This window comes from Erythrolamprus reginae, chromosome 2, assembly GCF_031021105.1.
Source record: "Erythrolamprus reginae isolate rEryReg1 chromosome 2, rEryReg1.hap1, whole genome shotgun sequence".
NCBI classification, from domain to species: domain Eukaryota; kingdom Metazoa; phylum Chordata; class Lepidosauria; order Squamata; family Dipsadidae; genus Erythrolamprus; species Erythrolamprus reginae.
The window spans coordinates 174844669-174916757 of record NC_091951.1 but is presented as its reverse complement, the minus strand read 5'-3'; positions in this window follow the sequence as shown (position 1 = coordinate 174916757).

Below are 72089 nucleotides of genomic sequence, written 5' to 3'. Positions count from 1 at the left end.
AATCTCGGTTGTGCCAAGAATTAGGGACAGAGTAACAGTGGATTGTCTCCTTTGATTTAAAACATAACCCTTTAAACTGGCTACAGGTTCTTGAGTGCTATAAATAAAAACTGTGATTAAAAGTTTCCCTTGATCTCCCTTTGCTTGCTGGTATATCTTTGTTTATTTTCCAGGTGAATGGCTTTGAGTGTATCCATAAGATTATTTACCTCCTCGGAATTTCCTCAGGCAGAAAAACACTAGAAATTACTGGAGTTAAAGAGATAAATCAGGCAATTTAATGCAACAAGTATGTCTGAGGGAGGATCATTCTATAAATACTTTTCTGTATACATTTCTAAAGCATTTATATGACTCTCTTTTTAACCTACTTTATTCTGTATAAATGTGTCCCATATGTCATTATAATTGTCTATATGACATCTATGTCTATATAGGTAATCTGCTCATAAGTGGCAAGTGCAAACAGATCTTCAATCCATTGAATAAATGAAGGCATACATACATGTATCTTTCCAGTATTGCAGTATCAGTTATGTTGTGGTTCAGCCTGAGGCTGCTCAGGGACTGGCTGTGTCTCTGCTGGCTCCATGGCCAGAGGAGGATGACAGCGAAGAGGAGGGGGCTGAACAGTCGGACGGGGGAGAGGAAAATCAGGAATGGGATGAAGGAGAACAGCATGAGAGCCCGGGGGCAGGGGGCTCTCCCCAGCCAGTAGTTTGGAGTCATTAGGTGATGAAGCTCAAGCCGTCATTGACATGCGACAGAGACGTTCAGATCAAAGAAAGGAGCAATTAAAGAAGTATTATCAGCACTGAATTAGGAACAGCTGGGTTTGGGTGTGGTCCTCCTTAGCAGGGTTTAAAAGGCAGGCAAACCCTTGAAGCCATGTGGAGTGTTATCAGTTTGGAGTTGCGTTATCCTGTCTTGTTTCTCGGTGTCTCTGTTCCTGGCTTGTGGCCCAGCAGCTTTGGAAGACCCATGGGAGGTGTAGGTCTGCTATCTACAGCCTCGGCTTGGCAGCAAGAATTCTGTATTGCTGCATGGACTTTTGCCTTCGTGGATATATCTGAAGATACAGCATTTTCCTGTTTGTAAGGACATTTTCTGTTACCTGTGTTTTTCTTGAATTTTATAAAACTGCCCTTGCCTTTTACCAGTGTGTCTGGCTTCTCTTTTTGGGTTGGTATTGGCTTCTGGAGTGACCCAGACAGAACAAGTTAATGATAGCATTTTGCCAGTTTCAGGTATGGCTTGGAATAAAGAAAGACAGAGTTCAGGTATTTACCTCGATAAGCTTTATGAGTTTATTCAGCTGAATAAAGACAAGTCTCCCCTAGCAAGGAATCACTCTGAACACACTTTGACATTCAAACTTGCTACAATGGTCATAAGTGTGAAAGCCAGTCATAAGTCATTTTTTTCAATGCCATTGTAATTTCAAGCAGTCATTAAATGAATGGTTGTAAGCCAAGAACTATCTGTTCCAAGTATTGCTCATAATTAATAAACCACATTTTTTTTTAAAAAAATTAATTTCGAACTTGAATTGACTTTCATCAAGCTGAATTGACAGAAAAATAGGCTGGGTGAGTTTTTTCCCCACCCAGCGCTTATTCACAGAGTAGATGAAATGCCATAGTTCACATTAATCATTTTACCCTTTCAGTTTTCGTTTGACTAAAGGGCAGTTTTTTAAATTTCTCCCTTTTGTGCTAATTTTGTGCTAAGAATCAACCATTGGTGACTCCTATCCCAGTGCCTGTGATTGTGCTTATTGTATTGCATTAAACCATGACTTGATTAACCACGTTTATTGAATAAGCCATCATTCAGTATACTATGCTTAAAGCAAATGAAAATGTCCTGTTCCTACACGTAAACCAATTCTATCTTTTCTATGGCAAAGAAGTAAGACTGAAAGAATTGTCTGCCACTGGGGTCATCTGCTTCAGTTTACTATCTTTGGCATTGCATTTTCCCAAACTAAGAGAAATGAAACAAACTTCATTTTTCTTAACCTTTTTCATAGGCATTTCTTGCAAAGCCTCCTTTACCTCAGCTCCATTATCACCAAAATAAACAAAACAAAACCCAGACTGTACATAACATTGAGAGGTTAACTCATTTTCCCCAGCGTGTCTCATTTTTATCCTTTCTCATGTTGGAAACAGTAGGAGGTTAGGAATGAATCAGTATGATGTTTCTGATTTCCTGAGTTCCTTGTTGGAGGTTATATATTTGAGAAGGAGAAATTTCTTACATCTCAGGGTCAAGGATATCTGTTGGATTTCTGAAGGGACAGGATTCTACGCAGCTGGGACAACTGCTGAAAAAGGTGTCCATCTTGTCTCACACATAAATATATAAATACTATATGTTCATCTGTTGGGGTTGACATGACTCTGTGCTCTAACCATTTGGGGTAAAAAAAAAAACCAATCCAGATAGATCTATCCATGAAGTTCCCAATATTATATATGGCCTAGCTCAGATAATGGCTTATAGTCCCCTTTAAAAAACCAAAAACAGTTATTGTTACGCTAGCACCAAGTTGTCTGAAGTATCATGCTAGGATCCAAACTGAAGGCTAATTGTATGGTTTGAACTGAAACCTGGTAGTTCAATAGTTACAGTGTAGTATTGCAGGCAAAAACTCTGCCCACAGCCTAGAATTTGTTCCTGACAGGGCTCAAGGTTGACTCAGCCTTCCATCCTTCCAAGGTCAGTAAAATGAGGAGCCAGGTTGTTGGGGGCAGTAGGCTGACATTGTAAACAACCAAGAAAATGGTAAACTACATGGGTGGTATATAAATCTAAGTGCTAATTACCATTGCTATTGAATATCTGACAGCAAAGAGATAAGATCAGTCACATCTTCATATACAGTACTGTACTTAGTTCCTGTTCTGTCTGGGTCACTCCAGAAGCTATGACCAACCCAAAAAGATAAGCCAGACACACAGGTTGAATCCAAACACAGTTTTATAATGATAAAGAGAAAAGAAGCCAACAGAAAATGTCCTTACAGGTCAGGAAAGCACTGGAACTCTAAAAGAAACACGAAAGCAATTGTTCATACAGAAAAACAGGATCCTTAATGCCAAACGAGGCTGTTGAGCTAACAGACCCAAACCTCCCACCGGTCTTCAAGACTGCTGGGCCACGAGCCAGGAACAAAAACGCTGAGAGAAAATGCAGATAACACCAACTCCACTTTGATAACACTCCACGGTGCCGAAAGGGTTCGCATGCCTTATAAACCCTTCCCTGCTAATGAGTACCACACCCAACCCCCAGGTGCTCCTCATTCAGCGCTGATAATATCTACACAGTTGAGTTCTCCTTTGATCTATGCATCTCTGTCGCATACTAATGATAGCTTGTGCTTCGTCATCCAGGGACTCCAGGGAATCCAAGCTACTTGCTTGAGATAGCCCTTCCCCAGGGCTCCCAGGCCTTGCTTCATCGTCACTTTCTGGACTGCTTTCTCCACTGTCTGGCTGCAAAGAACTCTCCCCTCCGCTCTCAGACTCCCCTGGGCATGGAGCCAGCAGAGACGCAGCTGGTCTTTGATCTGGCTCAGGCTGAACCACAACAGTTCCTATCTTAATTGTCTGGATGAAGTTCTCTACTCTCCTTCACTGGAGCAGGAGAGAAGAATGAACAATATGGCAAGAGTTTATAAAGCTTTTAGGGTGGTCTTTGGACCCCCATCCCAAGCCTGCTGCTGAATTTAATGTTTTCAATATTAGAGAGCAGGACAAGCATTAGATACAGGTGATCATATTATCTACCTGGTAAAAAGTAATAGGTATTCTCTGCTTTTTGGAAGCCTCTAATAAGCAATCAAAGGACAAGTGTGCTCCACAGTATGAAAAAAAAGTTGTGTATAATCTATGTATTAAATTTATATTGCTGTCCAATTCACACATATATATCTTTGTATAGCTTTGTATGGAATTTTAGAAATTCCTCATATAATAAAACTCATAAAAAACATTTTCCACCCATTGCTGGATCAACTCATCTTAACTTAGCTGGTTATATTTATTTATTTGTTTGTTTATTGATTTATTGATTGATTTATTTATTTATTTATTTATTTATAATACATTGTGATTGTGATTGTTATTGTTATTGTTATTTGGATGGAAGAATCTTTAAAGGAGATACCATAGCATGTAAATAGATGGGTGGATAAATACTTAAATAAGGAACATATACAGTATATATATGTGATTTCAGGTTCACAACCTGACAAACTGCTTTAGCAGAATAGAACAGAACAGAACAGAGCACAGCACAGCAGAACAGAACAGAAATGACATTGCACCAATCTCGTATCTAAAGCTCTAGTAACAAGTACAAGGCACTGTAAGCATGTGAGGTACTCTTAGTTGACTTCATGTTTCACAATGCCTTATTTATTTTTATTTGTGTGTTTATACCCCACCTTATTTTTACAAATAATTCCAAGGCAGCAAATATATCCAACACACCTTTCTCCTCCACATTGGCAACCATATGAGATGGGTTGGGCTGAGAAAGAGTGTCCTAAAGTCACCCAGCAGGCTTTACATGCCTAAGGTGGGCTTCTTGCTTTCTAGCCTGGTGCCTTAACTACTAGGCCAAACTGTCTACATTGATAAATTTAACATATTGATCACCTGAGCAATCCATGCAATGGTCCTTGTAAAAGAATCCAGCATTTAATGGAAGCCAGTGTTATTACTCCCTCATTGCAGATAAGAGGACTGCTGTTGTCAGTGAATTGTCCAAGATCCAACAAAGAACTCATTGTGGCTGCAGAGCACAATCCAAACTGGAGACTTTTAAATTAAATTCATACTTTAGCTAACTAAACTGTATCAGCATGCCATTATACTAGCTGAGCGATTTGACTTACCTATATCTATTCACTAATGTCCTTGAGCCAGAGGAGGCTGTGAAACACGCAAATGGATAAATTATTGAAAAGAGATGTGTTTTACAAAAGCACAAAGACTCCATCAGTTAGCCAGCTGTCCCTAAACAGATGTCTTTTTGCTTTATCTGTTCATCACTTCTTCTTGCAGCTTGCCAAATCAAAATCTGGCAAAAGGACAGAAAAGTTACAAAAGACTAGTGCTATTTAAGGTATTAACTTATTCCGTTATCTTGTTGCAGCATGGTACAGATAAAAATGAGTATAGTCTCTTTTTTTTCATAGCAATACTTCATTACTGGAATCCCAGAAATTTCCTAATTATTGATATGAATTTTTCACATCATGAGATGGAAGAATCAACACCTTGCAAAAGTATCACTGGTCTTGCTAATATATAATCTGGGAACAAGGTCTTCCTCTATTCCTATGGATTATAAACATGTAAAAATTTTAATGTTAGATCAGATCAAAAGCTTCTCTCATCCAGCATCCTATTCCCAGGGTTGAATCGTATCCTCCTTTGCAGTGTCTGATATTCTTACTGAAAATATGTACACAATGAGATAAATTGAGAAGCAATGGTTATGCTTGCTGGACACAATGAACAAACCTGCCACATTTGTTTTACCCCTAAGTTTCATTTTAATTTTCATTGCAAGTTTAGGAAATGGAGGTAACAAAGAAAAACAAAAGTCAATTAAATTACAAGGAGAGAAACATAGAGAAAGAAAATATATAAATAGGAGGGGGAGGAGGAGGATGAAGAGGAGAAAAAGGAGGAAGAGGAGGGTTTTATTCATTAAATTAAATTACATTAAATGACACAGAATGAAGAACGAAAGGAACTACGTATTTGACTACTGTTTTTCAAAATTTGAGCTCCAGACAGCAACTAACCTAGGAATTATCCAATTAATATTGAAGATATTATTCATTGCACTCAGCCAGATGTTCAGACTAAATTTGACATTTTTATTAGACCTATTGAGTCCTTCCCAAGGACTTGGGATAAGCAAATGTTGATGTTTGATGGTGTCAGAGTTATCGTCTAGGTCAATGTAAGCTATAAGTTTCCTTTTGCAATTGACGGAGATTTTTGTCAATGCCAAATCAAGTGATGTTCCAGTTGTTGTTATGGTGGTGGTGGTGGTGGTTGTTACTCCTCATTCTCCTCCCTCTCATTATCATTATCTTGTATCTTTTAGAACTAAACATCCTTCACAACACAAGCCAGTAATAAGCGCGCGCACACACACATAGAGAAAAAGATTCAAAACTCAACTTTTTCAACTATCTGTTCAAGTTACTGTCTAAACACAGTCAGAAGAAGAAAAGACTGTGATTTCTTTGACTGAACATATAATTACTTTGCCTACAATTGATAGCAATTTGTTCATAATTGAAAAAAAAGAAATGGTGGACTTTATGTATTGAATTTATATGCTACCCATCTCACTCTGAAAAGTGGCCTTGGGAGCTTACAATTAAAATCACAGATATTGAATATAACACAAAGACAAGAAGCAAACAAGGTGTGATACAATGGTAATATCTTCTCAGTCAAAACACCAACTACTTCCAACACTGAGCAGCCCTTCAAGACCTCAGACTAATTGACAGAGATGAGTTTTATTCTTTTCCAGGAGAGAAAAGGGTGGGGGCCAGACCAGGGTTGAGTTCTGGATCCTTTTGCTACCGGTTCGCTCAAGTGTGCACCATACACACTAGTGCATCCGCAGCAATAAAAAATAACTTCTGCACATGAGCAGAAGCAAAAATTAGCTTTTGTGCATACACAGAAGCAAAATCCAAGATGGTGGTGCCTATAATGTATTGCCATGGATTATGGCTACTGTCGTTCTATTGGTTGTTCTGGTTGGCGGGAGGAATACTTGTTTCCTATTGGTTTATCAAGAATTGTGCCGGGTATAAATAGCCTGTCAAGTTGTCATGTTCTCGTTCTTGTCATGTATTGATTCCGACTAATAAAGACTGTCTTGTTCGCTCCGCTTTGGTCACTACTTAATAGTGGCGATGAGGATTGTCTCCACGCTGTACTGCCTATGTCCTTTTCTATTTAATCCGGAATGTCTACGCAACTGACCTTCGCGCCTTTCGACCCTCACGGGGAGACTTGGGATTCCTACGTTGCAAGGTTCGAGTGTTTTCTCATTTCAAACGGGTATACCGAAATATCGGGGGATCGGAAAAGGGCTTATTTCCTAAGTTTTTGCGGTACCGAGATGTTCGAAACTGCCAGGGCTATTTTTGCACCGACTCTTATTCATAATGTGCCCTGGGCAGAGTTTTTATCAACCTTCAAGACCATTATGCCCCTGCTCCCTCCCGCTGTGCCCGTTGTTACATTTTTTTCACCGTAACCAACAAGAGGGCGAGTCCATAAATGATTTTGTAGCTGCTCTCAGAAGAGCTGCCCTCTACTGTGAATTTACAGACTTAGAGGATTATCTCCTAGATCGGTTAGTTTTTGGTGTGAAAGACGGGCGCCTGAAGCGCCGTCTTCTGGCTATCCAGGATTTATCATTTAAAGTCGCTCTCTCGGAGGCGAGGGCTTTTGAGATGTCTAACCAATCTTTGGCTGCTATGGATGTGTCAGTCCACGCTACCACAGTTGCCCCAGTGAAACAGCTTTCGCAGTTACCTCAGGATTTGGAAAACACTTTGGCTTCTGAGGAAGAGGTTTGTCGCCTGGCTGCCTCCAGGCCACGGGAGGCCCCTCCTCCCAGCCGTTCCCGCCCACCTCCATCACCGTGTAGAGGTTGCGGCGGCGATCATTTCCGGGCTGCGTGTCCCTTTAAGGATTTGACGTGCCGTCGTTGTGGGGGTTGTGGGCATATCGCCCGTGTTTGCAGATTCCGCAAGCTGTATGCTCCTTCTTCTACTGGCTACAAAGATCAGTTCGCCGGAGGTTCCCGTGCCCCTCCAAGGGATGCATCATTTCGGCGTTTTGATTGTAACGCCGTTTATTCATCAGTCTCTTCATCCGGCAGCCGCCATCAATCTAGAGCCACCGTCAGGATCGCCGCTACCGGCCCAGTGACTGAGAAGATTTGCATCTCTGTTAACCTAGGAAGGACCCCTTGCTCTATGCAGATCGATACAGGTTCCGCCCATTCACTGGTGCCATGGACAACCATCAAGCGTTGTTTTCCACGCTTATCAAGGAACTCTCTCTCAGCTTGCCTACTGAATCTTCGGGACTACCAGGGGTCCCTGATTCCGGTTGTGGGTCAGGGCTGTTTCCCTGTTCGATTCAAGCAATTTTCAGGGCATTTACCACTTATTATCGTGGATGGACCTTTTGCAAATCTGCTGGGCCTTGATTGGTTTGACTCCCTGGGTCTTTCTGTCTCAGGGGTTAATTTTGTGTCTGGGGGGAAGGCATTTTCTGAATTGGCTTTGCAATTTCCAGATGTTTTTGACAGTAGTTTGGGGTGCTACAAAGGGTCCCCTATTTCTTTTGGGTTAGATCCCTTGATGCCACCAGTAAGAATTAAGCCGCATAGGGTACCTTTGGCCTTGCGCCCCAAAGTAGATGCAGAATTGGACCGCCTTGTGGCCCAAGGCGTTTTGGAGCCCATTGATCAAGCCACATGGGAGACCCCAATTGTGGTGGCTGTAAAGGCGGGAGGTGGAATAAGAATTTGTGGGGATTATAAGTGCACCATCAATAGGGCGCTTGCACACCATTCATACCCCGTTCCGGTAGTGCAACATCTGTTACAATCGTTAGGGGAGGGCAATATCTTTGCAAAACTTGACCTATCCCAGGCGTACCAACAACTGCCTGTGGACTCTCTGGCAGCCGACGCACAGGCTATTACAACTCATAGGGGAGTGTTTAGGTGTAAACGATTACAATTTGGAGTTTCCACAGCCCCTGGGATTTTCCAAGCGCTTATGGAGCGATTGTTATATGGGATTCCTGGCACAGTTCCATATTTCGATGATGTCTTGGTTTCCGCCCAGTCCGAGGCAGATCTCCTTACTAGGGTCAAGCAAGTCCTGTCCAAATTTAAGGAAGCGGGTCTTAAGATAAAGGCTCATAAGTGCATGTTCGGGGTGCCGCAGGTAGAGTTTTTGGGATTTATCATTGATAAACAGGGATTCCATCCCACTCCGGAAAAGACCAAGGCCATTTGGGAGGCTCCCACCCCGAGTTCTAAGGCTGAACTTCAGACCTTCCTGGGTTTATTGAATTTCTACGCGGTTTTCATCCCTCATAAGGCGTCTTTGGCCGAGCCTCTACACCGGCTCCTGGATAGGAATAGAAAATGGGCTTGGGGACCCGTAGAAGCAGACGCTTTTGCGGCCGTCAAAGAAGTTCTCACATCTAACACTGTTCTAGCACAGTATTCCCCATACTTACCTTTGATTTTGACCTGTGATGCATCCCCATATGGAGTGGGCGCTGTTCTAAGTCACAAACTCCCGAATGGATCAGAAGTACCACTGGCCTTCTTTTCAAGGACACTGGCCAAGGCCGAGAGGAATTTTGGCCATATTGACAGGGAGGCTCTGGCTATCATAGCCGGAGTTCGACGATTTCATGACTACTTGTATGGCCGTTCTTTTGATATTGTGACTGACCACCAACCCCTATTGGGCCTTTTATCTGTAGACCGCCAGAGCCCTCTTATTTTATCCCCAAGGTTGTCCCGGTGGGTTATAATTTTAGCTAATTATTCATACCGCCTACTATACCGACCGGGCAGGCATATTGCCCATGCGGATGCTCTTAGCCGTTGTCCCTCACCGAAATTACTCCAGGATCCGGCCCCAGCATCCGCAGTGTTAGCCATCTTGGATCAGTTCTTGGCCTTATCCGCCTCCATAGTGGCCGAGGAGTCCCAACATGACCCATGTTTATCCACCATCCTACAATGGGTTTTGCGAGGGTGGCCTCGGGTCGCCCCTTCCGCAGAGTATATTCCCTTCTTTCGTTGTAAAGATGAACTGTCTGTTATACATGGCTGTTTGCTGCGGGGTTGTCGGGTTTGCATTCCCCCACAGCTACAGGAAAAGGTTCTTTCCCTCCTGCATAGGGGCATCCAGGAGTGGTGAGAATGAAGGCCCTGGCTAGGGGGTATGTGTGGTGGCCAGGCCTCGACAAAGATATAGAGCATCGGGTAGCTAGATGTTGGCCCTGCCAAGAGCATAGGCTGGCACCTCCTCAGGGGGCCCCATTAGCCTGGGAACCACCAGCTGGCCCATGGACGAGATTACATGTTGACTTGGCAGGACCCTTTATGGGTCAAGTGTTTCTCGTAACTGTTGATGCGTACTCAAGATGGTTAGAAGTTAATTTGTTACACTCAACCACATCCCTGTCGGTCATTCAGGTCTTGAATTCCCTTTTTGCAACCCATGGTTATCCGGATTTGGTAGTGTCCGACAATGGGCCGCAATTCACGTCATCCCAATTTGAAGGGTTCTTAGCGGGGGCAGGTATTCGCCACGCCCTTATAGCCCCTTGGCACCCCGCTTCGAATGGACAAGCCGAGCACATGGTCCGCACCACTAAAGATGCGCTAAAGGAAATGTCCCGGGGTACATGGCAGGAGAAACTTGCAGAATTCCTGTTCGCTCAGCATTCCACTCCAACTACCCCAACGAATAAGTCCCCCGCCAAACTTCTCATGGGCCGGAAACTGCGAATTACTTTAGATAGGTTAAACCCGGCCTATTCTCATGGCCCATCTTGGCCTGACCCTGGCCGTTCTTTCTGCTTAGATGCCCCAGTGTTTGCCCGCTCTTATGATGGGCCCCCCCCTGGGTTGCGGCAAAGGTCGCTGGTATTAAAGGACCACGGTCTTATGTGGTAGGACTTAGTGATGGGAGGTTATGGCATCGCCATGTGGATCAACTTAGACGGCGTAGTTGCCTGGTTCCTCCAGGTAACCTAGATGGTAACACAAGCCCAAGTGGGCAGAACAATGTTCTCCCTTGTCCCTCTGGGCCTCCCCATGAAGTATTGACTCCACTAGATAGGGTTGATCCTGGGGAGCATGGTCATTCGAGCCCCATAGTCCGGAAAGAGACTCCCGACAAGCTACGTCATTCAGAAGAGGAACCACCCTTGCGCCGATCCGAGCGTGAGCGACATCCCCCTGCTTATTTACGAGATTATGAAGTCCCAGGGTAAGGGGAAAGGGGTGTAATGTATTGCCATGGATTATGGCTACTGTCGTTCTATTGGTTGTTCTGGTTGGCGGGAGGAATACTTGTTTCCTATTGGTTTATCAAGAATTGTGCCGGGTATAAATAGCCTGTCAAGTTGTCATGTTCTCGTTCTTGTCATGTATTGATTCCGACTAATAAAGACTGTCTTGTTCGCTCCGCTTTGGTCACTACTTAATAGTGCCCACAGAGACACTGACAGAACCAGCTCCATGATGTCGTCACCAGATTACTAACAGTTCTAAAGAACTAGTTAAAACCAGTAGGAACACACCTCTGAGCCAAACTCACCTCAGCTAGAAAGAATGTATAATAATAAATATGTATAATACATGTAATGTAAATCTGGTTCAGAGATTTGACCATTTCAAGATAGAAGTGAACAAGCTTGAAATATTCCTATTAAATCTTCTTCCATGAATTAAAAGGATGAAGAACTTCCATAAATATTCAAAGGGGGGGGGACTGCTTGTGGGAAATGGAGTTGATTAATTAAAAGTGAAACAAAGGTCTCTACGACCAGCCACATCTCATAAACTCCTGGCAGTCTATATAACAGATCCTGGACATCCTTTTCTTTTTCTTGATGCTCATTGCTAGGGGGGCTGAAGACACATGACACACTGTTTCAGTAAAGGTCACCAGCCATACCACTTGCTTTTTTTCTGTTCTCATCCAGTTCTCCTGTGAATATCAGATGCTCCCAGGACAGATTGTTGGTGAAGTCTACATTCTCCAATAGAAGCCTGTTTTGAAGGCTTCCTCCCATTATGTAAGTCAGGGGTATCAAATTCAAGGTCCCTTGGGTGGATCCAGCCCACGAGATGCTTATATCTGGCCCACGGGGCCATCCTGGAAATAATGAAGGATTGGCCCACAATACCTCTGCCAGAAAAAAATGGAACTCGGGAGGGCTACCTGCAGGCCTCTCGGGCTCTGTTTTTGCTGGCAGGGAGTTGCAGGAGGCCAGCACAACCAAAAACCGAGCTCAGAACCCAATTTTTGCTGGCAGGCAACCCCAACACACATGACGTCAAGTTGGCCACACTCACGTTCCCCCCCCCCCGAGTTCATACACAATCTGATGTGGCCCTCAATGAAATGGAATTTGACATCCCTGATGTAAATAGTGCATAGATAATATTTCCAGAGGAGTAGCTGTGTGTTGATGCACAAGTGCAAAGTCTGGGAAAGTGTTCACAATAGGCATATAAATCTACCTTTCTCCCCTCAGTTCATCAGCTCTATTTAAAAAATGACTGAGGAATCTTATCCTATATTGTGCTTTTGGCGTAGGCTTTAGGAATCCATTTGAACTTGGATTCAGAAGGCTGGATTTCATTCAGGAACTGCAAGGGTCTTCCTGTTTTCCAATAAAGAATTTCATCCTAAATCCATGAGAATGAATAAACTATGATCTTCACACATCCTACTCTATTTTAACCATAATGCCCCAAAGGGACATAATGCCCCAAAGGGACATAAACCCATTTTCCAGAAATAGGAATGTTGTTCTTCCAGTGCTCTCACCTCTTTTTTTCTTTTCTTTTAAGTGAATAGACAACCAGTAGAAGTAGTGATAAGGAACAGTTTTCAGCTTGCAAGATATCTGGCTTTGCATTTCAAGCTAACTCTGAATCCTTCAAACATGTTGGTTTGGTTTGTGGCTTGTTGGTTCCATATGTTTTCCTTTGGGATACTGAAATTTATTTTTTTTATTTATTTTATTTATCAGATTTGTATGCCGCCCCTCTCCGCAGACTCGGGGCGGCTCACAGCAATAATAATACAATGTAAACAAATCTAATATTTAAGTTAATTTTTTTTAAAAAGCCAATTTAGAAACCAATCATACATACTAGCATACCATACATAAATTTTATAAGCCTAGGGGGAGGGAAAATGTCAGTTCCCCCATGCCTGACGACAGAGGTGGGTTTTAAGGAGCTTACGAAAGGCTAGGAGGGTGGGGGCAACTCTGATATCTGGGGGGAGTTGGTTCCAAAGGGTCGGGGCCACCACAGAGAAGGCTCTTCCCCTGGGTACCGCCAAACGACATTGTTTAGTTGACGGGACCCGGAGAAGGCCAACTCTGTGGGACCTAACTGATCGCTGGGATTCGTGGGGCAGAAGGCGGTCCCAGAAATAAATGAAGACTCTCTCAAAGATGAGGGAAATAAATTATTAACAGTCAGAGATGCAGGAAAAAAATAAGTTGGCCTTCACAGGGCTAAAGGAAGCAGATTAAACATAAAAAGATGATATTTCAGGGACAAAGCTTTATCATTTAGAAAGGAATTCGGAGGAAGCCAACTGAGATCCCAAGGTCTTGAACAGGATTGCTCTATCGGGATTTTTACTTTTTTTTTTCCTTCCAAAATTTAATAAGCTCAACAGTAGCAAGCCCCCATCTCCCATTTGTAATTTAAAGGACTTACAGATTTCAACACCCTTCCTTTCTTCTTGGACTAAATTACAAGGATGTATTCTCATTCTCTCTCTGTGTGTGGCCCCCACCCCTTCAGAAAAATGAGGCTGCTGCACCATTTCTCCTCTGAGGACTTTTTGCATATAAGAAGCAAATTTGTGCTATTTCATCTCTCAGCCTGTCAAGGTGAGGATATTCTGATTCATCACAGGTTCTTTTTCATCAGTTTTTCCCTCAGCAAAACACCTAATAGACTTTTGATGGGATAGGCATTTCCATTTTGCTCCATCATTGCCTTCCCACATACTGTATGTGTGCCTCTTAGAAACATCAAGGATGCTTATTTTAAAAAATTGAACAATCCTAATTTGGACCCCATGGAAATTATTTCCAGGTGGTTAAAAGCACAAAGTTTCGAGAAGAAGGGTCCGAATGTGGAGAGCAAGCTGTTACTTAACCCTGGTAAGACCAAGTGTTTAGACGTGGGATGTCCCCATCTCTGTTTCTGAATAGGGTTATGCTGTTCCAAACAGACCAAATATACAATTTGGGAGGTGTCCTTGCAGGGTCTGGTCAAAGAGCAAGTGCCACATGCACTTGGAGAGGAATCTTGATGCCAATTTTGCCCCCTCCTAGATCAGAAAGCTCTCCTTGCAGTCACTCACATTTTGGTCACCTTACAATTTGTAGGGAATCACAGAAATGTCCTTGTGGAAACTAATGATGGCAGCCATAGTTCCCTCTAAGCTGAGCAGTGAGCAATCGCTCACTTAAAAATCATCATCAACTCAGAGTTTTCCAAACCTGCCCAGAAGCCGAGAGGGAAAGAGTGAGAGGGAAGGAGAGAGAGAGGAAGAGAGGAAGAGAGAGAAACAGATAGAAAAAAGAGAGGAAGGAAAAGAGAAAGAAAAAGAATGGGAGTAAGGAAGAGAGAAAGAAAATCAAAATCTAGTTTGAAACTAGCTCAACTATTTAAGTGGCATTTTGATATTGATAGAGTTGCCCTATTATGAGCTCACTGTTATAGACACACAGTACAGTATTTTATTTTGAGATTCTCTGAGGCAAAACAGGGCTGGGATTTTTTTTTTGTTTATTTATTTTTATTTTTTTCTGTGCCGCCCAGTCCCAAAGGGACTGCCGCTCAGACACTATACTTTTCCGCCCCCTCCGCCCCTCCCAAAAAATAGAGGGAACACTGATGGCAGCTATAAATGCAGGACAGGAAGAAAACCTTATAAAGAATTTCAAACCAGCACTGCCCTAATTGTGTGAACTGCACTGGTTACCAATGAACTTTTAGGTGCAATTCAAGGTCCTGATTTTTACCTATAATGCCCTTATAGTGCAAAACAGGTTACTTGCAGGATGATGTGTCTGCAATTAGATAGATCAAATCAACATGTCATAAGATCCATGAGAGAACTAACATCGCACAAGCTTTCTGTCATTTTAATGTTTCTCACATTGCTATTAGAAGCTAAGGGTGCCATTTTGGTGATCTACCAAAAGAGATGCTGTGGAACCCATTCAGTCTGACCCTGTATTACAATTTAAGCCTTGTGATATTTTAATATTCCAGTATACATCAACTAAATTAAATTAAATAAAGCCAGTAAACATATAGAAAGCATTGGGGGTTTAAGGAAAGAAAAATAATGATGATGTCCACATCGGTTCTGCTTTTTGGAAGTCAACAGCTCACATATAAAAGCTCTATTTTGGAAAAAAAATGACCCTTCCAGTTTTGAATTTTCTAACATTGTTAGTAATTGCCAAATAACTTTATGACATAATTGATCTATGCAATTTAATGGGGTAGGGGTCTCAAATTAGCCGCCCCGAGTCCCATTGGGATTGGGCAGCATAGAAGTCGAATAGATAGATAGATGATAGATAGATAGATAGATAGATAGATAGATAGATAGATAGATAGATAGATAGATAGATAGATAGATGATAGCTTTTTTTCATAAACATGATTTTACTTAAAGTTCATTTCCCTCATATAAGTCAAGTTTTCAATTAGCGTCTCTTGTAATGTTTTTTTTAATATTTACCCTACTAGTAAGCTACTCAGGTTCCTGTATATGTTATTAGTATCAGCAAGTTACAGAATAATCATACAGCGTATCAAGGATTCTGAAGATTCTAGGAGACTGCAAATTATCAAAATATCTACAATTAAGAATATTTTAACAGCTGATTGTTATGAATGAACGATGGGGAAAGGAGAGCAAAATATTTTTTTATGAAAGCTAACTTCCAACAATACCTTTGTTAGGCCTCTTACAATTTACGCATGGTATGTTTGTATGTATGTTTGGTTTTATAATAAGGGTATTTTTAGTTGTTTAGTATTGAATTGTTACATGCTGTTTTTTATCACTGTTGTTAACCGCCCCGAGTTTGCGGAGAGGGGCGGCATACAAATCCAATAAATAATAATAATAATAATTATTATTATTATTATTATTATTATTATTATTATTATTATTATTATTTACAAAAATAAAAATAAAAAAAATTCATTATGCTTTTGAGATTCAATGCAAAATTATTTTAAAGGGGGGGGGGGTAGATGGAGTGAAGAATAAATGTGACTGGTGTTCATGCCATGTATGCATTATTTACAATCTTAGTTCAAATGTGGGAGAGGACTTTGCCTGAGTGCAAGACTCTCCTAGGTTCCTGGAATGAAGAAATAGTTAAACTACTTTATCCCTCCATTTCTGAAAGCAATAATAATTTCTATTACATTCACAGACCAGCATTACCAATCAAGAGGCATTAAAAAAAAATCCCCATTTCTGAAAATCTAAACTCTGTCTCCAAAGCCCCTTTGTTCAGCCTTCAAATAGGACACGTCATTAGCTTAGCAAGTGGCTAAGAGAAGAAAGGCCAAATCAAGATAGTCTTTCTAATATGTTAACAAAGTCAGAGATAATTTTGACATGCTGGTAATAGCCATATCAGAAAAAAGAATAAATGGATGTACAAGATGCCCTCTGATCACATTCTCCCAGTGCAGCAGGAGGAGGCTGTCAGCAGACAGGATCACTTGCATTAGGGCAGGAGAACACCTTGTGCAAATGATGAAAATACTGTTCCATACAGAATCACCCATTAACAGTCCAATTAGTTAGATTTGCTTATAGGTCAGATATTCTATGTCCTCAGAGAATATGGTTGGTAAGAGTCAAGACTGACTTGATGGCACATAATTTGTCAATTAAATGCTTTAATATGCCCAGATTTCTCCTTTCCCCTTTAAAAAAAATACACTTCCCCGAGAAAAATTAAAAGTTTGCAATGTTTGATGGAACTGCCAATTTTTACAAAACACTTTATAGTGACACGGGCTCCAGCTGAAACTCACCAGCTCAAGGATGCAAAGTCCACTGATGGAATTGTATCAAAAGAGAACAGCCAGCCATTGCGGTATGGAATAGCTGAATGAATTTGATTAAAACATGATGCTAAGGATTGTCTTATTTATCTACTGGTTTTATTGTACGCCAACCACAGTAATATAAGGTTGGCAGCCATATAGGTTTGATAAGTAAGTAAGTAAGTAAGTAAGTAAGTAAGTAAGTAAGTAAGTAAGTAAGTAAGTAAGTAAGTAAATAAAATAACTAGGGAAGGAGGGGTGGGGTCTGATGGCTGCAGCAGTGGTGCCATTCGCTCTCCTGAATTCCCATTGCCAAGGGGTTCTGGTCCTTTTGGACCAGACCGGATCTCTCCTGCAGGGAGAGGGATGATGGGATGCTGCCAAGGGCCTGGCAGAGGCCGGCATGCCCTGCCAGGCGAACTGGCCTGTCTTGCACCAGCTGTGGTGAAGCCGGACAGGCAGCCATGCCTGAGCTGACACAGCTGCGGAGACAACGAGACGCCAGGATGAAGCCGAATGGTAACATCTGGAAAGAGAGCTGGAGGAGTTGCTTACAGAGAAAGGGAGGGATATCCTGGCACTGGTGGTAAGATGACAGTGCCTGAAAGGGATTTTGGACTTTTGTTTCTGTGATTGGTTGCTGGACGGAGCTAAAACAGCCCGAGATAGAAGAAAGCAGCTATCTGTGCAAGGTGACATTCAGCGAAACCTTTCAAAAGTAGTGAATTGCCCATAATTGGATTCTTTTTAGCTATCTAGTTGGTTTTATTTTAAACTTGCCTTTTGGAATCTGGAACCTTGAATTCCTGTTGTGGAAGCTATATTTTTCTTTTTTTTATGTAAACAAAGAGGAACGTAAAATACCGGAAGAAGAAGACACCAAAACCGGAAAATTTGGATATTTGTTTTGTTAAGGGCAGCTACGATAAAATTAGGGTTTTTAAATAAAAGCAGGAATGAGTTTAGTAAGAAGGCTAGAAATGGACTGAAGCACGATGGCATAGTTATGAAACACAGCAAATAGCCAAGAGAAATCTAGATAGCTATAGTACTTTAAATGCAAATGAAGGCGAAGAACAATACTTAAAATCCGGATGATAGTATTTGGAAAGGAGATGGCACAGGATGAATGATATATACCAGAATAAATTGGATAAATAATTAGAAAAAAATTGATTAATTTGACTAAGAATTTGGCATCTGATATTATATTGTATTATATTTTAATTTGAGATATGTAAATTGGAATCTTCCATGTATGACTGTATGACTGTAACCTGTTGCTTGTATCCTTATGATTTATGTTGATTGTTTCCTAGTATGATTTGATTGCTTATTTGTACCATATGACCATCATTAGGTGATAGTCATGATGTGACTCTTATGTTTCTTAGTGAATATATATTTTCTTTTTATGTACACTGAGTGTACATTGAGTCTGTCATCTGCACCTCTCTAACTGTCTGGTTTGATGCTGCAACCCAACAGGATCAACACAGACTTCAGAGGATAATCAAAACTGCAGAAAAAACAATTGCTGCCAACCTGCCTTCCATTGAGGACCTGTATACTGCACGAGTCAAAAAGAGGGCGGGGAAAATATTTACTGACCCCTCACATCCTGGACACAAATTGTTTCAACTCCTACCCTCAAAACGTCGCTACAGAGCACTGCACACCAAGACAACTAGACACAAGAACAGTTTTTTCTGAATGCCATCACTCTACTAAACAAATAATTCTCTCAACACTGTCAGACTTTCTACTAAATCTGCACTTCTATTCTACTAGTTTTTCTCATCATTCCTTTCACCCATTTCCTCCCATGTTGACTGTATGACTGTAACTTGTTGCTTATATCCTAAGATTTTTATTAATATTGCTTCTTCATTGCTTATTTGACCCCTATGACAATCATTAAGTGTTGTACCACATGATTCTTGACAAATGTATATTTTATTTTATGTACGCTGAGAGCATATGCACCAAGACAAATTCCTTGTGTGTCCAATCAAACTTGGCCAATAAAAATTCTATTCTATTCTATTCTGAGAACATATGCACAAAAGACAATTTTTTGTGTGTCCAATCACTCTTGGCCAATAAAGAATTCTAATCTAATTTTCTAATCTAACCTCCCCTTTCACTTCACATCTTTGAAACAAACTGTTTCAATTCCTAACCTCAAAACTATGCTATAGAGCACTGCACACCAGAACAACTAGACACAAAACTGTTTTTTCCCTTAATACCATCATTCTGCTAAACAAATAACATCACTGGTGAGATTTAAATTACTTGTATTTATTCATTGTTATTTTCAGCTGTAACTCAATATTGCCTATCTTATATTTGGTTCCTATTCCTATTTCCCCCCATTTCACCATAACCTGTTCTTCCAATAAAGCATTCAAATCTATGCACATGTTCTGTTTTATTGGAGGATAGATGGGTTTAGCTGCATGTCAAGCTGCACACAGACTAAAATAAAGTAAGGACACAACAAAGAGGTGAAGGTAGAAACTCTAGCAGAAAACAATAACAAATAGACAATACTAATGAAAACGTCATGTGTTCCTACAGCAATGAAGAATGTATGGGGTGGGGAAAGAGGGAGGACTAGAGACCATAACTTTGGAAGATGCTCTATAATGGAATAGGGACTACCCAAACTCATCGGTAATAAGCACAACCAATACTCATTATTGACACACAGCACAGAAAAGGTAAGCATGATGCACTCTTCATAAAGATAAAATAAACATTTGCCCAGCAATTCAACTATGGGGATTTCAAGTAACCTCTGTCCCCCTGTTGGGAACCTAATTCTTCAAGAGTCAGAGAGCCAATAAATTCTTTTCCACTTTGCCGACAACTTCATTTGTCAAAAGATGGATACAGGGGAGTCTGCTTTTTGGATCTAATCCTCCCCAACAGGGAATAAATGGTTGAAGAAGTCAAGAGGGCCAGCATCTTGTAGAGAACGTTATTGTGTGGTTTTTTTCCTGCTATAGAAATTTAGATATATCATTCTGCCACTGTTTAAATGGTGCATCAGTTATCAAAGCAGGTGTTGTCTGAGACAAAAAACATCGCTCTAGGCAAAACATTCATTTTTATTACAGAAATTATTCCCAGCAATGACAGAGTTAGTTTCTCTCATCTTTTAAACTTCATTCCATATCTTAATGTCATCATTATCATAATTTTAGCCATTGTCTATCCACTGCAGCACAAAGGCTTCTTTTGCATGTTTCCAACCTACACAGTCCTGAGCTTTCTTTTGCCAATTGGGCTTTCAATACTTGCTGATGTTGTCGATCCATCTTGTTTTAGGTCTCTTTTGTGGATGCTTTTTATTTGGAAATAGCAAACCGTTCATACTTTTCGTAGTTATTCCCAGATATTTTACTTTCTCAATCTTAAAACTATTATTATTTATCTATTCTTTTTGCTCTTTCTGCTTTCATATTTTAATTGGTCTGTTAATACTGCAATTTATTTTAAAGAATATTCCAAAACACATTATCCATCTCCTGTCTCATAGATAAATGGAATAAGAGATGCAGCATCAGAAATGGCACCTTTTATCCTGATCACATTGTGCATATATGATTCCAAAAGTTTAAGGATGCCTGCTTGAACATGTTTTTGAGTGGATCAGGGCTCCTTAAAGACAGATGACGCTGGTATTTGTGGAAAGAGATTAATACATATTTTAAATTTCATATATACAAAAGTGGAAGCAGGCATTTTAGCACTTTCCAAAGGAAACAACATGAACGGAAAAGTAGAGTCAGAGCAAATCTCCCCAGAATAAAGTCTTCTGTGCCAATTTTTCATCTTAACCCTTCTCACTGGCGACGTCTCCTATAAATAAACATGTGTAAGTTATTGCCACCGTGTTCCGCTTTATTAATTTTGTGTAGAGTATGTTGGCTTTTGCAGAGGTTAATTTTCTGAACGGAGAAGAAAATGGCATTTCACCAATCTGAAAATAAATAATTGTGCTGAGGTTCCCAGTTCATTATATTTAATTCTGGCAAGTCTTGCAGACTCCAGAGGCACCAGTGACAGCTCAGAGAAACAATTATTTTCACTAGCCAGCCGTGCTCTCTCTGTGATATGCTTCTCCAGGAGGCTGTAGGGAATCCATTCTCATTATCAATGGCACTTTAGGATAGCTCGGCGAGTGCAGTGCGGTGCCATGCCATGCCATCACACCAAATTCCACAGGTTCACATTGTCCCTTCAGAAGGCAGGGAGAATCCATACACAGAACTATTGTTTCTTGACTGCAAAGGATCACTTGTTACTCCACACCTTTGTAGCAGAAACACAGGTGTTTGATGCCAATAAGGGAGCAGAGACCACGAGAGGATTGAGATTGCCAGGTTTATTTGGTGCATGCATCAGGTTCAGAAGATATAAAAGCAATGTCTGAACAACGTGGATTGCTTTTCAGGGCTCTTTATACATTTCCAAAGGAGTACAAAAAACACACAGTATCAGCCAATCAGATACTAGTTGTCAACGTTTCCTTATACAGAAAGTAAAAAGAGGTTATACAATGTAGAAGATGCAGAACGTACAGCAAAGAGGCACTTGCGGTTAGATTGTGCCTTCAAAGCTTTGCTCTCTTCCTGAGTACATTTCGTGGTTACGCGTTCAAGCAGTAGCTGCACCCCAACCGGGCACCGAGGAAGTACAGGTGTGAAAATGGAAAGGCTTAGCCCTGTTGTCGGCACTTAGAAAATGTCAAGTTTATAGCAGATATATGCAGGACAAAGGTCATATATCAAAAGTGCATAATCCTGGCAAGAAATGCAGTACAAAATGAAAATACAGATATCAAGGCATAGCCCAGCTTCCTCATTTCCCCCCTCTTGGAACTCCAACCGAAATAAAGTTTATTCGGATGGGGTTTCAACCATGTTACTGGAAGGGGGTTGAAGGTGTTGGAGGGGCTGGGGCTGGAGTGGCAGGAGAACTTCGTATATTGGCTCCTCACTATCGGGGTCCTGAGTGACAGGTTCCCCTTCCTCATTTCCGCCCCTGCGGTTGTTAAGCAGTTGCAGGTGCCACAGAGCCAAAATTTTCTCAGAGGACTTGTTTTGTCCGTCACCAGCGAAACAGAGCTATGAAAAAGTTTCATAAAAAGAGGAAGCACAAAGGGGACAATAACACAGCCAGCCACCAGAAAAAACAACACAAGCCAAAACATATTTGATACCTGGTAAAGAAGGAAGCCGGCAAGGGCACGGGAGAGGTCCAAACCTTTCCAAGTCTGTACTGGAACATGTGCAATCTTGACCATGCGATCGGTGATTTCCTTAATGACCTCCCCACTATTATCAATCTCAATGCAGCAGTCAGACAAATTAAACTTTACACACACACACCCTTCCTTGGCTAAAAGGTAGTCCAAAGCCAGTCTGTCTTGCATGACATACGTGCGTGACTTAACACTCTCCGAGGCCAAGTGGGCAAGATCACGGATCGTCTCATTAGTGACAATTTCCACCACTGCTTGGAGGTGGATGAGATGGTTAAGCATATAAATGGGGGTGCGATAACCAAAGATACCATCCTCAGCCCAGGTGGCCGGGCCATAAACCTTTACAATACATTCGGGGGGCCATTCATCATCCTTCCAGTTCCCAATCTTAAGGTCACCAATTAGGGATCTTTTAGAGCGAACATTGCCAATTTCATCATACACAGGCACTCCAAGAACTTGCCTATGCTTCAGGGGGAGCAGGAAGAAACCAGGGCGAATGACACCAAGGAAACAAGAGCCACACCAATTGAGAGGGAGTTAGGCATAAGCATATTTTCCACAAATCCAGTACATGCCATCAGGAGCAAGCCAAAGAAATTTGGTGTTTTGGGGTCCAAAGTATAAGGCTTCAGGAGGCTAACGTTTTGCAACGCCCGGGCCATGGGGGTTGGCTGCAGACCCTTGCCAGACCACCAGGCTGCATTGTTCCACGTGGACAGGCAATGCAGGTTTCCAATGTGGGCACAGCCAGCGGTGTGGTTACGGGTATAACAGACATTGCCCACCAAGTTAGAGAATAGAGCCCAGTTCCCCTCCTTCCCCACAGTAGTTGTCAGATTACCAGCCAGCTCCATGTCATGGACAAAGGTGTAATTCAACACAAGTGCTTCCCAAGGCCATTTCTCACCCATGTTAGTTCCCCCACAGACAAAACAGTTCTTAACCTGAAGGGTGTGTGCCACATCTTGTGCAAGTAGTACAAAAGTATTGGTTACAGCAGGGGGGACTGCCCATGTATTTAGTTTATCCATTTCCTGATAGTAGGACCAAAAGAGGCTCTTTTTCCGTCCTACTGTCCAGATCTGGCCCGTGATTTCCAAGGACAGAATCAGAGAGGGGTCATATCCCTGGCCATCTATTTGCATTCCAAAAAGTATAGGAGCTTGTGGGACCACAACCGGAGTGAAAGAGAGAGTGACAGGGTTACACTGGCCACTTTTACAGTTTGGGGAAACACCCCCCACAAGATAGGGAGAACTTCATCCCACCCATAGTGCCAGGAGTCCATGTAGCAAACGTAACGCAAGACCAATAAGGGCAGTAGTTGTGGTCAATGACACGGCAGTCACCCCATTGGGAACCATGGCAAACATATTTATGTTGGGATGAATAGGAGCGCTCCCACCTCAGGCTGCCACACTCGCCTTGGGGGTGGACATTGCGGTCAATATAATAGCAGGCATCAAAAGTAAAATTAACAGGGAGATTGAGAGTGGGAATAGAGGTACGGCGAATCTCCTCTCTCCGACCGTATGTAATGTGGCGGAGAATAACATGATATTCAGTGATTTTAGTGGCCTGTTTAGGGTCATAGCACAGAATACCCCGAGACCCATTGCATCGCTGGTAGGTAGTGGCATTCACGGTGCAAGGGGGAAGATTAAAAGTTTCACAAGACGGAGGAGTAGCCGTATGGTAAACAAGAGTGCGGGCAAGAAAATTGTCTGTGCGGGTAGTTTGAATACAGGGGAGGCAGGCTGAAGGAGAGCGTGCCTTGTCCCGCAAAGCCCTTTTACTACGAGAGAGGGTCTTAGGGCGGCCATCAGGGGCCCGTAAAGGGATTATCGGAGCGCGGGGCTGCAATTCATGAAGGCGGCACAAGAAGCCCTGAGTTCCATTACAGCGATAAAGGGCATCCCCAACGTGCTGGCATGGGAGAAAATCCAAGGGGGTACAGGATGGAGGCTCCCCAGCATAATAGTACAGTTTCACCATTAGGAAAACATATAGGACAAGTGTCAGGAATTGGGCGCCCTCCCTTAGAGATGGGCTTGGGAGCCGGTAAAGGGGGGGGTTGAGTGAGATAACATCTAATGGTATTCCCAGTCTTACACTGATAAAATTTACGACCATCATGCCAACAAGGGGGTAGTCCAACCCGGGGGTCTGAGGGTGGTCCAGCCAAATTGCTTTTGCCCGGGGGGGGGGGCTCGCATACAATTCATGCAGGGGGGGGTTGACACTGCTGTAACCTGTAAAGTTGTAAGTGCCAAAGCAGAGGGCTCCACCGAGGGGGTGGGATCAAAATTGGGATCCGTGTCTTCGCATATGGCAATGGAATCCAAAGGCCCATCTGACTCTCCCTTTCCACGAAAGATACAGTAGGCATACATAGAATTAATAGAAACACTTAACAACAAGAAAAAAATGAGCACGCTCAATACCAACACAAGGGTTTTACGGAGACAAGCCAAACGGCGGAGGGTTGTACGTAAGCGACTCCCAGCAACCATGGGGACCGCGGCGGTGGAAGGGAGGGCGCTGAATACTCACCAAGAAGAGGAAGTAGAGAAAGGCCAGAAACTGAAGCAAAAGAGGAATAAACAGTTGTGATGCAATCGGGGGACATCCAGGAGGTAGGGGTCCTGGAGAGACCACAGCTTCCACCGCAACTTTTGGGGGGGGGGGAATAGGTTTAGCGGCGCCTGGGGTGGCGGGTAAGGCTGCTGCTGGAGTCGCTGGCAAATCGATGCCCGTGCGATGGACGCGGGCTTCCGGAGCCGCGGCTGCAGGGGTTCCTCCTGGATCGTTGCCTGTGCAATGGACACGGGCTTCCGGAGCCGCAGCTGCAGGGGGGCTTCTTCGAGCCGTCCGTCCGTTGAGGGACCACTTCCGGTGGGTCTCCTGGAGGGAGGGCTCTCCTCTGCTTCTTCAGCATGAGTTTGAGAGGATCTGTGGGGTGAGGCAATTCCTTCCATGTGGTGGGGATTGCAAGCTTGATCCTCGTCCAATTAATCCAAGATTTGATGGAATCAACCTCGATAGCAAGAGGGGAGATCATGACCACAGTATATTGCCCTTTCCATGTGGGCCTGAGAACTTCCCTGTTCTAGTCTTTCACCCACACCTCTTGGCCAGGTATAATGTTATGTGTAGGAGTGACAAGAATGTAGGGTCTGCATTGTAACACATAATCTTGGAGTTCATTAACAATGATATTTAGTGTCTATAATTGTTTAAATTTAATGGAATCTGCCACATGAGTGGAGGATTGGACCATGGGGGGTAAAAGATTGGGTACCCTCCCATACAGTAATTCATAAAGGGAAACATGTATATTCTTTTGAGGGGTACATCTCACAACAAAAAGGGCCATTTAAGATGAGTTTTCTGACATATTTTGGCTAATGTATCTTTAACAGTCCTGTTAACTCTCTCCACGCGACCACTGGGGGGTGCATGAAAACTACAGTGAAGCTTCCAAGTGAGGCCAAGCATCGAAGCAATTTTCTGGGTGCTCTTATGGATAAATTCTGGACCGTTGTCTGAGGAAATTCTTGAAGGCAGCCCATACCTCGGAATGATGAGGTTTAGTAGGGCCCGGGTGACTTCCGTCGGGGTTTGGAGAATAAGGGATGGCTTAGACATGTTAATGGTGGGTTTCCCTGCTTCTTGCATTGCTTTCATCAAAAGGATTTGGTAGTCTTTGATCTTGTCAAGGTTACCCTCTACATAGGGGTCCTCGGCAGGGAACTTCTGACCCACATATGTCTCTAGGTCTAAACCTGGGGGGGGCATCGGATTTTAGGATTTTTTTCCCCCTCTTTCCTCCGATTTAAACAGGGTTCCCATTAGCTGTTGCAAGTCCATCCAATTGGGATTTTGGGCATCCATAATGGTTTTCAAGAGGCTTGCAACTTCTAAGGGTTTTTCACTATATGGGCCATAGTGCAATTTCCAATTCAAAAGATCGGAGGTGGTGAAAGGAACATGTTGGAATAGGGGCATTCTTGAGGTTTTTGTGAAATCATCTGGATCAATGACAATTTGATCCACTCTGCGAAGTGGGGCTGTGAAGGACACTGATGCGGTTTTTGCTCTGGTGCGTTCCGCAATGGGTCCTTCACTTACTGGACCTGGCAGAGACAGACTGGCCATTCGCTCACTGGGGCCTGGTAGAGTCTCCAGTTGAGGAATGGACCCTGAGGAGAGGGCTTCAGGTGCAGATGGGGATTGAATGGTTGTGTGAGACCCAGGAGATCTCTTTGCATCCGGGTATTGTTGGAGGAGGGTGTTATAACGGGCAAACCTGTCAGCGGTGGTTTCATTATTTATTTATTTTATTTATTTATTCTTTGTCCAATATACAATACATATGAGAGAGAATATACATTAGGAATATATATATAAAGATAGGAAGTAAAAAGAAGGGAAGTGGATAGGAAGAGAATATATATAGAGGAGAGAATATATAAGATAAAAGAGGTAAGAAAAGAGAATTGGACAGGGGACGATAGGCACATCAGTGCACTTATATACGCCCCTTACTGGCCTCTGAGGAATCGGGAGAGGTCAATCGTGGAGAGTTTAATGGAGAAGTGTAGGGGATTGGGGGTTGACACTATTGAGTCTGGTAATGAGTTCCACGCTTCGACAACTCGATTGTTAAAGTCGTATTTTTTGCAGTCAAGTTTGGAGCGATTGATATTAAGTTTGAATCTGTTGTATGCTCTTGTGTTGTTGCTGTTGAAGCTGAAGTAGTCGTTGACCGGAAGGACGTTGCAGCGTATGATCTTGTGGGCAATACTTAGATCGTGTTTTAGACGCCGTAGTTCTAGGCTTTCAAGGCCCAGGATGGTTAGTCTATTTTCGTAGGGTATTCTGTTTCGAGTGGAGGAGTGGAGGGCTCTTCTGGTGAAGTATCTTTGGACGTTTTCGAGAGTATTGATGTCTGAGATGCGGTGTGGGTTCCAGGCAGATGAGCTGTATTCGAGAATGGGTCTGGCATAGGTTTTGTAGGCTCTTGTGAGTAGTGTGAGATTGCCGGAGCAAAAGCTGTGTAGGATCAGGTTAACAACTCTGGAGGCTTTTTTGGCGATGTTGTTGCAGTGGGCCGGGGAACCTAGTCCCACACCCAAACCTACGGGTGGAGGAGCAGTGGTTCCCACAAGCGGAGGGGGGGTCCTGTAGGGCCACCCCCCCAGTCCCTGCGGTGAGGGAGTCCTGTAGGGATGATTGTGTCTGGATCTGGCCATATGGTAAAAGGACATATGGTGGGGGCTGGGACACCTCCTCTGGGCAACTAGACAGTACGGGGGGTTTTGATTTTTCCATCTCCGTTGGGGGGCTGACTGAGTCCTCTGCCCCTTTTGGTGTGAGAGATGGAACAATGTGAACTTCTCTGGGGCCGCCAGGGAGGGGGTGAGTTACCTCCCCCTCTCCTAGGGGTCCTTCTCCTGAGCGTGGCCCCTGAAGGAATGGGGACCACGGCCAGGACTTTACACTGTTGGGTCCTACATTTGGTGACCTATGGGGGTGGGTTTCGAGCTAGTTTCAACCAAAAATCAATGTATGGCTCTGGGTCAGGATGGCCCAAGGTAGGATCAAATACAACGAAGGTTCCTATATCGGGCCATCCCAAGTTAAAAGAGGGCCATTCTGATGTACACAGGTCATTTTATACCATACTCTCGAGTTTGATTGTTATAGACCTGGTTGAAATGTTTCATTACACACTCAAGGGGGGTCTTGGGCACACTTGGTTTCCCTCCCATGTTCCACCCGGGGCACCAGACAGAAAAGGGGAGGGAGTATACAAGGGAGGTAAGGGGTCCTTCCCTTGAGACACAAAAGGAATTTTATTCACTTCACACAATCTCTACCGGCCCAAGGTCCTGGAGCTCACAGCCACCTGTGGGAACCACGGTAGGCAATCACACACACAACGTTTTCTCTCAGAAAACACAGGCCACCCACCTTGTGAGTCCCTCAGTGAAGAACGAGCCAAAACGAGGGTGATCAGTCCTCGCCTCTGTCCCTCAACATAGGGAGAGATAGACTCGTACCAGTCTCTAAAAAGTGTCCACTACAGAGGCCTCGCCTTAAGACTTGCCTTTTATCTTGGAGACTCGGTTACTCTTCCAGGCCGGCGAACAGATGTCCTGGTCTCTTGTTTCCTCTCTTGAATGGTTCTTGGATCGCAAACCGTCAGCGTGGCTGCCCTGGTGTCAACAGGAAGGTCCTCGGAGAAAGATTTCCGATGGCGCCTGGACTGTTCCTCTTTCACACCTGGGGCAGACGCCACTGAGGGGGGCGTCCAGAGGGATCCAAAGTCCCGTCTAGTCCCTTCGTGGTTGCCAGAAAATGTAGCAGAAACACAGATGTTTGATGCCAATAAGGGAGCAGAGACCACGAGAGGATTGAGATTGCCAGGTTTATTTGGTGCATGCATCAGGTTCAGAAGATATAAAAGCAATGTCTGAACAACGTGGATTGCTTTTCAGGGCTCTTTATACATTTCCAAAGGAGTACAAAAAACACACAGTATCAGCCAATCAGATACTAGTTGTCAATGTTTCCTTATACAGAAAGTAAAAAGAGGTTATACAATGTAGAAGATGCAGAACGTACAGCAAAGAGGCACTTGCGGTTAGATTGTGCCTTCAAAGCTTTGCTCTCTTCCTGAGTACATTTTGTGGTTACGTGTTCAAGCAGTAGCTGCACCCCAACCGGGCACAGAGGAAGTACAGGTGTGAAAACGGAAAAGCTTAGCCCTGTTGTCGGCACTTAGAAAATGTCAAGTTTATAGCCGATATATGCAGGACAAAGGTCATATATCAAAAGTGCATAATCCTGGCAAGAAATGCAGTACAAAATGAAAATACAGATATCAAGGCATAGCCCAGCTTCCTCACCTTCATGGGTTAGGTAGATCTATTTTTGATGGTCCATAGAACCTCTGCCAACCGTGTCACCGAATTTTGACAGTGGGAGTACAGAAAACTGGAGAGGAGTTTTATTTGTTTATTTGCTTGTTGCTTGTTTATATAAAGTGACTTTGGGTGGCTTGCAGATCATAAAAGACTAATAGAAAAATATTGGAACTATGCAAATTAATATTTTAAAACTGTACATAAATTGAGCTTCCCCTCCATTGGGTGTAAGACATGCACATTCCCTCAAATAGGCTGAATTAATGTCATTTTAAAAACCCAGGGGCTCCCTGACTTCCCCTAACCTGCATAAAACATTTGGAAAATCTTTGACCCACTTTATAGGTCCATCATCTGCCTTGTAGGATGCCTTTTGCTTTTTCAAAAGGCAACTGGAGTTTGTTTTTCTTTGAAGACATTTTATTTCTCATCCAAGAAGCTTCTTCGGTTCTTTGGTTCCAATCAGAACTGAAGGACTTTCTTGGATGAGGAGTGAAACATTTTCAAGTCCAGCCTATTGAAAAACAAAACACCTTTGGGACAACCATGGCCGGACGACTGAGGATCTCTGTAGACATGATCACGCTGCTGAAATATGTCAAGCCCAATTCACAGCTGACAAACCTGGCTTTCCTCCATGCTACGTAAGGCCCAATAGCCTGGCCAAGAAAAAGAGGTGACTTCAACTTTTCATTCACAAAGAACATCTGAGTTGCTTTTCTCACTCAAACTCCCCTTCCCACATTCTGGTTCTGCTCCCAATACAAATCTAATTGCATGCCCTCTTGCACTCTTTTTTCTATACTGTAAGATTCAGATCCTGTAAGAAGTGCCTGAAGAAGAATGTAAGGGCCAGCTATTGTACATGCAAAGCATATAATGCAGTGAATTCAATCAACACGGATATGCAAAAAAACCCAGGTTTTCAATGGCTGCTAGCCTGGACATATAATTATCATTATAAGAATAGACAGAGCATGTTAATATTATACCTTGATTTTGCCCAAATGCTCATTACAATAATAATGTTAACTTACCTGTCTATTATATATTTTTTCTTCTTTGCACTTGAGGGAGCTTTTATCTCCCATCTTGTATTAAGTCTGTTCTAGCCTAGATATTTAATTTGCTCTTTTTTTATGCATTTTCCCCACAACTATATTGTGCAGATGATGTATTCATTTAAAATGTGAAGCATCAGGGATTTTTTTTTTCTTATTGGCTCTGTTTTAATCCAATCTGTGGGATGTAACCGTGCGATATTAACAAGCAAACTTTACTAAAATGTTTCTTGGGTGAAAATTAAATACGTGATAAATATGCCTCCCAGACACCATGCCTATAGAGATAGTGCTCATTAGAGGGGAAAAACAACCCCAGCTTTGAATATCTTAATACTGAACCCAAGAGAAAGCCAAAGGAAGGGAGAAGATTCACCTCCTGCAGTGTCACCTGTTCATGCAAAATAATTCTGTCAGTCTTTTGCAGCAAGGACATGGCCCTGAAACCTCTAAGCTGAGTTTTTATTGGTACTCAGTAATCACTGATTTGCACATAATGCTGACCAATGGCATCTTTAGCCTTCTTTTCTTAACTATATTCACAGCTGGCTTGGTTCACACATTGCTGTAAAGCACACAGCAAGATTTACAGATCACAGTAGTTGGATTTACACAGCATGCTAGGCAAAACCCAAACAAGATGCACAATGGATTAATATGATGTCCTACAGGTGCATAAGCCATTCCGACACACCTCCTTATTACAGGTATTAAGTTTTAGCTTTGACCTGTCTGGTTGATGGCCATCACATCCTCCTTTTGAGAAGGGAGGACAGTATTTGGAGGAGGGAGGGTGTCAGAGGGATATTTTTTAAGAGCTTACCGTCTAATTGATTACATTTATTTTAAAAAAAAAACAGTGCAAGGAAGGTCTTGTAGCTATTCACTCTTTTTTTACATTACAATGTTTGTTTCCTGACAAAATATAAGTGGCCACTGTCTCTTCTCTGCTTAATCAGCCCAGGTTGGGGAAATCTGTAGAAGTAATTTTATTATTAATTTAATTTTATTTATTACCTTTATTACCTTAGGAATCGGGTGAGGTCAACCATGGATGGTATAAGGGTAAAGTTTTGGGGGTTAGGTGACGAAACCACAGAGTCAGGTAGTGAGTTCCAGGCATTAACCACTCTGTTGCTAAATTTGTATTTTCTACGGTCAAGTTTGGAGTGGTTCATTTTGAGTTTGCATCTGTTGTGTGCTCCTGTATTGTTGTGGTTGAAGCTGAAAAAATCATTGACATGAAGGACATTGTAGCAGATAATTTTATGAGTTATGCTTACGTCATGCCGAAGGTGATGTAGTTCTAAGCTTTCTAAGCCCAGAATTTCAAGTCTAGTTGCGTAAGATATACTGTTGTGGGTAGATGAGTGGAGGGCTCTTCTCATAAAGTATTTCTAGACACTTTCTAATGTATTTATGTTTGATATGTGGTGTGTGTTCTAGACAGATGAGCTGTATTCAGGGTCTGGTGAAAGTTTTGTATGCTCTGGTTAGTAGTGTGATATTACCAAAGAAGAAGCTACATAAGATTAGGTTAACAATTCTTGAAGTCTTTTTGGTGATGTTGTTGCAGTGGGCTTAGGCACTTAGGTCATTTGATATGAGTATTCCAAGATCTTTGACAGAGTAAAGGTAATCTGCAAGGTCTTGTTTATTCAGCTTGTATTTGGTGTTCTGATTCTTTTTGCCAATGTGTAGCACAGAGCATTTGTTGGTTGACCATGTTTGACCATTCTGACACAAAACCAAGGTCTTTTTGGAGAGTAGCAGTGTTGTCGGTAGTGTTGAAGATTTTTACATCATCAGCGAAGAGAACATAGTCACTTGTAATATGATCGCAAAGGTCATTTATATAGAGTTCAAAGAGTGTTGGTCCCTAGTCTTGGGGTACACTGCTGTTAATTGGAATGGGATTAGATAGGGCACTCTATATTTTGACCACTTGTTGTCTGTTTGACAGGAACAGAGTTATCCAATCATGTAGGGATCCAGAGATGCCGTAGGATTTCAGTTTCAGAAGTAGTTTATCATGAACCACTGAGTCAAAGGCTTTACAGAAGTCTACATAAATTGTGTCTATTGTTTTGTCCTGGTCAAGTTTTGAGGTCCATATTATTATTATTATTATTATTATTATTATTATTATTATTATTATTATTATTATTATTATTATTATTTAGATTTGTATGCCGCCCCTCTCTGTAGACTCGGGGTGGCCATATGGCTTTTTCAGTGTAGTAGTTGTAGATTGTAGTATTATTTTTTCCTGAAAATGATTCCAACTAATCTGGCTCCCCCCAAAGGTCAATACAAGCATAATTAATGCAATCTTATTATTGTGTCCAGATTTGAACAGACATGGGTCCAATTAATCAGTTTCCTCTTAAAAAAATCTTGGACTGGACAAAACTACAATGGGGTCCAGTGAAGGACTCTTGAGGCAGGAATGTAGCACTTTCTCCTTCAGGGCTGTAGGGTACCACCTCTTTTCTCTATTGTAAAATCCTTGCGGGAATGAAGGACTGCAGACTTAGTGTAAGTAACAGTTCTTTTATTAAGAGCAGAATGTAACGGTTTCAGGAATGAAACAAGACAACAAAACATGGCCGTGCCTGGCAGCTGTATATACCCAGGGCTGCCAGGCTCAGCCAACCAATCACCTTGTAGTATTTTCCCGCCCAAGGAATATGGGGCGGGTACAAGGCCTAACTGTCCTCTTTAAACAACATCTATAATTCTTTCTTTCTTTCTTTCTTTCTTTCTTTCTTTCTTTCATTCATTCATTCATTCATTCATTCAATGTATATGTTGACCAGAGTCTCCTTATGAGGAAGAACTTAAGGTTGGTTATCACCTACAAAGCTCTACATGGCTTACAACCAGATTATTTACAGGACCATCTTCTGCCTCACACTTCCCAGCAACCAATCAGATCCTACAGAGTTGGCATCCCCCGGGTCCCACTGACCAAATAGTGTCAACTAGTGGGACTACAGGGGAGGGCCTTCTCTGTGGGTGCTCCAGCCCTCTGGAACCAACTTCCACCAGAGATTCACACCACCCCACCCTCCTAGCTTTCCAAAAGGCCTTAAAAACATGGGGTTGTTGAGCAACAACATATAGCTCCAGCCCGAAGTGCTGAATGATTGTTGAATGAATGTTTAAAATTTTGGAGTTACATTGATTGTATGATGGATTGTATGATGGAATGATTGCTGGGTGAATGTTTTTAAATTTGGGGGTTTAATCGATTGTATACTGTTTTTTATTGCTGTATGCCACCCTGAGTCCTTTGGAGAAGGGCAGCCTATAAATCCAATAAATTGGATTGAATTGAATTGAGATTGGTGGCGTATAAATTTAATTCATAAATAAAGTACATACCACTTCATTAATTCAACTGCATGTCCCCTTCCAGGCAACCTTCCCCAATCAGGAAGGATATAGAGTTAATAAAAAGGTGATCGGGTTAGGAGACAAAAAAAAAACGTTAAAGAAATTAAACCAGAATGCTCTTTGAAGGACTTTAAAGTCAGGACTTCCTTGCAAATCTTTCTCTGTAATTAAACTCTCTCAGTGAGAACATCGTTATTCATCCAGAATGGAAACAACTCCACCAAATTTTCTTTAGCACTTCTCTTACAAGAAGTTTTGAATCTTTGCTTTTTATCAGAGGGGGTTTGGGAGAGAGAAGAGTCTGTTCCTGTTTTGCTTTAAAACACATCTTCACTAGAAGCTCTTGTAATCACTTCAGAAATATGGAGTCAGCTTGGCAAAAAACCATTATCGTTTGACTGTAGTTGCAGAGGCTCTCAGGAATTGCCAACCACAAATGCAAAAAAAACCCCAAACCCCACAACCCCCCCCCCCCAGTTCAAAACCACAATTCAGAGTGGGAGAATATACAAAAGTGAAATATTGCTTTGCATTGCTTTTAACTTTAGCAACTCCTGTTGGATTCCTTAGAGCAGGTGTGTCCAATCTTGGCAACTATAAGAGGCATGTATTTCAGCTCCCAGAACTCTCCAGCCAGCTTTAGAGGAAAAATCCTCCTCTCACTATCCCACCTCCCAAAGTTAATTTGGTTTATAAGCCTTGTCTGTTGACAAACTCAAGAGTATTGCATTCTCCCAGAACTAAAAGCACAAACTATTCACCACCTCATATACCTCCAGGAGCCTCTGATGATAAAGATTAAAGACATGGCTCAAAGAATATCCAAAGTGGAAATGAATAAAGAAATGATTTTCTCTAGGTAACTTTGCTACATCCACATTCATTAATAAACCAACTATGCAGGATCTAGGGTAGAGTTTTATAGTGCTCCATAGAATGCTTTCTCCTTAAGCAGTGTGTCTCTCTTATTTTCTGTTATGCTCCCCCCACTTAGGAAGAAGTAAACATTTTGCATGCCCCCCAACTCTCTGCTGAGACAATTGTTTGCAATATTTTCTCTGAAAAAAACCCATGTGGCTAATCAGAGTGATTGGGGTGTAATGTATTTAAGTTAAGTTGTGCGCACATGCAAAACATTAGATGCGAACTGGCGATAAAGGTAAATGGAACCCACCCCTATTGGTGAAGGTTTTGTTGCACATGCAAGGAAAGTGTTCTCTGTGTCTTTCATTTTTATAGGTTGTCTGAATTAACACAGAGCTTTGAAGGGATGTTTTGATTCAGCGAAGTTTCATTTAAATCAGTCCATTGGTGTAGATTTGCATACTGAGAAACACTAGCTGCTTCTGAAGTGGAAAATCAACTCGGAGAGTTTTGAAACACTTTCCAAATCCAAGGCCTTTCGGTGCTTTCCTTACAATATACAATTTGGTAACTTCACTTTAATGTATAAAACAAGTTGGGGAAGGGTGTTAAATGAGGCAATGGGCTTCATGACATGAATAGCCAGCCAATGAGCTTTATCATCTCATTAGCCTCCCAGTGTTCTTTGAGAGTGGTAAGCCTATGATCTCTTTGGGCTTCATTCACTTTCTCAGCTCACAACTTTTTTTAAAAGATTGATAAACACAAAGTTCAGCTGTGCTCTTTCTTGCGCCAAAGAATGAAGTTGTTTGCAAATAATTGAGAATGTTAGGCCTTTACTCTTATATATTGAAGTTGGGCTGAGAGGTACAATTTCTTATTTTGGCTTAGTTATTTAATAATAATTGGTAGGTTTGGTTAATATTTGATCAATACTAATTTAAAACTCCTATTTCTTATTTTAGCTTCTGTTCTTTAACCAAGTATACAATCTATTCCAAACTTGTAATAGTCCAATTCTTCTCTTTCTTTTAATCCCATGGTCACTTTGTCCATTTCTGCACATTCAAGAAATATTACATTTTAATCACTGTACCACCATGTTCTGTTTCTGTTCTTCTTGTGTTTTCTTATCCATTTGTTTGCTCTGCAGTTCATTCCAGGTAGGATAAGAAAAAGCAAAAGATGTCCTTTGAATATCAGTCAAGCTCATCTCCTTCTCCATTATCTCCATGTGTGACCAATAACCATGTGGCACAAAGAGAGACAGTTCCTATGGCAAGTGCATCAGAGGAACGACCCAAGGTAAGGTGACCAGACGTCCCGCTTTCCGTGGGACAGTCACGCTTTTTAGCAATTGTCCCACGTCCTGGGGCATTTTTAAAAAGTCCCTATTTTGTTTTAAACAAACTGCCGGCTGGAGATTGCTGGACTTCCACACCAGCTGATTTTGGGCAGCGTGGAAGCTGAGCTTCCTTCTTTGTGGCTTCAACTTTGTTTTCTACACCTATCATTCCCCTGCCTTACACAACACAATGCAGGACAGCACTGATCCCCTTAAGACAATTTTTGTTCATTCCTGCTTAACACGTTAGAAGAGTATCAGGATAGAGCTGGAAGGGACCTTGGAGGTCTTCTAGTCCAGCTCTGTGTTCAAGCAGGAGATCCTATACCATTTCAGACTAGTGACTGTCCAGTCTCTTCATAAAAACCTATAGTGATGAAGCACCCACAACATCTGAAGCTGTTCCACTGGTAAATTGTCCTCACTGTTAGGAAGTTTCTCCTTAATTCCAGGTTGCTTCTTTCCTTGGTTAGTTTCCAACCATTGTAAAAAGGCTTTTCAAATGTTCTAAATTTGGGACAGGATTTGAGAGCTGGTTGTTGTTGTTGTTTCACATGTGTGCTGCTTTTAAAAGGAAGGCAAATGTTTCTGCTTAGGGAATAAAGAGCCAGAGTTTGGTTAATATCTCTGGGCTAAAATTAGAAGATCCATATCTTTCCCTGCACCTCCCACCACTTTGCTATGATGACTCTACTAGGCTGTTGAGTACAATGGTACATCAAAGGATGCAGATCCATTGATCAAGGAATCAATTGCCATTATAACCCTTTACAAATCTGTGTAATTTTCAGGTCTTTTAATGCTGAGTCTGCGGAGAGGGGCGGCATACAAATCTAAATAATAAATAAATAAATAAATAAATAAATAATCATCTGCCATCCAGCTACTTGGCAAAGGCTTTCTACTTGGTCATCTCACTGTGGTGTTTTGTAAGCTACTTCCCAACTGGTCAAAGCCTGCCAGTCTCTAAAAATCTTATAGCAAGGGGTTACAAGGAAGAATGGCTCTCAGAAGGACAGCTCTTTAAGTCAATACTAAAGACTATTCCTAGCGAATTTTGGCTCTACCAGTAAGGAAAATCTCCTTTCCAGAAGAAGCCAAGTTTACCAAGACCCTATGGTTAGTAACTTCACAATCACAGATAGCAAAGCTACATCTTGCCAGAGGGGCAAGCTGCTGATCAGAAGGGGCAAACTTTGATAATTGCTCTGCTCAGCCTCAAAGCCACCCCCCCAAACTAATGTTCCTCAAGGACAAATTAGGAAATGCTCTCTAGCCCCCTTGACATATATCTTGTTGAATATGGGTCATCCCCATTTCTCCCTGCCTTTTGTTTGGTCCAATTGCCCTGGGTAGCTAACTCAATTCATGCTCCATTTCTTTGATAGACACTGGCCTGAGAATCTCATCTTCAGAGGCTGTAGTTAATTTTCTTATACAGCTGGCAATGTTCTTTTCTTAGAAATCCTGTCTTTTATGTAATTTCTCTTTTAACGATTTAAGCTACAAAGAGATGTGATGTATTCCCTTCAATTGCCTCTCCCAAGTCTCAGTCAAAATGATCTCGCAAGCCATCTAACAAATTTAAGAGACATCCGGTCAGACCCAGATCTGATTCCAGGCAGCACCATGACCCCATGCAGGTAAGAATGAAACCAATGTTGGCTTTCTTGTTAGTTAAAGCTATTTTAAAACTCCAGGAAATCCTAATAATGCAATGCCAGGTTCAAATTCTCCACAGCTGTAGATTAGGGAAAGCATAACAAATCACCATTTAAATAAGAAAGAAGCTTCAGAGAATATGTTGGATCAGGGTACATTAGCTTTCAAACAGCTGTATCTTCCAAATATCAATTTAGACTCCTACGTGCCTTCCTTGACTTGGTGATTTAATTTAATTCTCAACTTTCATTTTAGAAAATGAAAAAAAAGAGATAATTCTGCAGTTTCCTTATCAGCTTAGATCTTCCATAAGAGTCGGAATGTACAAACTGAAAATAAAAATATTTTCCAAAAGAAGCAAAAATAAATGTTGTGTTTCTGGCTTTTAAAAATATTTTAAAAAATGACTTTTTCTTTACAGCAGGAATTAGAAAACCCTGGTATTTAAAACTAGAACCAGAATTTGTAGTTATGATTTCCATTCACACTTGTTATAGTCTAATATCTTGCATTGATTATTTGAGGGGGGTTTTAATTGTTATGTAAAAACCAGCTATGCTGAGTGATGTAAGGTGGGGAAAGGGAACAATTTTGTTGAGCTAGTAGATTGAACACAGGGAAGTTCTTCTGTCCATATAGAAAACTTTCTCTGTGTCTATAGCTTAAAATTTTGGATTTAAATCTCTGTGATTTCAACCAAGTTTTCATACTATATCTGAAGAACCACTCATTCCTGATCATGGCTGCCTATCATCAGGTCTATCAGAAAGAGTACGTTGTGGGCCTCATGTGTCTCACATCTCGCATCTGGCAGGAAATAAAACAGTGATGGTGAATATTTTAGGCACAAAATGCCCAAACCAGAAATTGTGCATGTATGCTCATGCAAGCACACATACACATGCACAATGCCGTGAAATTGACAACCAGCTGGTTGGCACACATGCATGCCTCAGAAACCCAACAACCAGCTGGCTGATTTATGGCAACAGTGCTTGTACCCACAGAGAGGGCTCTGTGTGCCACCTCTGGCACGTGTGCCATAGGTTCACCATCATGGACCTGGGATATGGATCTTTTCTGCCATGGTGTCCGTCCCATGGGAGCATGATTCTCTACAAGGTAAGATTGATCCCAACCTGGTTAACCATTTAGAAGTTTCTCAAAATGTGGCTACATCCGGAGGCTTGGGAATCTCAGGCCTACAGAGAACTGGTAAGACAATTACATGGTAATAATGAAGATGTGCTGTCCTAGAATTACTTACTTACTTACTTACTTACTTACTTACTTACTTACTTACTTACTTACTTATTAACTTACTTACTTATTTACTTGATTAATTGATTTATTGATTGATTATCATATTTTAAAACCACCCATCTCCCTCACAGAGTGCCCATAATATTTGTATTTGTATTTATTAGATTTGTATGCCGCCCCTCTCTGACGTTAAAAAGCTGAGGGAATGTCCTCAGGCCACTCCGTACGCCTGAGAATTTCATGCCACACTTTGATCCTCATACAGGCTGGCAGAGCCAGGTCTTCACACTCTACTGGAAGACCAGAAGCGTGGCGGCCAACCTCACCTCTTCAGGCAAGATATTCCACAAGGTGGGGACAACAGAAGAAATGCCTCTCTTCCTAGATGTTGCTAGTCAAAGTTCCTTTATAGACAGCATTCCTATCTCTCTGTCTATAAAGTTCCTTTATAGACAGCATTCCTATCTCTCTGTCTAACCAGGTTGGACAGATCAATACAATTGGGGCAAGATGGTTCCTCTGGGAATCTGGTCTCACGACATGAAGGCTTTAAAGATGATAAACAACACTTTTAATTGAACTTGGAAGCAAACTCGCACCCAAGGCAGCTTACACAGCAGAAGTGTGAGATGCATAGTCCTTATGGAACCCCAAATTGATCTCCCAAAGCCACATCCTGCATCAGTTTAGGTTTAAGTTTAATCAGATTTGTATGCCGCCCCTCTCCGCAGAATCAGCTTCCAGATAACTTCAAGGAAAGGCTCATGTAGAATGCATTGCAGTAGTCAATTCAGAAGAGGACCAGGGCTTTAATGACTCAGAGAAGGGCCACCCAATCCAAGTTGTGTGTGTAACTGGCACACAATACAAAGTTAAACAAAAGCACTCCTGATTACAACTGCTATCTATTCCTTAAAGGTGTCGTGAGTGCAGAAAAATACCCATATTATGCACCAAGTCCATCTGGTCCATGGAACCCCATCTGAAGCCAAGGATGTTAAATCCCAGATAAAGAGCAGTTTCCCCACCTACAACCACTTTGCTACTATATGCAGTAGTTCCAAGACCCTTTCTACTCAGTCACTGAGGTGCAAGGTAATCTCCAGACTTCCTGTCCAAGCAGCTTCCAGTACATTTTTTGCTGGAAATATATTGCTTTGCTCATCATCCAGCCAAAGATAGGCATATTCAAGTCCTACTGATTTCCACTGGGAGAGTTTAAGACATGCAAGATAAACACTTAACAGATGGAAACTATTACAGTACTAGGAGATTATTAAAAGCAACTAATGCATCATACTTGCTTAACTTTCTCAGATTCATCTCTATTATCCAGGTGAAAAATTTCCAGTGACCTTATGCCTTTTCATGCAACTCTTTTTATCTTTCATTTTTGTTCAAACGTAAGATGCTTTTGACTTGCAGTGCCCACTCACTTATAAATTAACATATTACAGAAAAACACTTCAAGTGAGTAGTATATAGCTGAAAATGTCAAATGATGCCTTAAATTTGAAAAAATTCTAACCTTCAACCCAATCCTCCTTAATAGTTGCCCATTATGTGGAGTTCTTTATATGACGTCCAATCTATATTAACTCCAACTTGCTGAATAAAATCTCTTTTGGCCACATTGTAGGCAATTTATGGGGGTTGTAGTCCAAAATTGAGGACGTCTAACATTATCCTTTTCAAACGGTATTATCCTTTTCAAATGGTATCAAAATAAATACAAACTAACCATAAGTATGTCTATGTAAGACATAACATTTCTAGAATTAAACCCTTTAAAAATAATTAAAAGTTCAATTTAATGTTGAGCTCTTAATTCTCTTCTGTAGATGTAATTGATACTTTAATTAACAAACTGGTTATTATGAATGCTTAATTAGGGGCCTTACTCATTACTGATACTGCTTAACCCTGCTGTTCTGTTTAAGAAAAGTAACAAATCTTCTGTTCCCGGGTCACCCTGACCCGGACCGAAAACTCTTCATTTGCAGTGCTTATGTTTGGTCTTTTTGAAAGCTTTTTTCACTTGGAAAGTAGTCTGAACATTTCTGCACACAATGATATGAAAATTGAAATGAAAAAAGTAAATCTTATTGGTTTATTTTGCGGATATAATGCACGCCCCCCCCATTTTTGTGAAATTTTTTTCAATTTATGGATAGTTTTGCTTGCAAAATGCATTCTATTTTACTAAAGTTGGTATGGGATTGGTAGCTTGAACATTTCTGAACATAATGATATGAAAATTGAACTTGAAAAATTGATGCATATTGGTTTATTTTGTTGATGAAATGCATGCCCCCCCGTTTTTTTTAAATAGTCTTCACTTTATGGATAGTTTTGCTAGCAAAATACATTCTATTTTACTAAAGTTTGTGTGGGATTGGTAGCTTGAACATTTCTGAACATAATGATATGAAAATTGAACTGGAAAAATTGATGCATATTGGTTTATTTTGCACATAAATGTATGCCTCCCCCCGTGTTCAATTATTTCAATTTATATAAAAATTATGCTGTTAATTTAAAACTTACATACTTTTTTTTAGTAAAATGGATTTGTTTCATAAAATTAGTCCTCTGGCTACAATGTGGTTGATTTTCAAAAGGATATTCCAAATATTTCTAGACAAATATGTATAAACAGTGACAATAATGGCACATAGCAAGGCCGGGGGTGGGGGGTGGCCTTTTTGTGGCAAAAATAAACCAATAAGAACCATTTTTTTCAGTTCATTTATATTTTTCTTATATTCAGAAATGTTCAATTTAGTATATCAAACCTTTTGGGGGGAAATTCCTTAGGGATTTGTAGCCTTAAAAAAATAGAAATTGACACGAAATTAAAAAAGGATGGGGGGGGAGGGGCTTTTTGATCAAAATAAAAATATAAGTCTCAATTTTTCCAGTTCAATTTTCATATCATTATGTTCATAAATGTTCAAACTAGTTTTCCAGTTGAAAAAGTTTTCAAAAAGATCAAATTCAAGTACCTAAAAAAATTATTTTTGGGCCGGTCATATACGAACAGAAACAGACTCGAAGTTATGATTTTTTTTTGCCCAGAAAACAATTAGCCACCACCCCAAAAATATTTTTTGATGATCAGCATTGTTAAATTGAGTAAATGAATGCCTAAGATTTTAAAGAATATTTCGGATTTGGAGGATAAAAAAATAAAAAGTGAAAATGGTTGCAAGCAGCCGAGGGGGGGGGGAGGCCTTATTTCTGATATTAAAAAACCAATAAGAATCATTTTTTTCAGTTCCTTTATATTTTTCTTATATTCAGAAATGTTCAAGCTACCAATCCCACACCAACTTTAGTAAAATAGAATGCATTTTGCAAGCAAAACTATCCATAAATTGAAAAAAAAATCACAAAAACGGGGGGGCGTGCATTATATCCGCAAAATAAACCAATAAGATTTACTTTTTTCATTTCAATTTTCATATCATTGTGTGCAGAAATGTTCAGACTACTTTCCAAGTGAAAAAAGTTTTCAAATTGACCAAACATAAGCACTTCAAATGAAGAGTTTTCGGTCCGGGTCGTATGTGACCCGAACAGAAGATTTGTAACTTTTTTTGCCCAGCAAAAACTAAGCCCCCCACCCCCCAAAAAAAATTCTCATAGAGAGAACCCCTGAAGTGATGGATAGTCATGAAATTTCAAGTTTCAGATATGCAGGGAAAATTTTTTACAGGGACTCAAACTTGGCTTCGGGTCACATACGACCCGAACAGAACAGCAGGGTTGGAAAGCTCCATTTTAGAAAAATGAAAAAAACTTTTAGGTGGGGGGATTTTATTAATTCCATCTGTGTTCTGATTGAACTCTTTTAAGATCTAAGTATTTTCCCTCTTCTAGTCATGTTAATTAATAATTAATAATAATAATAATTTATTAGATTTGTATGCTGCCCCTCACTGAGGACTTGGGGTGGCTCACAACAAGACAATACACAATATACAAATCTAATAGTTAAAAACAATTTTTGAAACCCTTATAAAATAGTCATACAGCTCAAACAGACGATACATAAATTATAATAGCTAAGGGGTATATTAATTTCCCCATGCCTGGCGACATAGATGAGTTTTCAGAGGTTTACGAAAGGCAAGAAGGGTGGGGCAGTCCTAATCTCCCGGGGGGAGTTGGTTCCAGAGGGCCGGGGCCGCCACAAAGAAGGTTCTTTCCCTGGGCCCCACCAGACGACTTTGATTAGTCGATGGGACCCCGAGAAGGCCCACTCTGTGGGACCTAATCGATCGCTGAGATTCATGCAGAAGAATGTGGTCCTGGAGGTATAAGGTTAAGGTACTTGGTACACTTTCTTCATAGTATCTGCAAACTATATGATGTGATCAGTGATGGGCCGCCAACCACTGGTGCTCATAATGCGCTCCGTGCATGGGTGCATGAGATTCAGCTGTTGCACATGCACAGCAACTGAAATCTTGTGTGAGTGTACTCATGCAAGCAAGATTTGGGCAATTTTGCCTAAATCTCGCTTGTGCAATGATGCTCACACATGTGAGATTTGGGCGATTTCACATTTTTTGCTATGTGCGGAAGCAAAAAAATGGTGAAAATCGACAGCATCTTGCTGGTTGCATGCATGCATGGCTAGAGCCATACACCTGGGTGCATGAGACCTACCAGAGCTGCGCATATAGATGCACTGGCTGCTGCCCATCACTGGATGTGGTTGAACTGATATCATTAATCGGAATGGCTTTGCTAGGTATGTGCAGTCAAATCAGGGATGGAATTCAGCTGGTTCAGACCGGTTCAAATGAACCAGATGTTAACTTTACATCTGGTTCACCAAACCGGTAGTTGAAAGGACTGGCTGACCTCGCCCACCCCTCCCAGGAGTCTCATTTTGGATGCCAAGTAACTGCAGGGCCCGCATGGAGATTCTGGGAGGGTGAAAAACAGGTCTACTGGAAGTACTGGAAGTCCAGAAATGGGCCCATTTCCAGCCTCCTGCGGGCCTCCAGAGCCTGGGGAAGGCCCTTTTCACCATCCTGGAAGCTTGAGGAAAGCCTCAAGAGCCTGAGGAGGGCAAAATTGCCTCCACCACCATGGTGCAAGAGGCCAAGCAGGCTATGCCGATGGCCATGCCCACCAAGAAAACAGGCAGAGAACTAGTTGCTGAAATTTTTCAATCCTACCCCTGTCAATAACACTTTCTAGCAAGGAGAGACTGTGATTCGAATAAAGGCACAGGGTCAAAACTTAGAAAAAAATTTCTTTAGGAGGATTGATGTGTAGCATACATATTACATCTGTATGTAGAATAGAATAGAATGGAATGGAATGGAATAGAATGGAATAGAATGGAATAGAAGAGAAGAGAAGAGAAGAGAACAGAATATAATTCTTTATCGGCCAAGTGTGATTGGACACACAAGGAATTTGTCTTTGGTGCATATACTTTCATAGTACATAAAAGCTATAAATGATAAATCATGATCATAGCTATCATTAAAATATATTAATCATATATCACAAGATACAGCACTTAGTAAGTAACAGGATACAAAATAAGCAATCAACATACTTATAATCATAAGTAGAAAAGGAGATAGATAGTAGGAAAGATGATAAGAATATTATTAATACAGTCTTACTAAATAGTTTGACAGTGTTGTGGGAATTAGTTGCTTAGCAGAATGATGGCATGGGAGAAAAACTGCTCTTGTGTCTTTTTGTTCTGGTGTGCAAGATCCCTATAGAGTCGTTCTGAGGGTAGAAGTTGAAACTGTTTGTTTGTTTGTTTGTTTATCAAAACATGCACAAGGTAATAGGTATGGTATAAACATAAACAAAAGCAAGCAGGTATATTTGGAAACTAGTACAGTAGGACAGAGATGGTGGGCACAATGGTGCACTTATGCATACCCCTTACAGACCTCTTAGGAATGGGTGAAGTTGACTGTAGAAAGTTTAAAGTTAAATTTTGGGGGGGGTTGAGGAAGAAACCACAGAATCAGGTAGTGCATTCCATGCATTGATCATTCTGTTGCTGAAGTCGTATTTTGTACAGTCGAGTTTCAAACAGTTTACATTAAGTTTGAATCTATTTTGTGCAGGTGTGCTATTGCGGTTGAAGCTGAAATATTCATTGACCAGTAGGACATTAGATGATTTTATGAACTACATTTAGATCAAATCAAAGACGACATAGCTCTAGGTTTTCTAAGCCCAAAATTTCAATGTCCAAGATGTGAGGGGTCTAGATATTTTCGCAGCCTTCTTTTTGACTCGTGCAGTATACAGGTCCTCAATGGAAGGCAGGTTGGTAGCAATTGTTTTTTATGCAGCTATAATTATCTGTTGAAGTCTGTGTCTGTCTTGTTTGGTTGCAGAGCCAAACCAGGCAGTTATAGAGGTGCAGATGACATACTCAACAATTCCTCTGTAGAATTGTATCAGCAGCTCCTTATGCAAAATTTGAATTTTCTAACTTGGCACAGAAAGAGCATTCTTTGTTGTGCTTTTTTAATGCTGTTTTTAATGTTAGATGTTTTTAAGATCTTGAGATATTGTAGAACCTAGAAACTCAAAGGTCTCTACTGTTGATACTGTGTTTTCTAAGTAGTTTCAGATTTGCCATTGATCTCCAGCACAGCTGGACTACCTAAGAAACTCAAGGGAAGAGATCTCCATTCTAACATCTGACAGCACCAGGAAAATCAGAAGAGATCCAGGCAGTTCAAATGTGTATGAAGATTTACTGTAAGCTTAAGCTCTCTACAAGAATCTGAACTATTAATAGTGAAGGGAAATTAGTGGGAGTATAGAATAGAAAGGAATTCAAGGTGGGTTGGACTTTGGTCTCTTGAGGACTCGACTGATGATACATTTGCCCTTTCCTTGGACTGATCTCCTGGTCATTTCCTACAGTGTCAACTCATTTCATCCATAACCAAACCCCAAATTATTTGGCAGATGGAATGCAGTCTGTTAAATGAAATGAAGAAGGTAAAGAGAAATAGGTAGAAGACAGAGAAAAGGTGACAAAAGAACCTGTTTGAGATTTTCTAGTATGGGAACATGGATGATGATATGAAATAGATTGAGAAATAAATTAATGAGTGAGGAAGGAAAGAATAACAAAATTGTACAGAAAAGCAAAAGGAAGCACTTGAAAAATTCAGGAATAAGGAAAATGTGGAAATCCAAGGAATTACCACTTTCACTTTGCTTTCTAGGGTATTTGAAAATTAATGTGTGGAAATATTGTTATAACTGAATTATAACACTACTTACAGTGGGTATCTAGCACTTACAGTACTATATTGTGGTTAGTTGGCATGTAGTAATATTTAACATCCTGATATTCAAGTTGCAATTTTGGACCATTGGTGATTTTTTTTTAATTGAGACCTAATTACATTAAAACAGAAACAACCCAATAAAATATTTATTTTAAAAAATGAAACAGAGTACTTAAACAATGTAGCCAAAAGATGAACAGAGGTAGATACAAGCATTTCATAAAACAGAGTATCCTTTCTCATCTATCAAATCCATTCAAATTTTGTTCAAAAATCATTTTCAGATTCAAATGTTAAAACTGTAGGTTCAAATGGTTTTTGTTTTTACTTTTATTAACTAAATATGAAAAGCCAGCAGAAAAATAAATGAACAGTGCATAAAGTTATATAGATAGAAATACTTGTTGAACCTTTGCCATTAATAATTACTTTATTCCTAAGCCAACCACATGCTTTAAAAGGTAGTCAGAAGTCTCTCTGCTGGTGGTCTGGAGAACTCCAGTTTGAGCTGAACTCCCTTTCCACATCATTTAGCTGGCAAAGAAAATAATAGTTGAGAGGAAAAGAAATCAGTGCTCGGGAAGAAATATTTATCCATTAGATCTCCACCTGGTGAGAACTGAAACTAAACTCCCCAAGAGCTAAACAGATTATTTCTGAAAAGAATGTATATACTGTACACTTAGGAGGCTGGACCAGAACAACCAATTCCCACTCACATGAATTCCCACTGATATTCTGCTGGGATGCTTCTAAAGGAAAAGCTTGGGTGGCTGTTATTCAAACATAATGTTCCTGCGTCTCCAATAGCACAGATGATGTGCTGATTTAAAGTACACACTCATGCTTTTCAGATTTATATGGAAACAGTTTTGAGGTCTCAAATGTCTGTAATTCTCAAGGACATTCCTTACAATCTGTTAGAAGTGATGGGGCCATCCATCTGATTTGCCCTTATGCAAATAGATATCTTGGGGGAAATGCTAGAGGGACAGCCAACACAATAAACCTCTGTCATATTTCAGTTTTTGTTCTCATCACTGAAACAATAATTGATGCAGACTTTTGCTAGAGTGCATTTTCTCTCCTCCTTCATTGCTTGGGTACCTATACAGTGGTACCTCTACTTACGAACTTAATTCATTCCATGACCAGATTCTTAAGTAGAAATGTTTGTAAGAAGAAGCAGGGATAGGAATGTAAAAGAAAATAATGTGTGCAATTGGGGAAACCACAAGGAGGGTGGAGGCCCTGTTTCCTTCCAGGAGATTTCTAGAGAGTCCCCATGGAGGCTTCTCCCTGCCTTTTCCAGCCCTGTTTCCTCCCAGGAGATTCCTAGAGAGGCCCCACAGAGGCTTCTCCCTGCCTTTTCTGGCTTTGTTACCTCCCAGGAGATTCCTAGAGAGGCCCCATGGAGGCTTCTCCCTGCCTTTTCTGGCTCTGTTTCCTCCCAGGAGATTCCTAGAGAGGCCCCATGGAAGCTTCTCCCTGTCTTTTCCTGTTACATTTTCAGAGGCTTAGCTTTGTAAATGGAAAATGGTTCTTGAGAAGAGGCAAAAATACCTAGAACACCCAGTTCTTATCTAGAAAAGTTCGTAAGTAGAGGTACCACTATACTGTCTTTATCAGCTGCATTATTGGCTATATGATCAGGTTTTAAATTGGGAAGGGGCCCACAGATAAAAAGAATATGAATTTATAATGTACTGGCTCTGAACATACCTATGGCAGAGAAGCATAGGTCAACTCCTCCCAGTTTGGATCAGTTCACCTGAACTGGTAGCGACCCGCTAGTGACGTCACCATGACATCATGGAACCAGTTTGGTCGGTGCTGGTCTCTGGGTGCTGCCATCTTTTTTAAAAATGATTTTTTTTCCTATTTTTTTATTTTTTTCTTCTGAGCATGTGCACAAGTCAAGTTTCCAACATTGTGCACGTGGTTGTTTTTGGCTTTAAAAGAAATGTTTTCTTCTGAGCATGGGCAGAAGCTGAGTTTCCGGCATTGTGCATGTGGTCGCCATCTTGTTTTTGACTTTTGTTCCCCCTTTTTGGATTTTTTTGGCACTGTGCAGGCATGCACAAAGCACACATGCCCACAAGGCACACCCACGTGGCAGAGGAGGAAGTGAACTGGCAGCAAGGTAAGTTAGAACCCACCCCTGCAGGGACAGAAGGAAGAAGGGAGGGTAATTCAGTCATCAATTTCCTAGTCTATACTGTGTGGGGGCTTTTCTGTTATATGTTCCAGGACATTAAGGCAAGCCATGGTTTAGTGCAATCAGATTCAAAAACTCATATACAGTATTTGCGCACAAAATTGTGTTACAACTTTCTATGAAATCTTCTAAGAACATTAGCATGAAATTTGGTAAGGGGATTTAATACCTAAAGCTGGGGGTGTTTCCTACCATTCTGGGACACTTTTAACAAACAAAGAGATGGTAAATACTGCAGCATTGCCTTCCCCAGAACTATTGCCTTCCAGCAATATTGGGACTACAATCCCCAGAAGCCCCATCTTGCATAGCAAAAGCTGTATTGAGAAGTTACAACATCTGGAGACAGGCTGTTATCACTTAATGGTTTTCACTGTGTCTGTTTGTATTTACTGCTCAGAGATTTCAAGCGGTTATGTTTTCAGTATCATTTTCAGTGAAATCTGCAGATTTTTAGACTGAATCCAAGGTACAGATAATATAATCATCACTATTTTTTGGTCATGCTTGGCCCAATATCTGAATCCTTCATCCAGGAAAGCAGACAGTTAACCTTATCCTTAATGCTAATCCTAACTCTAACCCTAATCTTTACTTTAGGTTGATTCCTCCATCAATATTTAGTTTGCTTTATTGTCATTTGCTTTATTGTCACCTCGTACAATGAAATTAAATGCCAACTTCAGTGTCCATCATACATAAGAAAACTATAAAAATAAAACAAAAACAGACATCCTTCACATTCTATACAATTAAATTGAAAACCCCTGATCTTGCATTAATATTAAACTATACAGTAAAGTTCAATATAGTTACTGCTCTGGGATAGGAGCTGTTTTTCAGCCTATTTGTCTTCATTTTAAATTATCCTGTACTGTCTGCCAAATGATAATAGTTCAAAAAAAGGATGCCAAGGATGAGATGGATCTTTACAAATGTTTTGAACTTTCTTAAGGCAGCGGGAGCTATAAAACTCTTCAAAGTAGGAGAGAGGCAACCAATGATCCTCTGGGCAATGGTATTAACCCTCTGGTGCACTGATTATCTGTGAGTGTGTAAAGCAAAATATGGTAAATTAAATCAGTGGTGGGATTCAAAAAAATTTACTATCAGTTCTGCAGGCCTGGTTTGGTGAGCATGGCAGGGGAAAAATACTGAAAAATCCCCATTTCCTCCCAATCGTCTGGGACTCCGGAGGTAGAAAATAGGTGGGGGTGGGGCCAGTCAGAGGTGGTTTTTGCTAGTTCTCTGAACTACTCAAAATTTCTGTGACCAGTACTCCAGAACAATCAAAACATCCCTTCCCCACTGAAACATGTAAAGCTGCAAATGTCTTTGAAGAAGATTCTCAATCATCCAGGTCCTGATTGCCCCCAAAGGCACAACAAACACACACAAACACATGGCACAACACTGGACAACAAAGTCATCAGGACAAGATTAAGCAGTCCATCTGGATGTGAAAGACAAAGTTCACTCTTATGAAGACAGCAAAGTTCATATTCTGGTATGAAAAAGGTCTCAAATAGGCCATTCCTATTAAAATTGAACAGCCCTCTCTCAACAGAAGTTTGGGGGACACAACAACACCTCTCTCCTGCCTACAACCCAGTCCTTTCAGTGGTCCTGAGAAAGTCCCAGACCTGTTTATGCTCTGATTCAGGTGATTCTGAGGACACTGATAAATTCCCGAGGGGCCTCAGAACTTTCAGAAAGCTAAGAATCAACCGTTAGAGTACTAAGGACCACACCACTGCAAAGAATATAAAACCTTCCATTCCCCACCTGTAAGTCAGAAATAAAGCAGTTTCTTGGATGAAAGTTCAGGGTTTTTTTGGAAAAAGCATTTTTGAGCAAAGCCTCATACACATGTGTGTATGTGTGTGTGACTAAAATATATATTAGATTGCTTTCTTGAGAAGTGTGGCTAAGTCCCTGAGAGTTGGCAATCTGCTGTTGCTGTTTAGTATAATTTGTTATCCTCCAACAGGCTTTCGGTTAAAACGATCCCACTGTTGCTGGTTTTTTAGTGTGATCTGGTTTTATTGCACTTTAATTGCTAATGTGATGTTAGCCATTGAAAAAAAAATGTCCTGGGTTTGCACATAGCACCAGGGTACAATTTATTTTGCCGAGGTGTCTGCGTGTGTGCATGGGCATGTTATTTGAACATCTGAATCCATTCCAAATAACAAATCATTCTTTCTCTTTTGGCAACCATGGGTTGGTTTATGGATCCAGGAGAGGAAATAAATCAAGAACCGATTGCAAGACTGACAATGACTTAGCAGGATTAAAACAAATCTTTGCGTAGCGTTACGTTGCAAGAGTTTTAACATGGCTTATAGCTCCTTACATAATTAAATAATAATCATATAATTTGTTTCAACAAATACGGGAAGCATGCTAATGTTTAGATTAATGCTCAGAATAAAGATGTCCCTCTGTGTGAGGATGTGACCCAAATATCCATGTTCAGAGATCCAAGTTCTGGTAACAGCTGCTGCTGGATAAACTGTCCAGATGTGGACAAGCTTTCAAATTTTTGCTCAATACCAAGGAGATAATGTCTGATCGTTCCCTGCATAAAAAGCCTTTGCAAATGCTCCTGTCATTCACAGGTGCACAAAGAAAATATAATTTGTGAGTATTTGTTTGCAGCCCAGACAGATGGAGGCACAGCAGGTAGATAAATACAGCTTTTCTCTCCCATGAATGCTTTCAAAAGGAAGGTCACAGATAAGGCAGTAAGTAAAGTGAATGGAGATTAGGAGGAACATCTGTTTATTTAGGATAGCGAAAGGGAAAAAATATTCATTTCTTTTCAAATAGATTTCAGTTTGCTGTCTTATCAATAGACATCTGCCCGCTTCTGAATCTTGAGCAATCCTGAGTATTAATCTTTTCACTGGTTTTTTAAAAAAACCCCGCAGAGACAGGAAAGAGCTGTACCAATTTTTCCAGGGATATCTTGTCTCTTGTTTCTGTAATTTGTGGGATAAGCATACATCTTATGATAGTTTCCTAGAGTCCCTGTTGTGAGATGGATGGCTCTATAACTCAAATAAATACATACATTTCAGATAGCAGACCCCAGGAGAAGAGTCTTTCCTACTGTGGCCCCCACACATTGGAACATTTTCCTGTTTGAGGTGAGGCCAGCCCCCCACACTGCTGGCCTTTCTGAAAATACTTAAAAGCTGACTCTGGTTTAATTATTTAATTACTATTTAACAAATAAACAATAAACAAATATGTACACATCATTCGCTGATCAACTGAATGTTCTAATATTGAAAAAAAACAGAAAGCTAAATACAAATTTCACTGATGAGTGTTCCTCTTTCCCTATTTCCTAATACAGATGAAAAAAGAGGTAAGGAACTTAAGGAACTTTAAAACCTGTGGACTTCAACTCCCAGAATTCCCCCAGCCAGTGTGAAAAACACTGCATTATGGGTTTGATAGAAGCTTGCTAGTGCAATCTACCCAACTGTACCATTGCTGCAGCAGCTTTAGTGAAATAAGGTCTATCGGCATCATCATGTCATCATGTAGAAACATGACTTATGTATATGCATTAGACATCATAGGTCATCATATAAATACATCACTTAAGCACTGACATGACATGTATATCATGTTGACATCTTTGCGGCTTGTAATGAATGGCATCTGTTAGCATCTCTCATTCTATACAGTGCTTAAAGCCTTGCTCAAAGAAGTATGTAAACAGATAGGGGGGAAATCATCTTTCAATTTCATGGTGGTGGTATTCTGGTTTTAAACATATGTCATATTATGTATATTTATGAGCCCTGCCCAATGGGGTGAACTTGCCCCAGCTCCTGCCTACCTAGCAGTTCGAAAGCATGCAAATGCAAGTAGATTAATAGGTACCACTTCATTGAGAAGGCAACAGTGTTCCATGCACCTTTGGCATATAGCTATGCTGGCCACATGAACATGGAAAATATATTTGGGCAATACTCTCTCCCTCAGCCAAGTAACATAGATGAGCCGCCCCGAGTGCGGAGAGGGGCGGCATACAAATCTAATAAATAAATGAATGAATGAATGAATGAATGAATGAATGAAATTAAATGAATGAATGAATGAATGAATGAATGAATGAATGAATAAATAAATAAATAAATAAATAAATAAATAAATAAACCTGCCCTAGAGTCAGACACAATTGGATAGGAGAAACCTTTACCTTTTTAATATTAACTCATTGTATTCTAAATAGTGCAGTACATATAAAGCAGGGATGGATTCCACTTACCTTCACTACCAGTGTGCAGTCGGTATTAATCTGAGGGTGGGCAGGAGTGCTTTTTTCACAGAAGAGGATGAGGAGAAACAATACAAACAACGAAAACATCACCCCCCAAAAAATTCCAAAAAAACAGATGGCGGTGCACACAGACCAACACAGACAGAACCAGATCTGTGACACCGAAATTACATCACCAGCGAGTCGTTAATGGTTTGGGTGATCTGGTCTGAACTGGGAGGAACCTGTCAGAGTTGCATTCAAAAGCTGCTCACCCAGAATCAGATACGATATCAGGAACTGGAGTCATTTCAGAATGAAGACAATACAGCAGGAATTCTTGAGAAGATGTTTATTTCTTCTTTGCAGCAAAACTATACTCTCTATATTTTATTTGCATAACACCAACACTATCTTACTAGACAACACACCACCACTAACCACAACCATAGACCAACCAAGACTAACCACACCTATGCAAAGGTGAATTACACTATATACAGTTCTTAGCCAATCAGGTCATAGTACATTCTGCTGATCCACCAGGACTCAGCATTCCTTTTAATTTACATCAATTCTACTCCACTGTAACTGGAATATTACCTCAGGTACTAATCCTGACAGAATCTACCCTTGATATAAAATAAGGGTATAAAACACAAGGCCCGTGGGCTGGATCTGGCCCATGGGGCCATCCTGGAAAATGTAAGGGGCTGACCCGAGTGGCTTTGGCCTGGTCTACCCAATGCAAAGAGGAAACATAAGGCCAGCGCAGCTGCAGCCCGGTCTACTAAGTGCAAAGAGGAAACATGCCAGTAGTTTGAAGAGTGACGTAAAACTGGCCATGCCCATCTGGTTGGCTACACCCACCCAGTCAGCCATGCACACACACACATACCCCAAAGTCAGCCACAATCCTGATGTGGCCCTCAATGAAATTGAATTTGACACCCCTGATATAAAGTATTGAAGCATTGTTGGGATGGAGCACAGGCCACCTCTACTTCTCTCCTAAACCTCTCTAAATCAATTGCTACTATATGCTGGTGGAAAGATCTTCTCTGTGTATTAAGATAAGGTCAAAGAGACAGCCTGAGTAGCATCTCTCAAAAGTGGAACAACCACACCTGTTATTGTTCATATAGAACAATAACTCTCACTAATTTTCAATGGATGTTTATTTGGTTGTGCGGTTCCACTGCTGTTGATCTCAACTACCTGGCCCTATAGTACCTGGCCCTGGAGTATATATTAGCCTGTAAATAGGTATGAATATATTAGACCTGTAGGAATCCTGTCTTATGCAATTCAAACTGGAGATCAGAATGTCAAGAAGGCATGATTTGATTTGAGTCTGCAATTCAAGATTCAAGCACAGTTTATTTGATCTGAGCCACTTCAAGATTCAATTTGGAAAAGGGAAAAAAGGGTTCCTCTATAGGCTATAATTGAGAGGCTTCAAAATGCCTGCAGCTGTTTCAATTTTGGGTAGAATGGAAATAAATACAACAGAGACTCTTAAAAGAGCATTAACCTTCCTAACTTCAGTTGATACTGGCAAATATTTAAGAACAATAAGTGAGAAAAAAGCAGCAAAGCTCCGTTCAATATATCATGTATTCTGTTGACTAAACCCATGCAGAAACCATCGATTAAAACTTAACATTAAAAAAACCCTGTTTACAGGATAAACACTTACTTTTTCACTTCTTTTCTCTGGATGGTATGCTAAGACTTTGAAGAATGATTGCAGTTGCCTTCCCTTTACTGGGGGGGGGAGGTACATTTTCAAACTTGACTTCTCCTGGGCAAGACCCCTTCAAAACTGGCAGGAATCAGAATGATGGCTTACTGACAATTGTTAATTAGCAGAAAGAGGCTGGCACAGAGACATACAGCACCACAAAGGCGGAAAGCTGGCATAGAATGGCAGCATTTGTAGGCTTGTCATCTCCTACTCTTAAAAACAATAGCTGTTTAAACATATATTTTAGCCTGGCAGCCATACATTATTTGTTGAGAATCTTCAGCCTGCTGCAGCCATGAAGAATGTAGAAATAAAGTTTGACCCCAGAATGCCTACTGTATTAGTGAGAGTACTAAGATTTGAGTTGCATTTCCAGTTCTTCCATGGAAAACTAATTTAGAAGCAAACAGGTCACTAAAGAGCACAAGGTCAACTTATCACCAGCCACTTTAAAGAGGCTGAGAAAGATATAGAAGCCTGCAACAGTCTTAGGCTTGCTATTCTCAAATAATGCGAAGATTCAAGAATTTGATGATGTATAAACTGATTGACACGAGTATCTTACTAATGTCAGCCTCTGTCAAGCTGCTTGACCCCAGCATGGAGTCACTACTATATAGAAAGAGGATTGCAACACTATAGATATCCTGCAGCCACCCCTGAAGAGTGTTCTTACATCCATGAAGTGTTGGGAACAACTACAAAGCGCATCAAAGCCTTCTGGTTCAGTTGGCAGCTTCAGAGGGAATCTCCACACCAATTCACAAACCACAATCCAATACACATTCTTCTTTGAGAGTGTAGCTTGATTGAAACATTGTCAAATCAAAGTCACTTCCAAAGCTTTGAAGGTTCTCCCAATCCAGCATACTAAATAAGTACATAGAAGCATGCTCCTATAAAAGTGGCATTCAATGATCCGAAAAGCGGATCCTAGTGGGAATACACAAGGAGGAGGAGGAGGAGGAGGCAGCAGCTATATGAGTCTACTCAAATGTTTATTGTAGTAAGAGGTGTTCCCTAGCAGATACTGTATGTACAATTGAATCTGTTACATACTGTAGAATAGGATAGAGTAGGGGAGGGTAGGGTGGGATAGGATAGGATTGGATTGGATTGGATTGGATTTTTATTGGCCAAATGTGATTGGACACACAAGGCATTTGTCTTAGTGCATATGCTTTCAGTGTACAAAAAAGAAAAGATAAATTCATCAAGAATCATAAGGTACAACACTTAATGATAGTTTGAATACAAATAAGCAATCCAACCATATTAGGAACATGACAGCATCTCTGCATTGAAAAGGTATTTCCATCAAATTCTAAGTTGACCAGGGGGTAAACTGTTCCTCATTTCAACAGCTGAGGTCTTCTCTTTTGTTTAAGAAGGTTCATCAAGGACTAGCAACATCTTTGGGAAAAGAGCTTTGTCTTCAAATGTTCCACATAGCACAGGGGAGCATCTGTCAAGGAATCTGCTACAGATGTCTACAACATCTAACTAAGACGCCTTAAACAAGATCTAAGTATTGCCCACAAGATCATATGCTGCAACATCCTGTCTGTTGGCGACTACTTCAGCTTCAACCACAACAACACAAGAGCACACAACAGATTTATACTTAATATTAACCGCTCCAAACTTGACTGTAAAAAATATGACTTCAGTAACCCATTTGTCGAAGCGTGGAACTCATTACCGGACTCCATAGTGTCATCCCCAAACCCCCAACACTCTACCCTTAGATTATCTACTGTTGACCTATCCAGATTCCTAAGAGGTCAGTAAGGGGAGAGTACAAGTGCACTAGGGTGCCTTCCGTCCCCTGTCCTATTGCTCTCCTATATCTCCTATACCTTTCTTCAATTCCTATATCTCTTCTTCTATTCTTTCATTGATATGTTCTATTACTATATCATCTTTTCAATTTTTTCTTAGATATATTTTACTATGAGTATACCTTCATCATGTATTTTACTATGTGTATATAAATATATACCCACTAAAACCCTCATTGTGTATTGGACAAAATAAATAAATAAATAAAATAAACATTTCCCACACTTCTCTTACCGCTGCAGTTGTCTTCTTGTAGGGTTGTGCATTTGGTCATTGACAAGTGTCAAAGGCCTTTCTTGAAGATTACTAAAGGAATTTCAAATCATCTGGCTAGTAAGCATCTTGAAATAGGCTTTTGAAATTTGACAACTCCAGATGTTTACCCCCACTCTGAATGCTAACTCTTTTTAAAAAGATAAATACTTAGTAGGGGAAAAATTATAATTTCCAACAGTAGATAATATTGACTTTCATCTCTTCTGCAGAAGAAAATGAGGCTGTTTCTATCATGGTAGCAGATCAAACAAAACAAAATCAGCCAGCAAGAAATCTGATCATCAACCAGCTTTCTTACTGAATATAATGGAGCTTCCTTTGGATGGGGATGCGATCAACAAAACTGCCTTGACCTGCCTCCTACTCTTCAGTTGATAAAGAAGATGGCTCAAAGCCAAAGGTTAAGGTTGATCAAAGTGTGTAGGAAGAAACAATAACAAATAAAATCAAATAAAAACGTTAAGTATTATTTCTCTACTGCATTTCCTCTCAAAGAACTAAACCCATTTAGATGAGAACAATAAAAAGTTGTAAATAAAGCCAACGAGACAAAAACAAACATGAAGCACCTTTTGAAAGAAAGACAGTCAATAGGCAGGGATTCTGAAAGACCCTGAAGACTTTGGTTCTGAAGCAGTTCTTCTGCAGGTGCTTTGGGAAACGGGTATCTTCCAATTGTTTCCTGAAGGAGGTCAGCAAAACCTCAGCTGATAATGGTCATCCACATCCAGGAACAGAGGTGGTATTCACTTCTATCTGGTTTGGGTGAACCAGTATTGCTGACTATGGGTGGGCCTGCTCACCCACCCAATGATGTCCCATTTATCCACATTTTTGAGATTATGCACATGTGCGGAGGTATGTGAATAAGTGAATTAGGGAAGGTAAGTGAATACCAATCCTGATTCAGGAATGTCAATTGATGAAGAGAAAGACACACTCCTGGCTATACAACACACAAAGCTTACTCATGGGATCTTGGCAGAGCTTTCCTGAATATCCTTAGTGTAGGTGAGTTGAATGCTGATTGTTTTAGTATTTGAGGAAGGATTTCTGGTCTCTATGTTCTCAGCTCCACTGAATCCTCTAGAGATTCCCCAAATTTATTCTTTTCCATTCAGTAACTCCTGCTTTCTATTTCAAGTTTGGTCTTCTTATTGAGTCCTTCCTGAGGACCTAGGAAGTGCTGATGTTGATATTTCATAGTGTTAAATTATTATTATTACGGTTTGTCAGAGTCCACCAGATGTTCAGAGTGGATTTGGCATTTTTAACCATTTGTTAAGTCTTACCAAATGACCTAGGATGGACAGATGTCGATATTTCATGGCGTTCAATGATTATTATGGGGGGCTGCACAGTCAGACAGATGTTCAGACTGAATGTGGCATTTTTATCCACTAGCAAGTCCTTTTCAAGTTGCTAGGACATGCAGATGTTTTTGGACGGTATGGAAGGTGTCATCACAGGATGTAAGCTGTTCCAAGTAAAGCTACATTTTGCAATTGACCAATGGTGATTTTGATAGTGTTAATGGTGTTCAAGTGGTGACCCAGTTATTTTATTGTTAATTTTATTTAATCTGTAAAAGAGAAATAAAATATTAAAATGTAGAATCTCTCTATTTCTTCCCCTATTCAGCCCAACACATTTCCCCAATACAATCAAAAGAGTTGGAACGCTGCAGGGAGAAAATTAAAATCTTTCTTCAAACCCAACATTGCAGGGGGGATAATAATATAGTTGAGTTGGCACCATGGGAAGACTTCATAACTTCTTCCCAATAATCTCAATCATCTTCAAAGGCAGTTACAGAGAACTCCATATGGTCATCTAACCACAGCTGTAAGTCACACAATGATGGTGATCTATCTACCTTAAAAATATACCACAGAGAAAGGAGTCTGTAAGATTGTCCTACCTCCAGGTTGGAGGTGATAATTCCACTCAAAGTTGATTCATCTGATGACCTATTACAAGGCAGCTACACATTACTTAGTCTGCAGAGGTTATTCAAATACTCCTCTCTTTCTAATTCATATAGAGAAGAGCAAAGTGGGCAATTTAAAAAAACCCATACAACAACAACACACAAATCCTATAACCATTGTACTAGTACCTGATGTTATGATGCAAATGTAAGAGAGGTGGGATTTGCATTTTGATCTTGCAATTTTATGGCATACTTTTTAATCCCCCCCCCATCTTTGTAGTGAGCTTTGAATGCCTTTTTTCTTTGGAAAAGGGAATCCTGTTGATATAACTTCTGAAGTGGGGGGATAAGGAAGCCGAAGAAGTGGACCTCTTTACAGAATATTCCCTCTTTCCCATTGATCAGTAGAGTAACAATTCAGAAACAATTAGTAATTAATAAACAACAGAAAGTATTTATTTATTTATTTATTTTTATTTGGATTTGTATACTTGATTGACCATACAATGGAAGCCAGCATCCAACTACACAATTGCAGCTTTCAAGTTTCTACCCCCCCTGTCCTTGTTTTGCTGTGGGTATTATGAAGTGGTGTGCCAAATCACATTTATTTCAGAATTGAGTGAATAATTACAAGTAAGTTACAACAGATTCAGAATGAATTTGGGCCAACTGGAGTTAAATTGGAGGCAAAAATAGCTTGAGTTTACAACTGTGTAAACATCTTTATAGGCTTAAGCCTTTCTTCAAAATTATTCAAAATTCTACTTGAAAGTATTCACTGCTTATGATTGCCACCAAACATGCATTTTCAAAGATTCTTAATATCTTAATATTTTAAAAGCAGTAAAAAATCAAAAAGTAATTAAGATGTTCGGCCAAGCTTTATGTCCACACAGGCTACATTATAGTTGTGGGCAAAGATGGATGGAATGCCTTGATTCTGAGCTGCTTCATTCTCCAGCTGACTGAAAAAAACCCACCTCATTTCATGCTTTCTACTTGTAAGGAGTAACCATCCAGAATCCATGTGGGCAAACCTGTGCTCTCTCCTTTCTCCTGAGAGATTTCATAGCCAAAATCCATTCTTTGATTTCCAGTGTCAGATGTAATGCCATTCCCGTTCCTTCAGGGATGTCTAACTTGTCATGGCCTCATCAGAGATGAACTTGGGTTGTGTTTGGAATGTTGGGCCATAAACTGTTGATATAGCTGGAGCAATTCTTGCTTTAAGGTAACCTTATGTCCCAACCCAACATTTTCTCATCCCACCATTGGGAGGAATAAACAAAGGACCGTTTGAACCATTTATTCCCCTTTGCCTGTTTTTCAGGAATAGATTGGACCATTTTTATTGCTTCTCAAATTATATACTGTTCTGTCTGGGTCACTCCAGAAGCCAATATACCAACCCAAAAAGAGAAGCCAGACACACTGGTAAAAGGCAAAGGCAGTTTATAGAATTCAAGGAAAACACAGGTAACAGAAAATGTCCTTACAAACAGGAAAAATGCTGGAACTTCAAATATATACACGAAGGGAATAGTCCATGAAGCAATACCAGATTCTTGCTGCCAAGACGAAGCTGTAGATAGCAAACAGACACCTCCCACAAGTCTTCCAGACTGCGAGGCCACAAGCCAAGATCAGAGACGCTGAGAATCAAAACAGGTCACCGCAACTCCAATTGATAACACTCCACATGGCTTCAAGGCCTTGCCTACCTTTTAAACCCTGCTGATGAGGACCACACCCAAACCCAGCTGTTTCTAATTCAAGGGTGAAAATATTTCTTTAACTGCTCCTTTCATTGCTGTGAACGTCTCTGTCTCATGTCAATGACAGCTTGTGCGTCATCACCTAATGACTCCAAGCTACTGGCTGGGGAGAGCCCCCCCCCTCCCGGGGCTCTCATGCTGTTCTCCTTCATCCCATTCCTGACTCTCCTCTCCCCCGTCCGACTGTTCAGCCCCCTCCTCTGCGCTGTCATCCTCCTCCGGGCATGGAGCCAGCAGAGACACAGCTGGTCCCTGAGCAGCCTCAGGCTGAATCACAACATATACAATGTATGATCTTTGCTGCTGATTAGCACTGAGCTCTGCCTGTATATATCCTGGTTAGTATTTGTTTTTCTCTTCTGACATCTGGAACTCACAGCTGCAATAAATGTGTCTCACTTTTCTTTTACATCTATGGAGTCATATTTAAAAGCTATTTAGTTTTCTACAGGGTGGTGTTTAAAACACATACAAGGGCTTGCATTTGTCAACCTCAGTTGCCAATGATAAATAAAATGGCTTCTTTTATTATTTTGAAACATAATGGGCAGTATTTTAATTATTATGTTAATTACTGCAGCTAGCCTTAGCTGATACACTGAATGTAAACATTGTCTTTGACTATAAAAATTGCATTTATTACATGGGATAGAAAATGGGTAACCAGCCTTAAGATGGCATCTAAAGAAATATTAATTAACTGCATACTTGTGGATGCACAGCGCATCTTGCTAGCTACTCAGGAAAATGCACTTTGAAATGTGTCCTGCTTTGGAAGCATCACAGTGCACTCTACAGGGATCCTCCTCCAAGTACAAGGAAAGATCATCCTTATTTGATTACACAGACAGAATCACAGGGTATTAGAGTTGCCAGGGTACAATGCCTGGGAAAGCCTGCTAGCCACTTAGAAGGACAAATATAATCCAATTGAAGTCAATAGAAATTTAGCCATTGATGGTAGCAGCATCTAAACAGAACTCCTGTTTTCTTTCTGAATAAGCACAAGCCAAGAGCTGTCTTTTAAATAAAGCTTCTCCAAATTATTGCTTTTAAAAAGCCAATTGCTTCCCTGTCCACAGTTTCTGACAATTTATAATGGATAGATAGGAGTGGGATGGAGGGAGAGAACATAAATATATAAATACATAAATATTATGTAGCAAAGGACATCTGATGAAATGAGCTGTTGTCTTTCAGTCATTTTTTAAAGAAAAGAATAGAACAGAACAGAATAGAATAGAATAGATGCTAGGCAAGATAGTTCAAACAATGATTTGTCATAATTGTGGTGATTATAGGGTACAGCTCATGAAAACCCCAAATCCATAATTTCAGAAAATTAGAATATTACATGCAATCAATAAAACAAGGATTGTACACAGAACAATATTGGACCTCTGAAAAATATAAGCATGCACATGTACCTACTACTTTGGTTTGGGCCTATTTTGTAGCAATTACTGCCTCCGTGCGGTATGGCATGGAAGATAGAATAGAATAGAATAGAATAGAATTCTTTATTGACCAAGTGTGATTGGATACACAAGGAATTTGTCATTGGTACATATGCTCCAATAGATTCATATTTGACACTAATCACAAGGTAAAAGACTAAGAAACCTAAATTCATTTATGCTTATTTCACAAGACGTTGTTCTGGGTGGTGTACAATAGTTAATTAAAACAATAAAATTAAAATTAAAAAGATACAAGAGAAAATTAATGTTAATGATAACAAAGGAGTTACCTTAAGAACTCATTGGTTCCCTGGTACCACCAAGCCTAGTGACATAGCCAGGTCTTGAAGGACTCCTAGAATGGGATGGAGGGGGTAGAGCTAACCTCACTTTGGGGAGAGAGGAGATAATGTTCCATAAGGAGGGCACAACAGAAGAGCCTGCCTCACACACAGTCACTCTCTCACACACACACGTAGTTTCCTAGCAGAAGGGATTCACAATATGCCTTCCAGTGGTGAGATTAAAAAAAATTATCCCTCCCTCCCACTCCTAAGCATGGTTTTATGAGCATGGTTTGGTGGGCATCTTGTGGTGTGGCTTGGTGGACGTGGCAGGGGAAGGACACTAAAATCTCCATTACCTCCCTACTCCAGAGGAAGGTTACTGTCAAATATCTATTTCCTCCCAATCAGATGGGCCTTGGGAGGCAGAGAATAGATGTAGCTGGGGGCCAGTCAGAGGTGGTATTTACTGGTTCTCCAAACTACTCAAGATTTCAGCTACTGGTTCTCCAGAGCTGGTCAGAACCTGCTGAAACCCTCCTCTAGTGTAATCTCTACCAGATGTGTGGGAAAGGCAAATATAATTGGGAAGAGGTGGTCCCTCAAATAACCTAGCTCCATGCTATGAAAAGCTTTAGGTTAAAGCCATCCCCTTGAATTGGACCCTGAAGCAAACTGGCAACCAATGCAGCTCACAGAACAGAGGTGTAACATCTAGTGGCACACAAAAAAATGTCTGTGCCACATTTCATGGATTGCTGTGTCATTTCCATAAACTCAGGACCAGTGAACTCAAGCAAAGTCTAGACAAGGTAATGATAAAGAAGACAGATGGTTCATCTGGGAGACAATCACGCCTGAAGTCTGAGAAGCTTTGACATTCAGTGGCCCTATAGATGGAAATGGAATTTGGAGGGCCATGTAGTCCCTTACACCATCTAAGGATATTGTCTAGAGTGAGTTGTCATCAACTCCGGAAAACTTTGAGTTTTGAAAACTTTGACTCCAGAATTTTTTTTTTGTCAATTCAGGTTACACACCTGCTACCCATAGGGAAGTCTATTACACAATCATGCTGTCTTTACAGACATTTCCAGACATTTATTGAAACGAATGCCCATGTGCCCCCCCCTATGTTGTTTGAGGCAGGCAGGATTCCCTTGAGTACCATTTGTTGGGGGTCAGGGGAAAGGGAGGGTCTTGCCTTCTCTTTCTGCTCAAGATCCCCAAGGACAATTGGTGGGCCACTGTGTGACACAGAATGCTGGACTCAATGGGTTTGGCCTGATTCAGCATGGCTCTTCTTATGTTCTTATAGTTCTGACTGGGGCTGGCAAGTAGCTCAGAAAGATGGAAGGCCAAGTCAACCTCGAGCCCTTTCAGGATCAAACGCCAGGTTGTGGACAGAGTTTGCTTGCAATACCGCACTTTAACCACTGAGCCATCTAATAAAGGCAAAATACAAATCTAATATATGCATAAAAGATGTGTGTGTGTGTGTGTCTCTAACAATCTTTTAAAAGGGATCGGGCTGTTAGATAAATATAAAAATGCATTAAAAGTATGTGGAAGACTACATCAAAACAATGAGCTGGGGTGGCGCAGCAGGTAGAGTGCTGTACTGCAGGCCACTGAAGCTGACTTATAGATCTGAAGGTCAGTGGCTCAAATCTCATCACCGGCTCAAGGTTGACTCAGCCTTCCATCCTTCCGAGGTGGGTAAAATGAGGACCCGGATTGTGGGGGCAATAGCCTAGCTCTGTTAAAAAAGTGCTATTGCTAACATGTTGTAAGCCGCCCTGAGTCTAGGGAGAAGGGCGGCATAAAAATCGAATAAATAAAATAAATAAATAAATTACATGATAATATGGTGAACTGGATGCTCATTAGATCTAATTTATGGCTCAAGTCATCATCATTGGCCAAATTTTAAGCAATGTTGGCATAATCTGGCAAAATTGTACGTTGTAGTTGAACTGGGATTTGAAAGCAGCAGGGAAAGCAGCCCTGGGTCCCCTGGGTATTTCACACATGAATTGCTTAGATACTATGTTTTTTATTTGATAGACTTTTCCACCATTCCCACTTTTGTGCCTGATATAAAAGTGAGAAACCTGATTTTTAACATGCTTTCTTCACAAAGGTTCACCTAAACTGAATCTGGAGACTTTGTATGATCACACATACTTCCCTTATCCTGGTTTTTCAACATAGCTGTAATACTGGCATTTTTCAATACTCTTATTGCTTTACAAAGGTTGCTGATTTGTTTTTCGAGTATGGTTATATTTTAATCTTGGATGTTGCTCAATTTAGATTTCAGTCTCCATAAATTTGCAGTGACATGAAAAATTATGGAAGATTCAGGCTGATTGTGGCTGGCAAGCATCACCAAATCCAGCCCATCAACCATGTCTCCAAATGGCCTAGAATAAACTTCTTGTTATGGGACTGAAAAAAATGATCAAGTTCTGAAATCTCTGGCAGGCCACAATAAGTGACTGGAGGGCTCTGTTTAGTCCTGGCAGAAATTGATTAATAAAAAGAAAGAACAAACCTGAAAACTACAGTCTCTCTTTCTCATCCATTTGCCTTTTGCAGTAGAAAACTTTCATCAATCCTTATATATTTTATTTGATTCAGAATACAATGAGAGTGCTCCGTGACATTGAAATTAACAACAATTTTTATAGGAACTGGAAATTGATGCAATCTCTTTGGTTTCCGAGCTAGGAAAAAAAGAATCCTTTCTGTTTTTATGCAGACAAAGAAGTGCTATAAAATATTTAATAGGTATTTGTAGACTGTGAGCACATTTGCCATTTAGAAGTTATAAAAACATAAGGAAAATACCTTCCCCTCTGGTGATATCTGGTTATTGTTGTTGCTGTTTTTACAATGTCACAGATTGAGGTGGGTGTGCACTTCACAATGCTCACAGGCACCTTTTCTTATTTTTTCCCACAACAGCCTTGTAAATTTATTTATTTATTTATTTATTTATATTTATTTATTTGTCCAATACACAATACATATGGAAGAGAGTAGACATGAAGTAATATATATAAAGATAATATGTAAAAATAGAGGAGAAGATATATGAAAGGAAGAAAATATATATGAGATATGAGATAAAGGAAAGACAATTGGACAGGGGACGAAAGGCACACTAGTGCATTTATGTACGCCCCGAGGGACACAGATGGGGAAATGACACCAATCAATGTCCTCGTCTGAAGATCTTCCTGGTTTAATATCTTTAACCACTGCACTGCCAAGATTCTGGCTACCATGTTGATCAGGAGGGACCATTATTATGTATCCTTCTAGTTTTTGTCTCTTAAAAATTGCACATTCAGCCGAGCATGGAACTAGTTTGCCCCCTGTGGTACACTATGGATAGTGCATGAGTGTGAAGCAATCTTGGGCAGCCAAACAACTATTCTGTATTAATATTATAGTCTCCTAGCTAATGTGCCATCGCCATACATTAAATAATGCACATACAGCAATGAAGAAATAATGGTCCCAATGTCACTAGTGATTGACTATTAAGGATTACAAATCCAGATACTAAAAACTACCTGTACCTTTTGGGGGCAGGTGAATTAGGGTACAGGAGCAGCTCTGCATGTGCTGCCCATTTGTGCCTTTTTACTGTTTTCCTATCCATTAATGACAGCAAGTTAGAAATCATTTAAAACCATGCAACTTTGCCTCAGCAGTCCAAATGCTCTTTTAAAGTAACTAAGAATTCTCCCAAATTCTCTAGAAGAGAGTTGAATTCTTCAGCAGCAGTATGGAAAAATCTGGATAATGTTGCAGGTGGTCCTCGACTTACAACTGTTAACAGAACCCAGAATTTCCATTGTGAGTCACGACGTCTAAAAATTGAGGTGCCCACATAACTAAATGGTTTTACAATCTTTTGACCCCCTATGACAATAATTAAGTGTTGTACCACATGATTCTTGACAAATGTATCTTTTTCTTTTATGTACGCTGAGAGCATATGCACCAAGACAAATTCCTTGTGTGTCCAATCACACTTGGCCAATAAAATTCTATTCTATTCTATTCTTTATTGAGGCTAACATTTATTGTGCAAATGCTGCAGTCGTTAATAGCAATAGCACTTAGACTTATATATTGCTTCACAGTGTTTTGCAGCCCTCTCTAAGCAGTCTACAGAGTCAGCCTATGGCCCCCAACAATCTGGGTCCACCTCAGAAGGATGGAAGGCTGAGCCTGCCTTGGTCAGGATCAAACTGCTGGCAGTAAGCAGTGTTAGCCTGCAATATTGCATTGTAACCCACTGCACCACCACATCTCTTTAAGCAAGTCAATGTATTCATATAGGTGGTGAGGTTTTTTTGGGGGGGGGGGCAGTTTTTGGCAAAAAATAAATAAACCATGTCACATGACTGTGTAACACAGTCACAAAAGCAAACTAGTTGCCAGATGCCCAAAAGATTAGTCATGCAACTGTGAGAGGCTGCCGCCATTGGAACTCCAGAACTGGATCAGTAAGTACCTTTTGGGGGGAGCATCTTAACTTCGAAGAGTCAATAAGTGAGAATTCCCTGTAAAGAGAGAGTTCTAAGCAGCAGCATATTTTCCTAAGGGTTGCATGAAAAACTTGGGGAGGGGGGTGGATACAGCTGGTGGCTTGGATAAGTGATGGGGAAGTGCTGTGTGTTCAACCTGGCATGAAGTCCGAAGCGTTTCTTCTACATCATTTCCGAAAGTGTGTGCATAGCCTGAATCCATAGCAGACAGCCTAACAGCAGCCCTCGTATAGAACGCCAGTGATCTTCAATGACTGTCTAGTTACATAAACTGAGTAGTGAGCAGGGTGCTTTGTTCTTTCAAGCATAGTAGGAAATGTCATAAGACCCGTAAAACAAACTACAGAACAGAAGCATCTAAACTAGTTGCACGAGCTTCCTGAAGAGTAAATGATGTGCTAATTGAACTTTCTCCAGTTCATTGAACTAGACTATTGCAGAAAATTGACTGACCTCTGGATCACTATCCTTTCCTTTTCCTCTTTCAAGAGAACCCAGACAAAATCTGGTTATCTTCACTTTCTTCCACTGGCTGCTTCATTTTTGTAGTGGGGTGGGGCAAGACATATCTAATTCCCTGAGGACTGGGGAACAAAAGAGCAGGTAGGCAGGGAAATATTTAGAGATAAGAAAAATACGAAAAGGAATGTTAAAGGTTAAAAAAAAAACCCTCATTTTTCAACTCTATCATGAAAGAAACAAATGACTGATGATGTGACAGACATCGAGATAGCCTCCTGAGGCATGTACAGAAATGTTGGGCCATAATATGTATGTTACTGTCATCACCTCTTGCCATAACTTGTCAGAAAAGTTTGCTTAACAGATTCAATAGGAAACCCGTGGCTCCAAACAATTTATCTTGCTGGTTTCAGAAGACTGGGGGGGGGGGGGAAATCATCAAAGAGTGAGGCAGGTTTATCTGCAAATATGGTTGACAGATTCAAGAACATGTAGAACTTTAGAATTGCTGCTCCTTCCCCACCCTCTCCCCTCTCATCCCCCCTCTCTCCATCCCCCCTTTCTCTCTCCCTTCCTTCCCCTCCCCCTTTCTCCCTTCCATCCCCCTCTCTCCCTCTCTCCCTCTCCCCTTCCCCTTCTCCTTTGCTCTCCCTCCATCCCGCTCGATCTCTCTCTCCATCTCTCCATCTCTCCATCCCTCCCCCTCCCCCTTTGTCCCCCTCCATTCCCCTCTCTCCCTCTCCCCCTTCCCCTCTCCTTTGCTCTCCCTCCATCCCTCTCGATCTCTCTCTCCATCTCTCCATCCCTCCCCCTCCCACTTTGTCCCCCTCCATCCCCCTCTCTCCCTCTCCCCCTTCCCCCTCTCCTTTGCTCTCCCTCCATCCCTCTCGATCTCTCTCTCCATCTCTCCATCTCTCCATCCCTCCCCCTCCCCCCTTTGTCCCCCTCCATTCCCCTCTCTCCCTCTCCCCCTTCCCCTCTCCTTTGCTCTCCCTCCATCCCTCTCGATCTCTCTCTCCATCTCTCCATCCCTCCCCCTCCCACTTTGTCCCCCTCCATCCCCTCTCTCCCCCTCTCCCCCTTCCCCCTCTCCTTTGCTCTCCCTCCATCCCTCTCGATCTCTCTCTCCATCTCTCCATCCCTCCCTCTCTCCCCTCTGTCCCCCTCCATTCCCCTCCCTCTCTCCTTCCTTTCTCCCTCTCTCTCCCCCTCTCTCCCTCATACCCCTCTCTCTCAACCTATTGCTGTAATTAAGTCTGTAATTATGGGCCTAAATTATGGCTGTTGTCATCACATGACAATACCTGATTTTATTACCTTTTATAGTGGTTGTTAAGCAAACACCATGGTTGTTAAAAGAACTGCAGTTATTAAGCGAACACAGTCATAATGGACCCCATTCAAATGGACATTGCAAATGATTGTAAACACAGCTCAGTTAGCAAGTGCCCAAAATACAATCACATGACTGAGGGGAGATACCACATGATTCTTGACAATGTATATTTTATTTTATGTATGCTGAGAGCATATGCACCAAGACAAATTCCTTGTGTGTCCAATCACACTTGGCCAATAAAAATTCTATTCTATTCTATTCTATACTGGAACTTTGAAACAGGATCGTAAGTAGCTGTGGAGATGTCCATTGTCACTTTGAATGATCACCAAACAACCAGACATAAACTGAGGACTATCTGGGTTTTTTGCAGACGTTTCATTACCAATTTACTAATAATTTGCAACACTACTTCTTGACAGAGAGCAAGGGTGTAAAAAGAAATTTGCCACAGATTTCTCAGAGATAATTCTGTGTACTTGCAGAGATAATAACATATATTTATTTATTTATTTATATATATTTGAATTTTTTAATGCCACCCTTCTCCTTGGACTCAGGGCAGCTTACAACATGTTAGTAATAGCATTTTTTTAAACAGAGCCAGCATATTGCCCTCACAATCCGGGTCATCATTTTACCCACTTCGGAAGGATGGAAGGCTGAGTCAACCTGAGTCAACTGAGTCAATATATCTACTTGGGAAACCTCTGTAAAAAAAAGTATTAAAGGTTTTTAAAAGATACGTATGTCAAACACAGGGAGAAAAGCATATATTAGAACATACACATACATGCTTACACACCCAGTCTTTTACATTAGGGAAAGCTATGTGCAAAGAGAAAACTATGTACATGCATGGCAACCCTTGAGTTTAATTGATCTTCTTTAACAGGATTTGAACTTAACTGATAACCTGGGCTGGATCCAAGGGTGGTGCTAGATTTGATGCCACTCAGAGCCTACTTCACTACTCATTTCTCATTTATGAATGTATAATTTATGATGGGATGAATATGGATGGCTGCTTTTAAGGACTGGGATTTTAGACTACATTTTAAGTTTAAATTTCTTATATGTTCTATTTTGGTATTTATCTTTGTTGTGAGCCACTCTGAGTCTATGGAGAAGGGCAGCATAGAAATCTAAATAATAAATAAATGAATAAATAATTTATGCTGTTCGTTGCCTCTAAGACTCCCAGTATATGATCCTTAGCTTATATGCAATTTCTCAGCTTGTTTTGGGAATCTGCCATGGTTGTAGCTTTTGGGAATTACCATCAGTTACAGTTTGAATTACCAATTTCAAACACCCACAGCTAAGGAGTAGGACATAATAGGAGTGAATGTGGTGTCTTCATCTTTGGCTGTGGCTCCTATTTCTTTATTTCCTCATTTGCTTTTGGACCAAGCTGTTGTGTTCTGTCTTTGGCAGTGAAGGGCTACCAAAAGTTTTACTACTACACTAAATTATAAAAAGAATTGAGTATGCATAATGAATTGGATTTATTAATATTTTAATCTTATGGCAGTTTACTAATGAAAATACATATATTCTATACATATATACAAATATATAAGCAAGTGCTATAAAGTGTAAAATGGAAGAACTGTACAAGAGGAGAAAATTTAATGGCTTATGAATGAGAAAATTGAAAATAGCTCTGATTATTGTGTGTAATATAGATGAGATATTTGATACTGATTATGATTATTTTTGGATGGTTTTCTTTTTCTCTTTTCTTTTTTGTTCTTTTCTCTCTTTTTTCTTCTTCTGATTGATTGAATTATAAATTGCCTATCTGATTTATGGTTTATGGTGATAAATAAAATAGGAGGAAGGGGGAAAAGAAAAGGAAAGAGAGGTATAATATCAGGAGTAGGATTAATATTGGATAATAATTAGCACTAATTATGTTAGGCATTATAAGGAAATACAGATGAAACAAGGAAGAGTTAAAATGAATAGATTAGGGAAGATTATCACACTGAGATCGATGGTGCAAGATATTTAGAATTAGGGATAATATATAGATTAAGGAAATGTAGAGATTAGGGAAGATTATGGCACTGCACTCAGCAGTGAAAATAATTAGAATAGGGAAGATTATTGCACTGATATGACAGTGAAACACAGATTAGGGAAGATATTTACACTGGGATTGGCAGTGGAATTTATAGGTTAGGGAAGATTATCACACTAAAAACGGCAGTGGAAAATATCTAGATTAGGGAAGAATATTAATATATTGGTCTTTCTTTTTTAATGGAGGATACTTTTTGCACAAAATAATGGAATAATAGTGATTTATATTTATTTTGATCTGTTAAAGTAGAAACAATATACTGATATAATGAAAGAAGTGAAATAAATGAATTGAGTAGGAAATAAATCTCTAACAACAACACTTCCTCCTATGTATAGATTAAGATACGATATGAATAGTGCTTCCCCCCCCCCTTTCCTTTCTGGGTTTTTAAAGAGAAGTAAATTTGGATATTTCTATTGTTAAGGGCAGTTACAATAAAATGAGGGTTTTTCAAATGAAAGCAGGAATGTGTTTACTAAGAACGCTAGAAAGTGACTGAAGCACGATGGCACAGTTATGAAAAATAGCAAATAGCCAAGATAAATTTAGATAGCTATAGCACTTTAAATACAAATGAAAGCAAGGAATAACATCTAAAATCCAGATGATAGTATTTGGAAAGGAGGTAGCACAGGATGAATGATATATACCAGAATAAATTGGATAAATAATTAGAAAAAATTGATTAATTTGACTAAGAATTTGGCATTTGATATTGTATTGTATTATATTTTAATTTGAGATATGTAAATTGGAATCTCTGTAAGGTGTGACAAACAATAAAAAATGTATACCCCCCAAAATAAATAAATAAATACATCACTTTCTTTGTTCAGCAAAAATGGAACAACAGTAAACAGATTCTCCTGACATTAGCAATCACAATATGACTATGACAAACGTTTGGCGAAGACTCATACCCCAAATCCAATTAAATAAATAAATAAATAAAATAAATCACATAATATTCAATACATATTATTATTAAATTTCAGTGGTCTTTTAATAAGTCTGTCATTTCTTGCTCTCATCCCATGAAACAGGAGCATTATCTGGTCGATTCCAGATAAGCTAAACCTTTTCAAAGCTTGATATTTCTGTCAAAACACTATTATCTTTGATTGTTAACTAGTTCAAATAGAAAGCCAGAAATAATCCAAAGGATAACTTTGTTAATAATCTTACATCATGGTAGAAATTTGCTTTCAGTTAGGCTTAGCAACATGCATCACAACTCAACTTTAAAATTATAGCCTTCAATTGTATGTATGATTCCAGCATAATGTTTCATTTAATTCCAGTATTGCTATTGATAGGCCGCAGCAGTTCAAACAAACCTTCACTTGAAGACAGAGAAGTAGAATTTTTTATATAATTGTCCCAAGAAAAAAGCAACTATCTCTTCGAAGCTCTGTATGAAGTAGAATGATATATGCTCCCTGCATTTTCCCCCCAAACAGTGATGAAAGCATTCAGTATTCTGATTACTGTTGGGATAATAAAGAAAAGCATAGATGACTTGGATGCCACTAGATGAACAACAACAATTAAAGAATAGAAGCTACAAATGGGAATTATTTGTTAACTAGTTCATATAGATTATCACAATTAGCAAAAAAAAAAGTCTCATATAAATGGCAACCTTCCAGGTAGGAATAATAATTATTAGTGTTCCCTCTAATATTTTTTTGGGGGGGGGGCGCGGAAAAGTATAGTGTCTGAGCATGGGCGGCACAGAAATAATAAATAAATA